Below are 72,089 nucleotides of genomic sequence, written 5' to 3'. Positions count from 1 at the left end.
TATTTTAGAGTAAAACATGCTGTTTATAATAAGCTATTGGAGATTGCTTAGTTAAGGGTGATGCTGATTTTGTTTAAGTTAATCGAAATTTGAAATCAATTGTTAGGTTTGTGTTTGTGTTATTGGATAAATGATGAATTAGGGTTTTGTTATGTTTACTGCTTTGCTGATTTGAGGTTTTATTATATATTTGTTGATTTGGGGATAATCAACCACTAGATTCAAATACAGATTCTGTGATTTGAGGCTGTGTGTGTTCGTTAGTGGATTTGAAATTACAAGTTTAAACCCGGGGTTAGATTAAATAAGCTATTTTCTCACTAGGTTGATTTTCTGCAACTGCTTAATTAAGTCAGCTTATTTCACTCTAAAATAGTGGATTGACATAAACATTTTTCTTTATTTAAACTCTCGAATGTGTTTAATTGTTTTAAATAACTCAATAAGAAGATATTATTTAAGCATTTCTTCGGTAATTGGGAACGTTACAGTAAAGTCACTAATTGTTATATATGTACGTAATACTCATTAATCTTTAGTTGGCTACCTCCAAATTGTGCCATATTGTTGACTTGTAATATATGTATAATTGGTTTCTAGAACACTAAGTTAGGTTTAATATCTTATCTTTACCATATTATCCCTGGTTACGTGCTTATTGTAACTTATTTTAAGGTTAAATTTGTAATTTTGAATCTAATAAACCTTCAAGCATGCTTACTTTTATGTAGCATTTACATCATTTTACTAAGTATCTCTGTTTAATCATGAATCATCAAACAGATAAATACTCAATTATGCTTACTTTTATGCAGCGTTTATAATTTTATTCTACTTTCTAATCTCTCTGTTTAATCTTGATTTTCTATGTGCATTCTGTCTGTTTCTGATCATCTTTAATATGCTTTAAATTATTAAAGCTGTTGCTTTCGTTTGTGCGTTGTATTAGGAAGTAAAGAATCGTCTTCCATTTCTGTTAATCAGTAACTAGATATAAATATCTAAATGTATAAAACCAGCACAAGTTAAAACTTGAAAGGACTGTTATTTCTTATATTTTCTTACATGCAAATCTTATTAAGATTTCTGAGGTCATATTGCTGCAGGTTAACTTGTACACAGACCCCGAGACTCTTCGTATGATGAGTAAGTTAGATAATGCTTTTGTAATGTGTGACTTTGGGTTTGTTTGGTTTTGTGAATAAGTATTATTTTTGCACAAATAGTTTTAGCTTACCACAGCTTTTTTCCAGGTAAAGAACATGCTCTTGTGATAGCTAATCACAAAAGTGACATTGATTGGCTTATCGGATGGGTGTTTGCTCAGGTGATTGATCATCCAGCATACCTGTTTATTCATGTTCGTACGTTAAGAAAATGAGTGTTTCAGTTTATGTTCGTTCATTAGCAGTATAAACGAACGGTTCATGAGGGTAAACGGACGAGCATAATTGAATATTGATGAACGAGCATCACTGAGATCAACCCCAATTAAAAGTAGAAGTAAACAACAATCTGTTAGTCTGAAAAAGTTATCAAAACTAGACTAAACTGTAACATGACTAAAAATTTTAAATGAATATATTAATGAACATAAGCGAACGAACGTAAACAGATGTTAACGAACGAGACAAGCATCCATGGACCAAAAAAATTGTTAATGTTCGTTTGTTTGTTAAAAGGAACAATTCATTAACATAAACGAACTTGACACCAAACAGCTCACGAACAGTCCACCGAATGTTTGGTTTGTTTACAGGTCTGATGTCAGTTGTTTTGAGATAATTCACAATTAAAATGTTGTAATCCCATATGTAGTGTTTTGAACAGGTGGATATGAAGTTTTGAAATTTAGACGTATATCTATAAAATTTTGCACTTTATGATATAAAATTAATTCTTAATTATATGTGCGTATTCAATATACCAATATTCTTTAATCTTCTGGATACACAGATCTGGTTGTCTTGGTAGCACATTGGCTGTCATGAAGAAATCATCAAAGTTTCTTTCTGTAAGTATTTAAACACATTGAATAGTAATATATAACACATTAAATTTATTTTTTATATGTGAATACATGCAGGTAATTGGTTGGTCAATGTGGTTTTCTGAGTATCTATTTCTTGAGAGAAGTTGGGCTAAAGATGAAAGTACCTTAAAGGTGTTATTACTGTCACACTTATTTACATACGTAGCTTAGGTAATTTATTTAGTGTGTGTGTATTCACACTTTGACTATTGTATTGCAGTCAGGTCTTCGACGCCTAAAAGATTACCCTCAGCCCTTTTGGTTGGCCCTTTTTGTTTAAGGAACTCGCTTTACTAAAGCAAAACTTTTAGCAGCTCAAGAATATGCATCTTCAATGGGATTACCTGTTCCTAGAAATGTCTTAATTCCAAGAACAAAGGTAACAAAATACCTTTTCAACCTTTATCTTTAAATATTATCAAACAACACAGTGTTGGTAGTTAATGTTACTATTATGTGCAATGTTATCAAATACCAATCGTACATGTTATTTTCCATATGGTTTGATTTACTTATGACATTAATATTAATATTGTTTTTGTCAGGGATTTGTCACTTCAGTGAGTGAAATGAGATCATTTGCTCCTGCAATTATTGATATGACGGTTGCTATCCCTAAAGATTCAACCCCACCAACAATGTTGAGGCTCTTTAAAGGGCAGTCTTCTGCGGTAGGCCTTTCAAAATTATTTTTTTATAGAAAATCAGCATGTTGTTTTTGTAAATAAATCGATTTAGGCGGTTGTATAATATCAAAACTGGTTTCTGTTGTGCAGATTGATGTGAGAGTTAAGCGCCATTTAATGAAGGACCTGCCGAAAACAGATGAAGGTGTTGCACAATGGTGTAAAGATATTTTTGTTGCCAAGGTACATGTCTTTGGTATTTGTTTTTCTTCACTATACTATATATCATTGTGTATCCTATTGAGGCATGACTTATTTTTATTAATTTATTTTGTGATCTACACTCTACAGGATGATTTGTTAGACAAACATAAAGAATTAAACGCCTTTCCTGATTCAGAGCTCGTTGACATCGGCCGACCGGTGAAATCCCTTGTGGTAAGAACACTGTTATAGTTATGGGCGGGTTGGGTAGCACGTCACAAGTTATTCTACATGTTCAAACCGGCCATCTTGACTTTAAAGTTTTAACAGTTTTTTTTTTCTGCTTTTATAGAATAATTTGCGTGTTGTCTGCATTAAGTAATTTAGTATATTGTGTGCATATAGTTCTTTTAACGGGAAAATTATCTAGCAAGCTACTTCTTTTATTAAAAGGTTAAATACGTTAGATATGCTAGTAAAATTAAAATCCATTCTTTTTAGTAACGTGATTTAGTAGGTTTTGATGCATTAAAAACACATTTTTGTTGACCCATCTGATCTGTTTCGCTTTTAGTTTTTTAATTTGTTTCATGTATTTGAACTTTTTAAAAAAAAAAAATTTACCAAAAATCAACCCATGTAAAAGTAGTTATATGGGTGTGCATGGGTGGTCTGATTTTTTTGGTTTTATGTATGGGTTTGGTCTGGTTATGTGGTTTTTCATCTGGGCTTAAAATGTTTGGTTTTTAAAAGTCAATTGAACCGTCGGTTATCGGTTTGTGTCAGTTTTTTTTCGCTTTCGATTCGGTTTGTGGAACGAGGCAAAACTGAAACCGAATTGTAATTTTCGGTTTTCACAAAAAAAGGAAAACTGAATCATTGGTTACTAGTTTCTGTCAGTTATTTGTGTTCGGGTAAGGATCTCGGTTAATAAGTTTTTTGGTCACCCCAACTGGCTATCCATAGTTTGAGGGTAATATAGTAATTATCCATGGGTTGAAGGTAATATCGTAACATTCTGACATATTTTGACTGTGCAATAGGTGGTTGTATCTTGGGCAGGCCTGCTTGTATTCGGGACGTACAAATTTCTACAATGGTCAAATCTTTTATCCTCATGGAAAGGTCTCACATTCGCTGCAATTGGGTTGGGAGTTGTTACCATTTTAATGCAAATCTTGATTCAGTTTTCGCAAGCGGAACGTACACCCGCAAAAGCGGCCCCCCCAAGATCCACCAATGGTGGTGCTGTACAAGAGAAACAACATTGAGTAAACTTCATGTTTTTGTTCCTTTATGAACAAACAAACAGATGTGTGTAGTAAATGGCAGACTAGTTTGAATGTCATGTGGATTTATCTTGTTAATTATTAGTTTCAGTTGAATTATTTGTAATTGCTACCGGTTTAGTCGTTTTGTACTATTCTCGTTCATTTTGATAATCCATAGTAAGACTTTAGAGCATGGTTTTGCGGCTTTCGATTTAGTCTAAATGGGTTGGGGTCAGTTTCATGTCGAGTTATAAATATTTTATATACCTGAAATTTAATTATACTTGAAAGTTGTAAAAATGATTTTTAGCTTTGCTGTTTTAAATTTTTTTAGGTATGAGGTTGTGCAATAACACTATGCCTAAAAATTTATAACAAGACACCTCAAATTTTAAAATTATAAAAAAAAAAAATCTGGTCACGCTAGTTGTGTTTTAACTTTTTTTTTAAACTTATAACAAGACACCAACATTTGTGTTGACAAACTCTATTTTATGCAATGTTAAAGGTTTGATGTTAACTTGATTGGATTACTTGAAGAAACTTATCATCTTGGTTTTAGGATATTAGAAAATGAAAGAACAAGTTATTTGTTTATCTATCTATTTGGCATTTTGTATGAACAATTGTTGTGTTATTTATGATTATATGAATTTAAATGAGTTGTTTAATATTGTCACTTTATAGTGTCGCTGTGCAATGAACAATCATGTCGCGCCTCGACGTTTCCGCTTTCATTGGTCGGGGTGTGACAGATTGGTATCAAAGTCATCGACTATAGGATAGGTGGTTAGACGTAACAGCCTAGTATAGTTTATGCTCTAGGGTCCCTATATGTGTGTTCATACGTGTTTATTCTACTTGGTTGTTTCTTGCATTTATTTAATTATTTATAAACTTGTTTAAAAATCTATCTCATCATAAATGTACACATACACACACTTTCAATAGTATTCTAAGGTATTTTTACCTTAAAACAAAACATTATTTTTTATATTGTGTTTTATAGATCACAAGCTTAACTTGGATCTCGTTGTTTACAATCTCCTTAAAGCTAGGTTCTATAATTTGTTTTGTGATGACCGTAGGGAACGAAACACTTGATTCGATCATTTGACAAAAAGATTCCAAGAATCGAAGGTGATTTACTTACCTGGGATAATTGGGTTTAGTGTTGGTTTCTAGGTCAAGCAACTCGAGTTATATGAGCCAACACTTTAAGTTGTCGAATGCGAGCGTTCCGGTCGCCTCCTTATTTTTGGTGTTGAAAACTTAAAAGCCATGGTGATACGTGGACAAATGTTTTTAACATCTCGTTGTATCTCTGTTTTATTGTATGCTATTATCATGATTTGAGTCAACAATATGAAAGACGCGGTGATACGTGCACATGTTCGACTCCATATATATTACTTTTACATAAGTTTTTATTGCCGGGATATCAAATTATGGTGGTTCATGTACGATTTCCCGACTATATATATGTTTACAAGAAATTTTGTTATTTTTTTCGGAATATCAAATCATGGTGGTTCATGTACGATTTTTCCGACTATATACAAATTTTAACACTTCAAAACGTCCAAATTTTAAATTCTCGAAACTTTGAAACATATACTTATATATACGTTTTTATCATTTGGTTTATGTATAAACTTTATTTCTACTAACATTCTCATCCTCATGACACTAGGATTCACGCAAAAAAATGGTTACATACATTTTCTATTTTAAACTCAATGCCCTCAAACTCACTACAATTCTTTATAATTTCTAGAATACCTCCGCTACGACGCCACTACCGCAAGGACTCTAAACGCAAGATGGCCGCTTTAGTAGTCGAACAAGTCGCCGCTGTGATTCCCGAACTCCTAACTCACTTGCAAGCAAACCAACCTCCACCTGTTGTAGCACCCATTGAACCCAAACCCGCTCCCTACTCGTACAAACAATTTACTGGTGCTAACCCAACCAAATTCTTTGGTACGAACTGTGCGACCACCTTGTTGCAGTGGTTTGAAAAGATGGAAAATGTGTTCCGACAAAGCGAGTGCCCCGAAGCGAAGAAAACTAATTTCGCTTCGAGCATGTTTGAGGAAACCGCTCTTACATGGTGGGGTAGTGTTATGCATCTCCAAGGGGCGGAAGTCGCCATGGCTCTCCCATGGACCGAGCTTAAAGAACTTATGATGAAGAAGTTCTGCCCAAAACACGAGCTCCAAAAGCTTGAAGCCGAGTTTTGGGAACTTAAGCAAGAAAGTGGTGATAATGCCGCCTACTCACTCCGTTTTCACTAGTTGAGCACTCTTGTTTCTCACTTGGTCACCCCGCTCGAACGCAAAATTGACAAATACATCGGGGGTTTGCCCATGCTAATCCGTGACTCGGTAATGAGTAGTAAACCGGCATCCCCTTGAAGATGCTATTACGCTAGCCGGAGTCCTCTCTAAAACCATGTCAAGGCGGGTACACTTTCGATCAAGAAAAAGTGTGACAAGAGTAAACCCGAACCAACCCCTCAAATCAAAGTTGATCCACCTCCTCAAGCCATAAATTACTCCAACTCATCCCACCAAGCCAAGAAGAAATTCAAGACCAATCACCGAAACTATGCCGTCACCCACCCACAACAAACACAACAACAATCTCAAGCTCCTCTAAACCGAAAACCCTACACTGGTCCTCATCCATTATGCAACAAATGTCAATTTCACCATCCCTCAAACATGACTTGTCGCCATTGCACCATTTGCAACCGTTATGGTCACTTCAATACCACATGTCGAAACACACCTCGGGACATCCCGCTCCACCAAGAAACAACCCGCAAATCCCGCAAAACCCACAACAACCCCGAGCTTGCTATAATTGTGGAGACCCTAACCATTTCCGCAACAATTGTCCCCGACTCGTTTACGCAAACCAAGCCCAAGCCGTAACCGTGCCTTATTACCAAACCCAAGCTTACCAAGTCCAAACCTACCAACCTCAAATCCCACAACTAAATGCACCTCTCATCCAACCAATTCAAGCCATCCAAGCACCTCCTCCTCCACCCCAAGCACCACAAGGAAATCCAGGTAACCAAGGGCGTGCTTTCATGATAAACGCCAATCAAGCTCAAGTCGCAAACGACGTTGTGAACGGTATGTTTCTAGTGAACGAACATTTGGCTTCAATTTTATTTGACACTGGTGCCAATAGGAGTTTTATTTCATTAAAATTTGAGTCTATACTTGCCGTACCCTAAACTCTCTAGACCTTTTTCTGTCGAAGTCGCCAACAGAAATTCCATCACAATCAACTCGGTCATTCGTGATTGTATTCTCACTCTTTCTAAGCGAAAATTTTCGATCGATCTTATCCCGATGCAAATGGGAAGTTTCGATGTCATAGTAGGCATGGATTGGTTATCTTTGCACCGTGCCGAAGTCGTTTGTTACGATAAAATCATTCGAATCCCGCTTGTAAACGGTAAAACACTCAAGGTCCACGGAAAGACTACTCCTAAAAGGCTCAACCTTATGTCATACTCTCAATCTCAAAAATACTTGCGCCAAACGTATGTTCCGTTCCTAGCTCAAGTAGTCGTTAAAGACCTTAAGGAAAGAAAAATCCAAGATATCTCCATCATCTGTGACTTCCTCGATGTCTTTCCCGAAGACGTCACCGGTCTTCCACCCATTCGCCCGGTAAAATTCCGAATAGATCTTGTGTCCGGAGCAATGCCCGTAGCCAAAGCTCCTTACCGTTAAGCCCCGTCGGAAATGCAAGAGTTATCAAACCAACTCGAAGAACTTTCCGACAAAGGCTTTATTCGTACAAGCTCTTCTCCTTGGGGAGCTCCCGTCCTCTTCGTAAGAAAGAAAGATGGTTCGTTTCGTATGTGCATTGATTATCGTGAGCTTAATAAACTTACTATTAAAAATCGTTATCCTTAGCCACGAATCGACGACCTCTTCGATCAACTTCAAGGCGCAACGTGTTTCTCAAAAATCGATCTTCGATCGGGATATCACCAATTGCGTATTCGTGAAGAAGACAACCCAAAAACCGCATTCCGTGCTCGATATGAACATTTCGAATTTCTAGTCATGCCTTTCGGTTTAACGAGCGCACCCACGGTATTTATGGATCTCATGAACCGCGTTTGCAAACCGTTTCTAGATAAATTCGTCATTGTCTTTATTGATGACATCCTCATCTTTTCCAAAACCAAGGCTGTCACACCCCGACCAAAGGCGGCGGAACATGCCGAGGTGTAACGATTGTCGATAAGCACATGACACTAATTAAAGTGACAGTATTTAATAAACTCATTTCATTTCACAACATCGAAAATGTCACATAACAATTATCCATAAAATAACCATAAACAAGATATCACAAAATATGGCAAATTGATATTGTTCATTTTTACTAATATCCTAAGGTCTTTGATGTCGTTTTCTTCACAATCATAAATCAACCAAGATGCAAACCTGCAACATTTCATAAAATAAAGTTTGTCAACACAAAGGTCGGTGAGCAATTCATAAGTTTAATCATATTAGTATATAATAAAGATAGCCACAAAACTTGCATACGAAACGATAAATAAAAGTGGTAATTTGGATAAATAGATATCGCTAAACACATTAGCGACACCTAGCTATAAGGGGATGCCAAATAGTCTAGGATTTTATAGTTATCGTTAATTGCATTACGTTAACGACACCTTGCTATAAAGGGATGCCAAATAGTCTAGGATTTTATAGTTCCACCAACCAAAAGCGATAAACACATAGGCATATAAGCATAGAACACCAAATCGAGCAATTATTTAGGTAAAGTATACAACTACGTTTGTGGTTTAAGATTCAAATATAAAGCATTTTGTTGAATAAGTATGAAATGTCACCCCCAAAATAAAAGATGGAAAATGGGGTATGAAGTACTCACCTTCAAGTAGTAAACTTGAAAGATGATAATTTGGAGATTTGTCGGAACGACGAGTTTAACGCACAATGCCTAAAACGAAAAGAAGTCTTGAATTTAGAAAGGTTGTATTGAAGGTCTTTAAACAAAATAAATGTTGAGAAATGTAAATAATTAAAGTTTAAGGTTTAAAATGTGACTATTTAAGAATTTATAATAATAACCCTTTAAAAATGTAAGTTAGCTCGAAACCGGGTTAAAGTATCTAACCTTAATATTTACTCAACATATGTTAAGTAATAAGGTGGGTAAAATGCAAGAATGCAAATCCATTTGGAATAAAGATAATAAAACGGGTTTTTTTTATCGAGTGTTCGGGTTGTCGGTTCGGGTCTTGATAATTGGTCAAACCCAAAGTCAACTTTCCAAAATATTGAATGTTATGAGATAACTTAATAAAATTTAATAAGACATAACCAAGTATGTAATTCCATTGTTTTAGAACTAACAACGCACGTTAAGCGAGTGTTCGGTTTTGTCGGTCCAAACTTTGTTATGAGATCAAGTTGGATCCAACATTTCCAAGTACTTAAGAAAATATTTAAAAATCAATTTGTAACTATTTTTAAAGAAATATACAAGTCTTGATGGCTAAAAAAAACACACTTGTGTGTCTTAAGCGAGCAAGAATCGGTTTGGTTCGGTTTCCATCTTACAACAAGTTCATAGATGGTTTCCACATGTCCAAACACTAAATAACTTGTATAATAATGTACAAATAAAAAAATGTCAAAAGTTAACAATAAAGTCTTTAAACAAAAGTTCGGTTTTTGGTTCGGATCGTGTTTCGGGTTAAGACCGAGGTAAGATTCTACAAACCCATAACCATAGAATTTGTAAAAATGATTTTAGAAACTTAGATCTAACACTAAGTATGTTTAAACAAACCAAACTAGTAACAAAGTTCGGTTTACGGTTTAGAGCTATTTACGGTTAAACCGAAGCATAGACTCTTAAAAACCCATAACCATGGAACTTGTAAACATGACCAACAAACTAAAATAAGCAAGATTAATATGTATGAACAAGTTATATAGATGTATATATATCAAGGACACGAAGTCCTCCATGAAGTTTTGCCTTATGGGGTCCGAAACCTCACCGACCGGAATCGGAGAAGTAACTACCAAAGGTAAACAAGGGGTGTATATTATATATATGTTGCACAACCATAAACAAGTATTAATAAGGCTACATAAACTAATTAAGATGAAAGACCAAAATTCTTCAAGAACACTTAAGAAGATAACCTTGAATCTTTGATGTTTGAGAGAGTTTTTTTTTTTTGAAGTTGTAGCAAGGGAAAATGAAGAGGAAAGGTGGTGTATATATAGGGTAATGTTGGTGGTCAAATATGGGTGTGAGACACAAGAGTTTTCATGCAAAATGGATCAAGACAAAAACACAAAACAACAAAAAAATAAATAAATAAAAATAAAAATAGGATGTTTTCAAGACCCAACAAGTGTGAAACAATATTGTAATATAAATCCATTATTTTGATTATAACATAAGCTTCGGTTTACAAATCGGGTCGGTTTACATAATAAACAAATACAAAAACGAATACAAACAAGACCCGAAATTGACGAATGTCACAAAGGCCGAACATGAGTATCACTTGCGTGCCATTCTCGAAGTCTTAAGAAACGAACGACTTTACGCAAAATTCTCAAAATGTGAATTTTGGTTAGAGGAAGTTCAATTTTTGGGACACATCGTTAACGACAAGGGTATTCATGTTGATCCTGCAAAAATCAAAGCCGTCAAAGATTGGAAGACTCCGACTACACCCACGGAAATTCGATCTTTCCTCAGTTTGGCCGGATATTATCGACGTTTCATCCAAAATTTTTCCAAGATCTCCTTACCCCTCACTTCCCTAACTCACAAAGGAAAGCCTTATGAATGGGTATCCAAACAAGAAGAAGCCTTTAATACTCTTAAACACATACTTTGCAATGCTCCCGTTCTAACCCTTCCCGATGGAAACGGCGACTTTGTAGTATTTTGCGATGCTTCTCATCAAGGTCTCGGTTGCGTTCTCATGCAACGAGGTCAAGTTATCGCGTATGCTTCAAGGCAACTCAAGGTCAACGAGAAGAACTACACGACTCACGATCTTGAACTTGGTGCCGTCATTTTCGCACTCAAAATTTGGAGACATTACCTTTACGGAACGAAATGTGTGGTTTTTACCGATCACAAAAGCCTTCAACACATGAGACAACGACGATGGGCTGAGTTACTTAGTGACTACGATTGCGAGATTCACTACCATCCCGGTAAAACGAATGTCGTGGCCGATGCCCTTAGTCGAAATGTTAACATCAAATCCGTCTTGCTTCTTAGCGTCACTGTTCAAACCGATCTCCAAGCCAAAATCTATCAAGCCCAACGTACCTCCGTTGATGAAGGCAACATGTACGACGAAATGTCATGTGGAGCCGAGCTTCAACTCGAAACAAAACCCGATGGCTTATTTTATTATCTCAATCGTTTATGGGTTCCCGATCGCGATGACCTTCGTACTTGCATACTCGACGAAGCTCACAAGTCACGATATTCTGTTCATCCCAGTGCGGATAAAATGTATTTCGATCTTCGTTCTTGTGACATTCGTCAATTTCGGGTCTTGTTTGTATTCATTTTTGTATTTGTTCATTAGTAAACCGACCCGATTTGTAAACCGAAGCTTATGTTATAATCAAAATGATGGATTTATGTTACAATATTGTTTCACACTTGTTGGGTCTTGAAAACATCCTACCTTTATTTTTATTTTTATTTATTTATTTATTTTATTATTTTTTTTTTGTTGTTTTGTGTTTTTGTCTTGATCCATTTTGCATGAAAACTCTTGTGTCTCACACCCATATTTGACCACCAACATTACCCTATATATACACCACCTTTCCTCTTCATTTTCCCTTGCTACAACTCAAAAAAAAAAAACTCTCTCAAACATCAAAGATTCAAGGTTATATTCTTAAGTGTTCTTGAAGGTTTTTAGTCTTTCATCTTAATTAGTTTATATAGCCTTATTAATACTTGTTTATGGTTGTGCAACATATATATAATATACACCCCTTGTTTATCTTTGGTAGTTACTTCTCCGATTCCGGTCGGTGAGGTTTCGGACCTCATAAGGCAAGGCTTCATGGAGGACTTCGTGTCCTTGATATATATACATCTATATAACTTGTTCATACATATTAATCTTGCTTATTTTAGTTTGTTGGTCTTGTTTACAAGTTCCATGGTTATGGGTTTTAAAGAGACTATGCTTCGGTTTAACCGTAAATAGCTCTAAACCGTAAACCGAACTTTGTTACTAGTTTTGTTAAATAATTGTTTAAACATGCTTATTGTTAGATCTAAGTTTCTAAAATCATTTTTACAAATTCTATGGTTATGGGTTTGTAGAATCTTACCTCGGTCTTAACCCGAAACACGATCCGAACCGAAAACCGAACTTTTGTTTAAAGACTTTATTGTTAACTTTTGGTTGTAAAACTTAAAGTATTTTTTTTATTTATACATTATTATACAAGTTCTTTAGTGGTTGGACATGTGGAAATCAAACCGATTCTTACTCGCTTAAGACACACAAGTGTGTTTTTTTTAGCCATCAAGACTTGTATATTCTTTTAAAAATAGTTACAAATTGATTTTTAAATATTTTCTTAAGTACTTGGAAATGTTGGATCCAACTTGATCTCATAACAAAGTTTGGACCGACAAAACCGAACACTCGCTTAACGTGTGTTGTTAGTTCTAAAACAATGGAACTACATACTTGGTTAAGTCTTATTAAATTTTATTGAGTTATCTCATAACATTCAATATTTTGGAAAGTTGACTTTGGGTTTGACCAATTATCAAGACCCGAACCGACAACCCGAACAGTTGATAAAAAAAAACCGTTTTAGTATCTTTATTCCAAAGGGATTTGCATTCTTGCATTTTACCCACCTTATTACTTAACATAGGTTGAGTAAATATTAAGGTTAGATACTTTAACCCGGTTTCGAGCAAACTTACATTTTTAAAGGGTTATTATTATAAATTCTTAAATAGTTACATTTTAAACCTTGAACTTTAATTATTTACATTTCTCAACATTTATTTTGTTTAAAGACTTTCAAGACAACCTTTTTAAATTCAAGACTTCTTTTCTTTTTAGGCATTGTGCGTTAAACTCGTCGTTCTGACAAATCTCCAAATTATCATCTTTCAAGTTTACTACTTGAAGGTGAGTACTTCATACCCCATTTTCCATCTTTTATTTTGGGGGTGACATTTCATACTTATTCAACAAAATGCTTTATATTTGAATCTTAAACCACAAACATAGTTGTATACTTTACCTAAATAATTGCTCGATTTGGTGTTCTATGCTTATATGCCTATGTGTTTATCGCTTTTGGTTGGTGGAATTATAAAATCCTAGACTATTTGGCATCCCCTTATAGCAAGGTGTCGTTAACATAATGCAATTAACGATAACTATAAAATCCTAGACTATTTGGCATCCCCTTATAGCTAGGTGTCGCTAATGTGTTTATCGATATCTATTTATCCAAATTACCACTTTTATTTATCGTTTCGTATGCAAGTTTTGTGGCTATCTTTATTATATACTAATATGATTAAACTTATGAATTGCTCACCAACCTTTGTGTTGACAAACTTTATTTTATGAAATGTTGCAGGTTTGCATCTTGGTTGATTTATGATTGTGAAGAAAACGACATCAAAGACCTTAGGATATTAGTAAAAATGAACAATATCAAATTTGCCATATTTTGTGATATCTTGTTTATGGTTATTTTATGGATAATTGTTATGTGACATTTTCGATGTTGTGAAATGAAATGAGTTTATTATATACTATCACTTTAATTAGTGTCATGTGCTTATGGACAATCGTTACACCTCGGCATGCTCCGCCGCCTTTGGTCTGGGTGTGACAGTTCTACCTTTTGGTGGCCGGGTATGAAAAAAGACGTAGCAATGTACATTTTGAAATGTCTTACTTGCTCTAAAGTCAAAGCCGAACATCAAAAACCCTTTGGGTTACTCGAGCAACCACCGATTCTCATATGGAAATGGGAGGACATTGCTATGGACTTTATAATGAAACTACCCACTACTCAAAAAGGTAACGATAGCATTTGGGTGATTATTGACCGATTAACCAAATCCGCTCACTTTATTCCAATTCGAGAAAAATACTCCGTTGAGCAACTTGCCCAAATCTATGTTCGCGAAATCGTGTTTCGCCATGGTTTACCTTTGAGTATCATCTCGGATCGCGATGCTCGATTCATGTCTCATTTTTGGCGATCACTTCAAGATACCTTGGGAACTCGTCTTTATCTTAGCACCGCTTATCATCCTCAAACGGATGGACAATCCAAACGTACGATTCAAACACTTGAGGACATGCTTCGAGCGTGTGTACTCGATTTCGGTGGGAATTGGGATTCTCACATTCCTTAAATTGAATTCTCTTACAATAACAGTTTCCATTCCTTCATCGGTATGCCTCTTTTCGAAGCTCTCTACGGTCGCAAATGTCGTTCCCGGATTAGTTGGAACGAAATCGGTGAAGCTCAAATTACCGGACCCGAAATGGTCCAAGAAGCCACCGACCGTATTGACCAAATCCGCAAGAACCTACTTGCCGCTAGAAGTCGACAAAAGAGCTACACTAACAAACGGTGAAAACCGATCGAATTCAATGTCGACGATCTCGTCCTCTCAAGGTATCCCCTTGGAAAGGAGTTGTTCGTTTTGGAAAGAAAGGAAAACTAGCTCCCCGTTTCGTAGGCCCATTCAAGATTCTTGAGCGAGTCGGAAAAGTAGCCTACCGACTCGAACTACCGGAAGAACTCACCGGTGTTCATCCGACCTTTCATGTTTCAAATATCAAGAAGTGCTTAGCCGAAGGTAATCTCCATATACCTCTCGACGAAGTACATGTCAATGAATCAATGATTATGGTTGAACTACCTGTTGAAATCATGGACCGCAACGAAAAGAAAACAAAGCGAAGTCGCATCAAGTTAGTTAAAGTTCGATGGAAATCATGGCGTGGCGCGAAGTTTACATGGGAACGAGAAGACTTGATGAGAAATATCCACATTTGTTTACATTATCTTAATTTTGGGACAAAATTTCCTAAAGTAGGGGATACTGTGACATTTGTCAATTTCGGGTTATTTATACTTGTATTCTTAATGTAAACCCGACCCGTTTTGTATCCCGAACCATTCGATATTATCAAAATGACGAATTTTATGTTACATATTTGTTTTATAGTTGTCGGATCTCAAACAAAAAAACCCTTTTCGGTTCTTAAAATGCCCCGAAAACACTCAAAACGAACTCCAGGGACTAAAACTACCAAAATGGAGACTTGAAAGACCCATTTGTAGTTTGTGCTTTCTTGGGTCTATAACCAACCCATTTTCATGCAACACCCTTTATGAAAAACCCATTTAACTTACCCTATATATACACACCCATCTTCTTCATTTGTGCTTGCTCATTCCCTCATTTCTCTCTCAAATTCTTGAATTCTAAGGTTGTTCCTCATAGTTTGACTCTCAAGGTCAACTAAGCTAATATTTCATTTTAACTAATTTCTCGATACTTAAAGCTTGATGATACAACATATACAACATATATATATATATATATATATATATATATATATATATATATATATATATATATATAATATACACTCCTTGTTTACCTTCGGTCTTTCATTTCTCCGGTCTCAGCGGGTTGAAATGTCGGGCTAGTAAGGCAAGGTTACATGGAGGACTTTGTAGTCCTTGTTTATATATTTAACAAATCTAACCATATAACTTGTTATACTTGCTTAACTTCTGCATATTTTAGTTTATTGTTCATATTTGTCAAGTTCCATGGTATTGGGTATGTGGTGACTAGCCTCGGTTTCATCCTGAGTTGAGAACCGAACCAAAAACCGAACTTTCGTTTAAAAGCTTTATTGTTAACTTTTTGAATGTAAAACTTGAGTACTATTATTTATAAGTTATTTTACAAGTTCCATGGTAATTGGGTATGTGGTAACCATCCTCGGTCTTATTCCGAGTCAAGGACCGAACCAAAAACCGAACTAAATCGAGTTCACTCGCTTAAGACACACAAGTGTGTTTTTAGCCACCAAAACTCATATTTTTCTTCAAGATTATATTTTAAATCAATTTTAGTTAATTTCTAAACATACTTGGCATGTCGGTAACTAATTTGATCTTATAACAAGTTCGGATCGATAAAGTCATATACTCGCTTAACGAACGTTAAGGTTCTTCACAATAGAACTACATACTTGGTTAAGTCTATTTTGATTTTATTGAGTTATCTCATAATATTTATTATTTTGGGAAGTTAACTTTGATCTTGGTCAATTATCAAGTCTCGAACCGACAAACCCGAACACTCGTTTAAACCTCATTTTGGTATTTTTATAACCTAGGGTTTTGCAATATTGCATTTTAACCCACATTATTACGTAACATAGGTTGAGTAAAAAATACTAATGAATAGAATACCGAGACCTGGTTTCGAGTAAACTTATTTTACAAAACTCGTTTATTTAATTTCTCAAATATTTACATTTTAAACCCTAAATTTTATTTATTTACTTTATTTGTCATGTATTTTATTTTAAACCCTTCCAAGACCACCTACTAACAGAAGACCCGTTTAATATAGGTCTTGCTCGTTAAACCGATCTCTCCGATTATTCACGACACTATCTTTCAAGTTACTTGTTAATGTGAATACTTTTTCATCCTACGTTTTCCATCTTTCGTTTTGGGGGTGGCATTGCATACTTATTCAAATTTAAATGATTTATACTTGAGTCTTAAACTACAACACTTATTGTATATGTTTACTTAAATAAATGCTCGATTTGGTGTTATATGCTTTACATGATTATGTGCAAATTCTTGAATGCTAAGGCGAGTAGCCTCTTGAATGCTAAGGCGGGTAGCCTCATCAAAGTATGATCATACGTTAATTCCGAGTATATATGGTATCCCCATATAGAAAGGTGTCGTCAATGTATTCTTATTGACGGTTTTATTATCTAAATTGTTGCTATTATTTATTGTTTTCATATACTAGTTGTGGATTTCATACTATATACTTATTGTCCAAAACTATGAAAATTGCTCACCAACCTTTGTGTTGACAAACTCTATTTTATGCAATGTTACAGGTTTGATGTTAGCTTGATTGGATTACTTGAAGAAACTTATCATCTTGGCTTTAGGATATTAGAAAATGAAAGAACACATTATTTGTTTATCTATCTATTTGGCATTTTGTATGAACAATTATTGTGTTATTTATGATGATATGAATTTAAATGAGTTATTTAAATATTGTCACTTTATAGTGTCGCTGTGTAATGAACAATCATGTCGCACCTCAACGTTTCCGTCTTCATTGGTCGGGTTGTGACGCCAACGCTTTATATTTAGATTCAGTAGAGGAGCGAGAAACTGTATGCTGCTTTCGAGCATTCCATGATATAAGATTGGAGCCTAAATATATGGCAAATCCTCCCGTGGACCGACGGTCGTCGGGACAGCCGGCCCAATTTGCATCAGAAAAGGCTCGCAGAGTGGTGTACAAGTTGACGTCAGTAAAGGCATGCAGGGTGGAACCATAATCATGGCGAATAAAAAGACCAAAATGTGAGGTACCTTTGAGATAGCGTAAGATCCTTTTAACAGCTGACCAGTGATTTTCAGTGGGAGCTGCATGTATTGACACACTTTGTTGACAGCGAAAGTTATGTCAAGTCTGGATAAGGACGCATACTGAAGTGCGCCCTTGATTTGACGATACTTGGTCGGATCAGCAAGAAGCGGGCTATCACCGAGAGGGAGAATCTGAGAGGCACTCATAGGAGAAGGAAAAGGTTTGCAATCAGATAACCCCGTTTTATGAATTAGGTCAGAAATATATTTTCGTTGAGAGAAAATTAAGCTGCTGCCATGACGAACTACTTCAAAACCCAAAAATAATGCAAGTCCCCTAGGTCTTTGACTGCAAACGAGGTGCCCAATTGTGCAATGACATCATTGATGGAGTTTGTGCTGTTGCCTGTAACAATAATATAATCTACATAGACCAATACATAAACTAAGGTTCCATGGTTGTGAAGAATGAAAAGTGATGGATCTGTTTTGGAACCAGTAAAACCTAGATGATGTAAAGTGTTGCTGAGGCGTTCAAACCGTGCGCGCGGTGCCTGTTTGAGACCATATAGAAACTTATGCAACAAGTAAACATGATCAGGCTTGGATGCATCAACAAAACCAAGTGGTTGGCGTATGTAAACTGTTTCCTTCAATTCTCCGTGAAGAAAAGCATTTTGAACATCTAATTGGCGAAGAGAACACTGATTTGTTACAGCAAGAGACAAAAGAACCCGTATTGTTGTTGCTTTGACAACAGGACTAAAAGTTTCCTGACAGTATATTCCAGGTTTTTGGTTAAGGCCCATGGCAACTAGTCTTGCCTTATAGCATGTAACCTTTCCATTTGCATCCTTTTTAATCTTGTATACCCACTTCGAATTAATAACATTAGTAGTTGAAACACGAGGAACAAGAGACCATGTCCCGTTTCTAACAAGAGAATCAAACTCTTTATCCATGGCTTGACGCCATTCTGGGTATTTGTTGGCGATAGTAAAAGAGGAAGGCTCGACAACATCAGAAAAATTAGTAAAAACATGATAAGCGGAAGGATCATAGCGAATAGTGGGTTTGGGATTCTGCCTAAGATTAGATGGACGGGTATGAGGTGGGGGAGATGCGTGAACCGAGGATTGTGGGTCAGTGATAGGGTCATTCGAGGATTGTGGGCCAGGGTTAGGGTCACGGGTTTGGTGTGTAAAAGACAAGGGTTGTGGATTAGAGGTGGGTTCAGGATTTGATGATATATGGTTCATAGGTGAATGGGCCGTGGAGGCTGGTATAGAGGGATTTGGGTAGGAAGAGTAGTAGGGTGGGGATTTATTCGGTAAGGGTGTGATAGGTGGGTTAAAAGGAAAAAGATGCTTGTTAAAACGAACATGACGAGCAATGTAGATGCGATCAGTTTGTAAATCTAGGCAACGATATCCATGGTGGATTAAACTGTAGCCTAGAAAGACACACGTAGTGGACCTAAAATCCATTTTGTGAGCGTTATATGGTCGTAGGTGAGGGAAAGATTCACACCCAAAAAATCGTAAGAATGAGTAATCAGGTTGTCGGTGATATAGACACTCGAAAGGAGATTTATTTGAGTTGGTTCTTGAGGGCATGTGATTTATTAGGTAAACGGCTGTTTCAAAGGCAAAGTCCCAAAAGCGTTGGGGAGTGTGAGAATGGGCAAGAAGAGTCAAACCAGTTTCAACCACATGTCTATGTCGGCGTTCGACAACACCATTTTGTTCACTCGTGTGCGGACACGAGCGTTGGTGAATGATGCCAAGAGAGGATAGATATGGTGCAAGTTTACGAAATTCACCCCCCCCCCCCCCAATCTGATTGAACCCGTTTAAGTTTAGTGTTGAATTGTCATTCGATCATTTTAACAAACAATTGAAAAGTAGAAAAGACATCAGATTTATGCTTCAAAGGATAAAACCACATATATCATGAGTGATGGTCAACACATAGTAAAAAGAATAGACAACCAGTAAATGAAATAGAGGGGGCAGGACCCCAAACATCACAATACACTAAATCCAAAATATTCTTACTACGGAAATTTGAAAGTTTCAAAGACAACTTCGAGGACTTTCCCATTTGACAAGAAGAATATAGTGATGAAGACAATTTATTTGAAATAGGTAAATTACTACTAGACAAGATAGAATGAAAAACTCGAGCATGGACCCAAGTCGTTGATGCCAAATTGTTGAGGGAGCTTTGATTGCTGTGAAGGAGACATGTGGCAATGACTTCAATTTTGGGAGATAAAGCGAGTAGAGACCGTTATCGCTTGGGCCCGTGAGTAGGATGATATGTGTAGACTCGTCCTTCACAACAAAAAAAGAAGAATGAAATTCAAAGAAGACATTATTATCTGAGCAAAATTGTTGAACTGATAAGATATTTTGTTTGAGTTTGGGTACATGAAGAATGTTATTTAGAGTAAAAGTTTTGTTAGGAGAATAGAATTTTGAAGAACCAATATGACATATAGGAAGAGGATTACCATCACCAACGTGAAGAGAATTATTACCAACGTAGGCTTCAGAGTTATCTAAACTTGCAAGATCAGGTGTAGCATGGCCATTTGCACCTATTTCGGGTTTCCAAATGGAGCCTGATGTAGATCCAGTTTCAGCAAAAGCCGCATAGTTTGCTTGAGAAGAGTCACAGGCTGAAGTTGACCGATTAGGACATTGAGCAGGGATGTGTCCTATACCGCATTGTTTGTAATGACCATAGACGGTGTTTTGGGTGGATGCCCAAGAACACTGTGGTGTGCGGGTTTGATTGTTGGATCCACGGTACTCATCACGACCTCTAGTTTTAGCACCACGTGAGTTACCACGATAATTACCACGGGGGTTGTTGCTAGAATTGTTCTAGGAACGGTTGGAATAGTAAGCTTGTGGTTGTTAGCTGGTTTGGTTAATTACAGGGCTGAGTTGGTACCCAAGAAGAGAAGCTTGCTGCTGTAAGGAAGTGAATATAGGGCTAGGTTGAGGGAGAGGCAGCAGGCCTGCCAAGGGAGATGGCAGACCCGCTGGCTGGGCTGTGGCCGTATAAGCCTGCAGTGGGTTGGAAGTTCTCCGTTGGATCATGAACTCAGATCACTAAGAATGCCATGTAATTCGTTAAAGGTGAGTGGTGGGAAGCGAGTAAGGAGGTTAGCGTTCAGGCCATCATATTCTTCACGCAAGCCAGAGAGAACCAGCATGGTCACATCTTTGTCCTTAAATGGCTCCCCGATATTAGCCAAAGTCGTGGCATATTCTTGGGCAAGGGTGAGATAACCATGCGGACATGAGCATCATTTGTGAGCCAGTGAGAGTAGCTCGGATTGTCCATTGCTGTTGTGTCGGTAGTGGCAGCGGTCCTTGGTGGTGGGCAGCAGACGGTCCCGTCAACATAGCCAAAAAGATGGTTGGTGATTAGAAACGGGTGAATCATGTTTTTCCAGAATCCATAGTTTGTAGGGGTGAGTTTGAATGCGAATTTATGGGAGTTATGTGCTGTTTTCTCAGTAGTAGTGAAGGCAGATATCATTGCCATAGGACCAAGTATGGGTGCTGTTGCAGGTTAGGGTTTAGAAAGAAAGGAAAAAAAAAAGAATGGCTGTGATACCAAATTGAAACACAGAATTGCTTTGTATTTTGATTTATTGAAACAGAATACATATATAGGACATAAGTTTACAAATAAATAAATCAAAACTAAATCAATTAGAAATAATATGGAAATCTCAATAATTTTATGATTGATCTTGAGATCTCGGTAATTCTATAATTGATCCTGAGATCTTGGTCTATCACTTAGCAACCCGTTCTAAGCAAACTAACAATGACTGACGATTCGTCCACCCATGCCACCATTTACCCCCGATATGTTCTTTCGGTTGCCAATGCCGTATACGTCCTCGCAAGAACCACAAACCCAAATACCCGAAACGCAAGTCCGGTGTCCAAAAAGAAGTTATAAAAAAAGAACCCGAGTGACGTTCGAACAACCGAAAAGGTCGAAAGACAAATGTGGGAAGTGGACGAGGAAATGGCGTTAGCTTTAGCGTGGATCGACTCTTCCGAAGACTCGATTCAAGGTATATTATAAAAATATTTATATGTTTTCCATGTTTTTTTTGTTTACTAATACTAAGCTTTTATATGTATCTAAGGTGACGGCAAACTTTCTCCGGAGTTTTGGGTACAAATACGCACCAAGTTCTTTGCTTTAATGGTTCGAAGAGAGTATCGCAGGAATGATTCCGTCTACAACAAATGGAAGTCATTACGCACAAAAATAACCGACTTCACAGCCGTTCACACCCGTGTTGTGAACAACAGAAAAAGAAGCATGAGTGATGCCGATGTGTTGGAGGTTTGCTTAAAACAATACAAAGCCCTTTATAATAAAGATTTTAGCATGTTGGAAATTTGGAGACAATGCATAAGCTCGCCAAAGTGGCATACGGTCCCGACATCATCACCACCGCGACTATCCAAACGGTCAAAGACAACGACTACTTAATCTAAACGAGTTGGATCCGGAATTAGTTTTTGACGAACCGGATGAGTCGCTACGGCCGGTAGGAAGAGATAAAGCCAAGGCAGCGGCTAGAGGTGGAGGATCTTCGTCCATAACCACATCCTCTAAGAGTTCCGACATGAACTCGCATCTTGAAAACTTAGAGCTGAGGCTAGCCAAGATTGCCAACATTAAAAAACAAAAACAGGAGGGCTTCATGAAAATGCACGAAGAAAGAAAGGCGATACTTGCGGAATACAAAGCGATGCACCAAGAGCGAAAGCAACAAAAGGAATTCGAGCTTATCACAAAAGATCTATCGCATCTAGATTCTGTATCCCGGGCGGTGATGGAAAAAAGAAAAACAAAGATGTTGGCCAAATATGCAAACGAGGAAGACGATTATTAGTTATATTTTCATTTTTTTATTTGTATGTTTTTTATTTTTATTTGTATGGTTTTTATTTTTATTTTGTATTATTTATTATTGTATTGGTTTTTTTGTTTTATGAAAAAAAGAAAAAAGAAAAAAGGTTGGGCTTCGAAGCCCCCTTCACGATAGAGGGCCATTATGCCATGGGCTTCAATGCCCCCAGTGCCCACGTGGCGCTGACATGGCACTATGGAGGGTCTTCGAAGCCCCCCACCATAGCATACAACCTTAAAATCATCAAAAATAATCATTTACAACCTTAAATAACATAATCATGTTCAAACACCATTTACTGCACAAAAAGATTACTTTTTAGGCCTAGATTTTGGTAGTCGGCTTACAGAAAGAATGGGCAATAAATCGAAGTACGACAAAAGAAATGTCTTTATTTAAAAACATGAACGATTTTGGTTCTCTAGTTAAAGAGCTTATCGATTTTAATGGCATATCTCATGTAGTCGGGTTGAAATACCTATAATAGGGTTAATCTGAATAACTCAATGCTCTATGCGTACGTTCATCCAATATTTATAGGATAACCAAACATCTGTTGCATGCATTCATCCAATATTTCAATTCAAAATCGTTAATTCAGCGTGTAATTATTACCTTGTTGAAGCATGCTATCTTCATTTAATTCAAACTTTACCTATTTGGAACCGGTTCAAGCGAAACCGCTTTGGAACCGACCCCAACCGGTTACATTGGTTTTAAGTTTCCACTGCTTCAAACTGGTTCGGGTTCTAACCGGTTTAGGTTAAAAAACCGGTTTGTGCGTTGCATGCTTGTTAAATATGAATGCTTCATAATGAATGCTTTAGATGTTAAAAAGGAATGCTTTAAAGTTAAAATATATACACGTGCAGGTGCATTATAGGTAATGATTTATCATATTAGTAAATAACTTAAAATTGTGATATAATTTAATTGTTGTTATCAGTTTTTTTTATTGTTAATTTTATGTTATTTTTATCAAGTGTTGGAAATATGAAGGTTTTGGATTTTGTTATAGTTGAATGTGATTGTATGTTGAAATTGATTTGATTATAGTTTTGTGAAGGTTTGAATTATGATTTTATTTATTTATGATCTTGTAAAAAAGTGAATACCTTTTTTTTAACTTTTAAAACCCGAAACCCGCCCGAATTTACCCGACTCATACAACCCGATACCCAAATAACCCGACCTTATTGAGTCGGTTATTGGTTTAATTTTCTTTGAACTCAAAGCCGAACAACCCAAACCCGAATAAAATAACCCAAAGAACACCCCTATGTTAATCTCACTAAAGTACATAACGTCACGCAAGGGGGGGGGAGTGCTACATAAATAGCATAGAAATTGCATTCCGCGTATTGCTATTTTACGACCAACTAGGTTCAATCCATGTATGAGCATTACAAGTAGACTTAATTTCGGATAAATCAACACCAAAAATTTCTTGGATATTGTTGTTATGTTTGATACCTGCATGTCTCAAGAGAATAGAACACGATCTTTGTTTGCCATAATTTTGGAAAATAGATCTTGTTCCCCATTTCTGGTGACTTGGATTCAAGGCAGATGCATGATGCAGAGGAAACATAAATCATGTGTTTTCCTAAACCATCTAATTTCTCCCATTCCTTTGTAGAATCATTTAGTTTGAACACCTTTACACATTCTTCAAACTCATACACGATAACAAGAAATAGATGTTGATCACATTTTGAGAGAAAGTACGATGTTGGAGAGCTACAACGGGTACTAGGCATTTCATCTGTAACAAGCTCCCATTGATACTTCTTTTCACCAATATCTCTAAAAGCATCAATACATTCCTTTCCATACAAGGCATAAATATCTCGACCATTGAATGTTGGATTGTTAAAATAATATGGATCATTGTCGCCAAAATTCAAACGATATCTGTACCATGATCGTGGTTTATAATACGCACGGTGGATGTAGACATGCCAGGGCCCTAATATTGTAAATCCAACAACCACGCAATCGGGGGAAGTAGGTGGTGCTGAAAAACAAAAGCCTCCTACACAATAACGCACCTTTGGAAGCTTTTTGATACTACGTGTAAATGGATTAAAGAACACTAGGCTTCCTTTATCAATTGCACGCGTCAAAACCCAACCATACCTCGAACAACATATGTGGCAATCACCTTTAAGTTCTTCAGGTGTTTTTGTAAAATAATTGCCACCTTGTATGGGATCTATTATAGTTATAATGTCTTGATTCCTCTTTAACACCATCAACCATGGTGAAAGGTTTCTCCATTTTATTAGAGGTGATGCTAAACAACATTGTTTGCATGTAGCACGAAACCTTATATATTCTACACCAGCACAGTGCTCCATTATCATTTCCAAAATATGAGACGGAACATTGAGTAGGTGTTCCTCACATGCCGTGTAATCATAGTCAGCGCTAACTGTTTTTATGGCTATCTCGGTGTCCTTTTCCTGTTCCTTTTCTTGCTTAGATTCATAATGATCAACTTCTAACCTACACAGAATATATATGATAATTGAGTAAACATTTACTAGCTAAAATTAAAATGTGCACCTTCAAAATATACAAGAAATACCTGCTTTCAAGCATTGCCCACACTAATACTTGGCTTTCTTGTACAATACAAGACATTGAACTACGAGACATGGTTCTATCTTTGACATGGAATGAGTACGTTACATTGTCCATCTCGTCAAGTATATATATGAAACCCCCGGTGACGGAGGAAACTCCAGACTTGTAGAATATTGAGTATGAGTTCTCAGTATCATATTTGAGAAAAAGCACTGCATCTTTTAGGTCTTTCATTTCCTCCCACTCCGTACTAGTCATGTCAAGTCTAAACAAATATACCTCACCAATTGTTTCAGTGTCTTCTCTGAAACAAACCTTAATGAAGAATAATTCTGTACAAGAGCCTTTAAGAAAATAAAAGATGTTGCCAAAAGTATCACGAAAAGGAACACGTGTCAACAAACTACCTGGGTATGGAATTTCCACAAATGGTAGTAGACTTATCACAGTTTCTTTACCTGTAACCTTAATATCAAATTGTATGATAGAACAATTTGAGGTTCGTGCATATACCTTACCATTGCAACAAGTCAAACAACTTAGGAAACAGTTATCTAGACCACTTAAGTTGTATAGTTGTTTAGCGTATGACATTTCAATCCACTTTAAACCTTTTCTTTTATAGTTGACCCGACAAAAAGTAATGGTTGGAGATTTTCTTGGTAACAACAGAAAAACCGAACTTTGATCCTCGGGAGGAGATGACAAACAGCAATTGTAAGAATCTATCTCTCTCTGAGTCAACGGTGGGAGTCGAATCATCCTTGAGGTGTGTGGGTTCCAAAGAAACCATAACGTTGTTGGGATGGTTGGAGAGAATCATCCAGCCATGCAAACGTGATCGTATTCGCCTCCCATGGAGCTCATTAGTTCCACATTGATTATAAAATTTCATGTTCTCTGTAATAAACGACTGGTAACTCGCAAATGATCTCTTCGGCTCCATCTAAGATGTTCATCATAGTATTAATAATAATCCTAACAAATATTTGAAAGGAAAAAACTCTTGTAGACCCTTTTTTAGCAATCTATGAATCATGAATGATCAACCCTTTTTTTATGATAATATATGGAAACCAACAATATTTTTCATCACATAATAGCAAAATAGTATCAAGTATCAAGATCAAGTATGGTTTTGACCGAGTTACCTAGCTAGATAAGGAATCAAACAGCAAGCTGGTGGGAAATAAGCAAATCCAAGTCTAAAATCTTCAGTCATCTAGTGGTTGTCAATGCCAGTGATACCTGACATTCGGGTTGATTTCATGTGTTTTTATAACCATAGAAACCTAAATCATTCGTATCATAATGGCACACCTAAATCTAGTTACATTAAAGATATTAATAATTATATTTTATTCTATATCCTTATTAAATTCTAAATTTCTTTATTATTACACATCAAATTGTTAATTAAAACATATTAATTTAATTAACTTTTTTGATATTTGTCATTATATTCTCAACTATATCTCACAGAGTTAGAGCAATTTTCAATGGGAAGTTTGTAAGGCCAAGTGTAATGGGATAGCAAATTGGGCAACAAAAGAGAGGAGCACTGCCCCCTTGGCGATAAGATGGACAACTAGGGGTGGGGGTGACGGGTTTTTGTCGCCTTTAAAGATTTAAAAATATTTGACCGTTGAACGGTCAAACTTTAAAAAAGAAAAATTAATTTACAAAACTAATATAAATACCAAACCAATTCAACCATTTCACCATTTCATATACCAACTCAACCTCCAAAAACAAAGGTAACTAAATACCTTTTCAACTTTTATCTTTAAATATTATCAAACAACACATTGTTTTGGTAGTTTATGTTACTATTGTGTTCAATATTATCAAATACCAATCGTACATGTTATTTTGCATTTGGTTTTATGTACTTACGACATTAACATTAATATTGTTTTTGTCAGGGATTTGTCACTTCAGTGAGTGAAATGAGATCATTTGCTCCTGCAATTATTGATATGACGGTTGCTATCCCTAAAGATTCAACCCCACCAACAATATTGAGGCTCTTTAAAGGGCAGTCTTCTGCGGTAGGCCTTTCAAAATTATTTTTTTATAGAAAATCAGCATGTTGTTTTTGTAAATAAATCGATTTAGGCGGTTGTATAATATCAAAACTGGTTTCTGTTGTGCAGATTGATGTGAGAGTTAAGCGCCATTTAATGAAGGACCTGCCGAAAACAGATGAAGGTGTTGCACAATGGTGTAAAGATATTTTTGTTGCCAAGGTACATGTCTTTGGTATTTGTTTTGTCTTCACTATACTATATTACTATACTAGGTTATAAACCCGTGTGATACACGGGGTTGGGTATAAAAATTTTGAAAATAAGAAAACCAATTGAATTTAACATATATTGGCGAGAACAAACCACCAAATTACACGATTAAGTAGCACGTAAGTAAAAAATTAAGTTATATAAATAAAAACCATTTTATAAAATTCTCTCACTAAGGAGAGCTAGAGACAATTCTCTCCATAATTCAAGAATCTTCTTTCATAAATTTATCAAAAGACAAGATTTTTCATGTGTCTAATGCCAGTCAAAAGAACTTTGAAAGTAAGCTAACGTTAAGATTAAGGATTCAATAAATTTTCAGCATTCACAATCTTTATTTCCTAACATCGGTAATAAAAATCTTTTTGAAGATGCTTTAATTAGATCTAGAAAACAACTGCTTGCTTGAAGCTACACGCTGTGTAGAGTCGATTTTCATCTTGTAGTATTTGTTAGTATCAGTTATCCATTAACTTTGAAGTCGCTACACTTGGATCCAAAAACTATAAGCTGTAACCACCATCTTGCATTACTTGTTAATATTATTGATCTAAAAATTAGTAAAAAAAGCAAAAATTAGTAGATTGCAATAAATATTTATGCTTGCTGTATAAAATAGAACTTAATTTACATCCGATCTTTAACATTCAATTTGTAAGACTTAGATTCGTTACAATATCTTCAAAAGATATTTCATATGCACATATGTTCTTCAACATTTCATGTTGATGGATTCTACTTTTATGAAAAAATACATGAGCGCCCAACAAAGGTTTACAAGATCTGGAAAAAGCTTACAAAAGAAATGAAAAAATCAACATTTTATTTACATCTTTCTTGTTTCTTGGCATATCATTTTTGACATGTAGCTCCATCATAAACCTAAATATGCAAACACCAACTGGATTTAACTTAATTATAAAAAAAAGGAATAACCAATAATTATGTAAGAAAATTAGGAAGTACCACATCTAGCAAATTACCCAAAAGTTTTGTATAAGCTATAGGAGCAAACTTATGCACAAATCAGTAAGTGTATAGACTTGGTTTAAATGATTAATGGTATACCTTGCAATGATGATCAAATTGGCCGATGTGGTTGTCACAGACTCTGCATTGTTTGTTGCACTTCAAAACCTGCAATAAAACCAAATCAACATTTTAAAAGATTCAATTATGGTGATTCTGAATTTGCAGGTCAAGTTTATAACTTCTGAATGTCAAAATAGGTTTGAAATGTAGTACAACTTTTTCATCAGCTTGTTTGAAGCATCCAACATTGTGTAACAAACTTCAATTTACTTGTTAATAAATGATATTTTGAGCTCCAAAGTCAAACGCACCTCAAGCCGAAGTAACATGCTTGAGCAGCAGGACAAGAGCTATACTACGTGCTTGCATCATGTCTCATACTATATCAACAACCGTAAGCCCTTTGGTCAGCAAACTGAAAAAAGATCATCATCATCGTACTCAGTATATCCCACCAATAGCAAAGCTATAGTAGGGTCTGAGGAGGGTAAAATGTAGACAGCCTTACCTCTACCCCATAAGGATAGAGAGGCTGCTTCCGGTGAGACCCCCGGCTCGATAGTAGTTTTGCATCAAGCCTTGGACATAAGGCACATAGCACTCAATCATCGGGACACCGGCTCATCGGTGCATGTACCCTTGTCTTTCGGCTATCAACGCCACTACATGATGTCTGATTAACCGTCCGTCACTTTTAACGTTATTTTCACGAGATTAGTAAAATAACGTCAAAATTAGTGCAATTTCACTTTTGCCCACCAGAGGGTTCACACATATATACATCATATGTGCGCACCGCAAGCAGGGCTAAAACTGCAATAAAACCGCAAGCAGGGCTAAAACTGAAAAAAGATAAAGAATAAAAAGTTACTACACAACTAAACCCTTGTAAAAGAAACAAAAGTAATTAAAATTATAAAACCCTTCTTATCTTTTCACCAAAATCTTAACCAACTGTTTCTTTTATACCAAATCCAAAATGTGCTTAACCCTTAAAATTTTGTTAACAGTACCTTATACCAATACTGCAAATTCTAAATTCCTAAAATGCCCCTAGTCTTACAAAACTGTATCAAACACTTAACCCTAAACTAATAACGACTTCAAACTTGCGATCCTGTGCACTATGACATGCAAAATGCTATTTGCTTAATTAAAGCTGTTGAGTATGATCCAATTTATATTCTAAAATTTGAAACTGCTATTGAAAAGTTTCTTTTGCATATTTGTCGAGATTCCGCATCAGGTACACGCCTTACATGAAATTCACAAAGAATATACAAATCCGCATCTATAACTAATTGAACCAATGGAAACACGAACAAATTGAATCTAGTTACTAACATATGCTCGACTACCTAAGGGGTTTGTCGATGCAGGAAGCTTGTTCCTGAACGCAAGAATCCCGTTCATGTTCATGCCGAGTCTATTCTCCAAACGCACCAAAAAAATAGGAGAAAAAAGGTTAAAACCAAATCCCTAAATGAGAAACCCTGAAATCTAATCGCTTCTAAAAAGTATTTTTATACAACTTTAATTAAAAATGAAACCAAACATTGTATGCAATCGACTAATGTTGCCGAGAACCAAATACCCAAATTAACCTCTAATTATTTAAACATGACAACTGTAAACTGGCTTCCAAATTCCTATAAAAATAAGAAAGAAGACAATAAAACCCAATAAATCTTACCTCAATAAATCGTTCCTCTGCCATCTGTAGAATGGAAAATGAAGTATAAGCTTCATATATAGCAAATAGAATGAAATCAAACAATATGTTGATTTGTACAAGTCTTACTCATGAAAGAATCAAGGCTATGACAAAATTAATCCCACTCTAGCAAAACAACCGTCGTTTATGGGCAAACTTCCTATGTTTCTTAGCATATGCAAATGATAATTCAAGTCTTATCTCGGTTTTCTTTTCTTTACATCCTGCAAGAAAAAGGGATGAAACTAAGCTGTGTGATTTGTGGCTTGTTAAAGTAGGCTTCTGTTCAAGCATTTAATCAAACATTTGGTGTGCATGATAAAGATATCAGTATATCACAGTAACATGATCATCGACAAACTATATAAACATAATATGCACAACCTGGAAAAAGATAGAAGCGCCACAGAGGAACAAGATGATCAACATGTATGGCTATATCCAGTAGAAGTGCCTTTAAAAAAATCTAGTTGAAGTAGGTTTATGTTCAAGCATTTCAACAGACAGTTGGTGTGCATAATAATTCAAACACATTAACATGATGAATAATTCAATATCTAACTATACAAACACGATATGGGCAATCTCATCTTAATAAAAGATAACAACAGTAAATCAATATTCAACGAAGTTAAAAGCAGCGTACAGTGCGTAATTTTCAGATTAACTTGAAACCGTGTGGTCCTGATTGACAACTAACAAACTTAGAATTCTTAACAGAGAATGACCAGGAGTAGTGGCCGAAGAATTCAAACCTGATAATACGGAACTACAATCAATCGCAAATGTCATCTCCTGACCATTTTATAAAAACAACCAGTTTTGAGCAGAAGCTGTCATGACCCGATGTGGCCCTTTAAATCCCCGTTTTTCCATGTATAGAATAAGGCATAGCCCAAAATAATACAAAGCTCAATAAAAGTTGCATAATTGAGTTGTAGTATGAGCAACTTTTACTATATATCACAGTTATTTTGGTAGCACAATATGGCTATTAATTAAGTAACGCCAAGCATAACCAGAAATAATAAGAGCACCATTTGTTAGCGTAATTATCTCTAATCAAAATGAAGTGGGAACTTTTTTTCATAAAAAATAGTTGTTGGGTGGTAAGTCGAAAAACCAATTTACATAGATGGAGTTCTTTCTATCACATTAACCTGCAATCACAAGTAGCAGTATTTACAAACAACGACGATTTGTTAGACAAACATAAAGAATTAAACGCCTTTCCTGATTCAGAACTCGTTGACATCGGCCGACCGGTGAAGTCCCTTGTGGTAAGAACACTGTTATAGTTATGGGTGGGTTGGGTAACAGGTCACAAGTTATTCTACATGTTAAAACGACCCATCTTGACTTTAAAGTTTAACAGCTTTTTTTCTGCTTTTATAGAATAATTTGCATGTTGTGTGCATTAAGTAATTTAGTATGTTGTGTGCATATAGTTCTTTTAACGGGAAAATTATCAAGCAAGCTACTTCTTTTATTAAAAGGTTAAATACGTTAGATATGCTAGTAAAATTAAAATCCATTCTTTTTAGTAACGTAATTTAGTAGGTTTCGATGCATTAAAAACACATTTTTGTTGACCTATCCAATCTGTTTTGGTTTTAGTTTTTCAATCTGTTTCTTGTTTCTTGTATTTGAACTTTAAGAAATAAAAAATTTACCAATAATCAACCCATGTAAAAGTAGTTATATGGGTGTGCATGGGCTGTTTAATTTTTTGGTTTTATGTATGGGTTCGGTCTGGTTATGGGGTTTTACATCTGGGCTGAAAATATTTGGTTTTTAAAAGACAACTGAACCATCGGTTATCAGTTTGGGTCAGTCTTTTTTGCTTTCAATTTGGTTTGGTTGCACTCGGTTTGTGGAACGAGGCAAAACTGAAACCGAATTGTAATTTTCGGTTTTCACAAAAAAAGGAAAACTGAATCATTGGTTACTAGTTTCTGTCGGTTATTTGTGTTCGGGTAAGGATCTCGGTTAATAAGTTTTTTGGTCACCCCAACTGGCTATCCATAGTTTGAGGGTAATATAGTAATTATCCATGGGTTGAAGGTAATATCGTAACATTCTGACATATTTTGACTGTGCAATAGGTGGTTGTATCTTGGGCAGGCCTGCTTGTATTCGGGACGTACAAATTTCTACAATGGTCAAATCTTTTATCCTCATGGAAAGGTCTCACATTCGCTGCAATTGGGTTGGGAGTTGTTACCATTTTAATGCAAATCTTGATTCAGTTTTCGCAAGCGGAACGTACACCCGCAAAAGCGGCCCCCCCAAGATCCACCAATGGTGGTGCTGTACAAGAGAAACAACATTGAGTAAACTTCATGTTTTTGTTCCTTTATGAACAAACAAACAGATGTGTGTAGTAAATGGCAGACTAGTTTGAATGTCATGTGGATTTATCTTGTTAATTATTAGTTTCAGTTGAATTATTTGTAATTGCTACCGGTTTAGTCGTTTTGTACTATTCTCGTTCATTTTGATAAGAGTTAAGTGCCATTTTAATCATGTGGTTTGACCAACTATGCAACTTTAGTACTTATATTTTATTTTATGCAAATGACTACCTCAGTTTCAAAAACTTACACTTTTAGTATTTTTTTTAACACCGTCTATTTTATCAGTTAAGTCAATGGTACTTTGGTAATTTTGTAATTTTATTAATTTTTTCTTTTCTTTTAAATGCCTTCCCCCCTTTTAAATGCCGGCGACATTCACCCCCACCGGAAGTCCACTGCCGGAAACTACTTCAGCTCGTCAGCGAACGACCAGGTTTGCCGGAAATGTTCGTGAACTCCATCGTCGTCGTCACTTCGTACTGAACCATCATAAGCCTAATCCGTCGCTGCTCGTTCTTCCAAGGTCACCGGTGATGGCGGTTAGGAAGGCCGATGGCTGCTGCGATATCTCTGGTAGTAGCAGCAGCGGCGGCGACAATCTGGTTCAATTGGTGGTGATGACGATGGCGATGACGATAGCGGCTAAGGTTCCGCCACAGTATCCGACAATGGTGGAGAAGAACGAGCAGCGACGGATTAGGCTTATGATGGTTCAGTACGAAGCGACGACGACGATAGAGTTCACGAACATTTCCGGCAAACCTGGTGCGTTCGCTGACGAGCTGAAGTAGTTTCCGGCAGTGGACTTCCGGTGGGGGTGAATGCCGCCGGCATTTAAAAGGGGGGAAGGCATTTAAAAGAAAAGAAATAAGAAAATTACAAAATTATCAAAGTACCATTGACTTAACTGATAAAATAGACGGAGTTAAAAAAAGTACTAAAAATACAAGTTTTTTGAAACTGGGGTAATCATTTGCATAAATTAAAATATAGGTACTAAAGTTGCATAGTTGGTCATACCACGGGTATCAAAATAGCACTTAACTCTTTTGATAATCCATGGACCATAGTAAGACTTTCGGACATGGTTTTGCGGCTTTGGATTTAGTCTAAATGGTCTGGGGTCAGTTTCATGTCGAGTTATAAATATTTTTATATACTTGAAGTTTAATTTGGTATTTTTACGCTATAGTTTGGGTTTAGTTAAAAATTTAATTATACTTGATTTTAGATTTTGTATTTTAACTTTTTTTTTAAAGATGGTGGAATTTATAAATAACGAAGCCCGAGCGAAGGAGCTAGCCTAGGAACCTAAAAACGATACAAGTTACAAGTCGAGCAAGAAGCACGCCTAGGAACCTAAAAACAATACAAGTTACAAGTCGAAAACAATGTTAATTTACGCCAAGACTCCCAATCTAGATCTTCCAATTATGCTCTATTTTTTATCCATAATTTTGATTTCTTGAGTGCTAGTTTCCTCACGTCCCGGGATGTTGTTGAAGACTAGATTATTTCCCGCCCACCAAATGCTCCAAAGCGTGATGAATGCAACTCCCAGAAGTACTTTCCTTAACTTCGAGAATGAGTTCCTTGACCGAATCACCATAAAACATAGGGGGCTTGCACCAAAGACGAAATCCGTAGTCAAATACCCCTAACAAAAACGCCCCTAACAAATCTTAAGTAAGATAGTCAATTGAGGAGAGCTTTCGATATGAAAACTTTACTTTGATGGGTACCCGATTATTTCAATATTGTAACAAAATGAAATGTAGGAAAATTTGTTTTTGGCAATTAAGAAAAAGTAAAGTTTGTTTGGTGACAGGTTCAAAAAACAATAATCGCCGTTGCCGGGGATCGAACCCGGGTCACCCGCGTGACAGGCGGGAATACTTACCACTATACTACAACGACGTGGTTGGTTAATTGTAACATTATTTTCTCTCATATTTTTTCATCCACCAACACACAACCAATAACCGTTACATATGCCAGTCACCAACTTCATAAAACATTTACTTCAAAATCTGAAACATAAACACACCATTGTAAAACTGCACTAAAGAATACAGATGGATTTGAGATGTTACACTACTTCAAATATTATCTAAATGTATGAATTAGTTAATCATACTAGTGAGTGATCTGGCAGGATGTTAAAATCTCATGTTTATGCTAACCTACCAAAACATCTTAATCCTAAGTACTAAACTCATGAATACAAAAGGATATCAATATGCAATAATAACTTGTTACGGGAGGTCCTAAAAACGCGTAAAACTTTACCGGTAAAGTTAGTTAAGAGTTAGTAGATTGACCCGAGACAAATTTTTTTGTGTTATAAATATGGAAACTTACAAAAATAATTAACGCCCAAACAATGATTAACCAAAATAAATTATTGAAATGAACATGCAGAAATTTATTATTATTATCATTATTATTATTTGAGGGGAGGGGTTATTTTGATCTTTTGAATTAGTTTTTACATTTGGAGCAGCTTTTGATCCCTTTCGTATTCTCCAAAATGACCTGAGTAAATTTACTAGGCATATGAAAAAACATCTATCTAAACAATTTCTAATACGTGAGTAGAAAGTTGTCATAAATGAGCAACTTTATAATACTTTTCAACAATTAAATACATATAAGCACACATTTTTTTCTTTTTATTTCAAGGGGCTTAATAGAGACTGCGCTGCCCAAGCCAAACATATAAGCACGTGTCAATCAATTTATGGTTTCTCACACTACTCATTTTTATTGGTCTTTATAAAATAAATCAATCATATAATATGCTAAAACTAAAAATGTCATACGTAAAAGTGTCATTTTCTAGTTTTCATTGTCATAATTGGTATAAATAAAATCATAATAATATCATACATTACAATCTTTTAGTTCCATGTGACCGTGTCGCATACTCACATTTCATATCATATATATAGACTGGCACCACCAAACAAAGCTAATAATATTGTACTATAAACTTAACATCTGTAAACAAGATGAACCATGCTCCTTAAACAACACCCATAAAAGAAAAAGAAAAATTCACACAAGCAATCAAACACCCTAAAAAACAAAGGTAAATTGAAGGCCTTTGTAAGTGTGGGGGTAGTCATATTTACATCAGGGAAGTCACCTCCCACAAAAGTCAAAGGACTGACTACTCAAAAGTCAAACCATCTTTTAAACACAAAAACTTACCCACTTCTCTTTGTTTCCAACCCAAAACCACTCATAGATACACACAACTAACAAAACTATTCAAAAACTTATAAATTCAAGATATCAAGAACCCTCTGCGAGTTTCTGTGCACCGATGAGGCTTTTCGTTAACCAAATCGCGGTTTCTCGTGAAGAAACCGTTTCTTCACCAAACGGTTTCAAAACCGCAGCAAGCTCTTCAAGCTTCTGTTGTTTTAACAACCGCGCGCATAGCTCAAGTAAAGCTTCTAGAGCGTCTGCTCTTTGTTGGGTCGGGTTTAACCATTCAGTCTTGCAGTTGATTTCATGGTTAATGGATGGTTCGGTCGGTCTAGGCTCGTTAACCGGTGCACCCTTCTCTGTTTCTTGGTTAATGGGTGGTTCGGTTGGTATGGGTTCAATGGTTCTTGGTTGCTCGGTATCAACCTCACAAATGACCATTTGACCCGATATGTTTTTTTCATCAAAAGATTCACTTTTTTCACTAAACCTGTCCGCAAAATTATCTTTTTCATCGTTTCCAGTTATACTCTTTTCGAGTTCCATAGAAAGTTCAAAATTATCTTTTTCATCCTTTCCAGTTATACTCACTTCCTTTTCTACATTAGAAAGATCCAATGAGCTTGACTTTGTGATGACTTTTCGACCCGATATGTTTTCTTCATCAAAAGACTCGCCTTTCTCACTAAACCCATCCACAAGGTTATCTTTTTCATCGTTTCCAATAATACCCTTTTCGAGTTCCACAAAAAGTTCAGCACTTGTCACTTCTTTTTCTTTGTTAGAAAGATCCAACGAGCTTGACTTTGTGTTGACTTTTTGACCTGATATGTTTTCTTCATCAAAAGACCCGCCTTTCTCACTAAGCCCATCCACAAGATTATCTTCTTCATCTTTTGCAATAATATCCTTTTCAAGTTCCACAAAAGGTTCAACACTTGTCACTTCTTTTTCTTCGATGGAAAGATCCAACGAGCTTGACTTTGTGCTGACTTTTTGACCCGATATGCTTTCTTCATCAAAAGACTCACCTTTCTCACTAAACCCGTCCACAAGATTATCCTTTTCGTCGTTTCCAATAATACCCTTTTCGAGTTCCACAAAAAGTTCAAGACTTTTCATTTCCTTTTCTTCGTTAGAAAGATCCAACGAGCTCGATTTTGAGCTGACTTTTTGACCCGATATGTTTTCTCCATCTTTCTCACTAAACCCGTCCACATGATTATCTTTGTCGTTTCCAATTATATCCTTTTCGAGTTTCACAAAAAGTTCAAGACTTGTCACTTCTTTTTCTTCATTGGAAAGATCCAAGGAGCTCGATTTTGTGCTGACTTTTTGACTCGATATGGTTTCTTCATCAAAAGACTCACCTTTCTCGCTAAACCAGTCCACAAGATTATCTTTCTTGTCATTTCCAATAATATCCTTTTCGAGTTTCAGAAAATATTCAAGACTTGTCACTTCTTCTTCTTCGTTAGAAAGATCCAACGAGTTTGACTTTGTGCTGACTTTTTGTGCTAAAGAATCTGAATTTTCAGGCCCGTCTCCATTGCAAACAATTGTTGTCTCGCAACTTGTGCCCTCACTATCGTTAGAATAACTCGTGGGGTCCACCCGCTTGGTCTCAGTTGCTTCTTCCAAAACCGTGAATGTTCGGTTGTTATGTAAACTTCTAACCAGCCTGCCACCGTTACTGTTGTCTTCATGCTTTGTTACTTGTACTTTCTGCTTTACAACATGTGCATCATTTAGTTTCCTGGGTGAATGTTTTTTAGGGGTTTTACTATTTGGGCTACTCGGTGGTTTCACAGGTAGAAAAACCGTAGACGGGTTGAGGCATTTGAGGAGGTACGGTTGTAAATGTTGATGTCTTAAAAGTTCTGCAGCCTGTTAGTTTCAAACATAATAAAATCAGATAAAATTCAAAAAATGATTAAAAAAACTTGTATTATGATGTTTGACTTACAGTCGGTCTATGTTCGGGACTTTTCCTTAACAACGTTTTTATAATCTGTTTACTGAAACATTAACGAGAAAATGTCCGTGTCATGCATAATAATAATCATAATAATAAATAACTAGTCTGGGATGAGAAAATACTTACAAAGTCGAAGAATAAACGATGGGGAGAGGCGAAATGATGGATCTGTTTATCTTGTTGATGAGTCCCGCCATATCCTGCAGGATTAAAGATGTTAAACTCCGTAAATACCCTTCAAAAGGTCAGAGTAAAGGATCTTGGAAGAATATGATTAAGGGCAAATAGGTAACTTCAGAAACTTTCATAAAAAGGAAAAAAATTGCACTTTTCATGGAATCAAAGACGTCAAATACCTAAAACACCCTTCAAAAGGTCTTGATAAAGGATCGTGGAAGCATAATATTAGAGGAAAATATGTAAATTTGACCTGAAAACTTTCTAAAGAAGGAAAGGTTTGCACTTTTCACAGAATCAAAGGCGTTAAATACCAAAATATCATTGAAAAGGTAAAAATAAAGGATCATCGTAGCACAAGGTTAAGGGCAAATAGGTAACTTTTCGATTTAGAAACTGTCTTAAAAAGGATAGTTTTGCACTTGTCACTATAAATCAAGTTTGACACACTAACTTTTTTTTTACAAATTTAAATTATGGCCATATAGTGTTTCAGGTCAACCCAACCCCACCTGTTTTGACCCGTTGCCCAACCATAAGATTCAAAAGGAACTTACAGGAGCTCGAAATGGTTGTTGATGCGCACAAATCTCGAACATGCAACAACCTAAGATGATAGAAAGAGCAAAAAGATATGGTTATTATTTTAAATGTCAAAAATAACAAATCAAACAGAAGTTGAGTCTTTTTAAGGCTATTGGTATTATTGTGTGCTTACCAAGGGACCAAATATCTGATTTATAGCCATAAGGAATATCTGCAAGGAGGAGTTCAGGACACATGTAGTTCGGGGTGCCGACAACCTATAGATTCAATAACCATAGAAAAAAATATTATAATTTGAAAAAATAAAAAAAGTGTTGACTTTTGTCTCAGGTCAAAATGGCCGGGTCGAATTGTATTGGCCCACGCATATTTTTGGGTCCAATTTGGAATATAAAACGGTCTAGGGTTGTGATCAATAAAAAGACAGCCGTGTAGCGACTTTCAACCAGTTTGACCCATAAGTAAATGGGTCCAAAAAAAATAAAGGTTTAAATGAATTAATACAATATATAAATTAAATGTTTGACATGACATGTAGAAAAATAAATTTTACAAGCATTAAAATGATATTAAAATTAATAATATGTTTATTACCGAGGAAGCAAGGTCTTCAGAGTTGAGTAGTTTCGCGAGTCCAAAGTCACCTACTCACACCAAAAGTTTAAAAAAAATAAATACCAAATAAAACCTATTGAATTTTAAATTTTTTAATGAGAATATATAGCATTCATACCGAGACGGATGTCGTTCTCCTTCGTGAGGAATATGTTGGAGCACTGAAATTAAACAAAAAATTTCAAAGTATGAGAATGTGAAAGGATTCAATATCAAATGAAATATTTAAAAAAGAGACATATATAATAGAAGAGTTTAATTGTCAGTTAAACATCAAATTTCTTGATTTTTTTAACTATAATTCATGCAAAGAGCCAAAGAATAATTTGCCATAAAAAGAAATGTTTCATTTATTTTGGTATGAAGTACAATATATATTAACTGAAAAAAAAATTACCTTTAAATCCCTATGAAGGACACGATTAGTATGCAAATAATCCAAAGCCAATAATAGTTGTGTGAGCCATTTGCAGAGTTTCTACAAAGATATATAGAATGATATATAAGTTCTATACCATCAACAATTATACATAAATAAATAAACAAGAAATCTGAAGTTTTTATATAATTACCTCCTCCGGGAAATACGCTCCTCTAGCCTTACGTATAAGCTCAGCCCTAATAAACCAAAAGATTAATATCATTTCAACTATCTTATGCTTCTTTTGCAAGGAGTTTAACCAAAAAAAATTCTAGAGTGCAACAAAAAATAATTAATAATAACCATTAGGCATATTTCCACTAGTTTATTTTTGTTTAAGGGGTTTTTAAATTTTCAAAAATATTTTTCTTAAGTTTTGTATAAAGTCAAAAGTTTTGCAATTTCAAAGTACAAAGAAATACTTACATGTCTCCTCCTTCACAATAAGCTGTCACTATGCATATACCCGCCTATAAAACAAAATAAACATAAGTTATTTTTGTATATTGAATCATTTATGCTATCTTGTTTGACTTCGAGGCATTTGGAATTATAAAAAAAATAATAATAAATTATCTATAGATAATATACTAACTTGTAAATTTTGAACACTACAAAATAAGATATTAAAATAAATACATACATAGAAGGCTCTAAGTAAAACCAAACACTCTTTATGCTCAACCAAAAGAAGAATACAGAAATAAAACCACATTACCTTATCTACCCAAGCATCTTTGTACTCCACAACGTATGGATGATTGAGTCGGGCTATCAAATCCATCTACAATAATAACATATAAAAGTCTTTTTTAGTTCAAAGCATGAAATGAGTTTTAAACATTAAAATTTCCTTCTTGGGGACATTTTAAAATTAATTCAGAACATGTTTCATTTCTTTTCAAGCCTAACATTTATATACCAACATCACCAATCAAATTCCATATCAACATGAATTTCCTTTAATGAAAAAAAAAACAATAGATCTCACATGTGATCATAATTTACTAATTTAGCATCTTGTTCAACTAAATCAAAACAAAGATCCAGCTTTTAGTTTAGTCTGATAATTCCTTGTTTGACTATAAAAAGTCAAATGTATTTCTAGCACGGAATAAAATCATACCACAATGACATCATTTAAATAAGAAAACATGAATTCAGTTCCTATTGTTCAATTTCTTATTTAGAGAACTCTATGATATTATTATTTATTCATCATGATGCCGTCGGTGACATTTATATTTTGCTACAGAATTCATGTATCCACCGTGTCCTCTGATGTCATAAGGGTATTAACTTGAATCACATCATTTTTCATTAAAACAAAAAATGTTTGACTTCAATAAAGTCAACCATAGAACAGAGGTAGTCATTAATTCTCAGAACTACAAAAGAAATACCTCTTGATGTGCAGTCTTCTTAAACTTCTCTGTTTGCTTGTTTAATCTAATCTTCTTCAAGACATACCTTCAATAAAACCACACATGTTATACAATTTAAAAAAAATAATAACAATAATCAGCTAATTAACTAAACACCCTTTTCTTATTTTGAATTAAATAAAAAAAAATCACAGCTAAAAATAATCTGATTTTCAAGATTTAACTTCCATTTAGAACCCTAAACCCTAAAAACTGCAAGATTTAACAAATACACAAGAACTGAAGAACACAGAAATAAAAATCAAATTAAATTAAATTAAATTAAATTACATACGTCTTTTTTTCAATTTTATGAAGAACAAGAAAAGAAGCCCCAAAAGCCCCTCTACCAATCTGCTCAATAATTTCATATTCTTCCATCTTTGACTTGCCATCACCATATTCAGCTTCCATTTGAGACATGTTCTTCAAACCCTAAATACAGTACCAAAAAAGACTCAATCTTTAGCCATAAAATGTCAAATAAATCAACAAATTAACTAAAAGGTTACCAGTTTGAACTGGGTTTTACCTCAAATCACCTAAAACCACCAAAATCTTCCCTGATTTGGTCCAAGTTTAAAACTTTATGGCTTCAAGATAATGGGTTTTCAACAGATTCAAATGGGTTGTCTTAAAACATTCAAGAAACCCTAGAAACAAGAATTTGGGATAAAAAAAGGTATGAAATTTTGAACAATGGTGAAATCAAGATTCAAGAAAATGGGTGTGAGGTAGAAAGAAGCACAAACACTCAATAAAAGTTGAATTTTTGAGTAGTTTTATATTTAAAAATAGGTGGAAAACAAGATTCAAGAAAAGCAACTTCAAGACTTCACCATATATTCTTTACACATAAACACACACAGAGATGAGGATATGCAAACTTAAGGAACACAACACTCATAAAATATTAAAATAATGATTAATCAAAAGGGGTGTATTTTTTTTTTTTAATATATTTTTTTGTTCAATATTTTTTGTGGGATCAAAGAAAGAGGTAGTTAACTCACCAAACAAGAGAGAGAGAGAGAGAGAGAGAGAGAGAGAGATGGGTGTGTTTATGGAATAAAAATAAATGGAAAATAAATGAGTTTGCTTGTATTCCATACAGGTTTATTATTAGGCTGAGGGGTGTGGGGGGCGCGAGTGGGGGCGCCAGCCAATAATATTGTGACGTGTGGCAGAGAGAGAAACTTGATAAGATGGGTGTTGGTTGTGGTGCTCGCGCCCCGGGCCCTGGTGTGGAGGGGCGCGAGAGGGGGCGCGAGCGGTTTATTTTTTTATTTTTTTATAAATGTATTAAAAAAACGTATTATTAAAAAAACAAGAAATTATTTAAAAAAACACACATTAATTAAAAAAACACATTAATATTTAAAAAAAAAATTAAAGTACTAAAAAAAACATTATTCTTATTCTTCGGCTTGGTCTTCTTCGATCAAAAAGTTTGAAAGATGGGGACCAATTTCCAGACATGTTTTTAACAAAAAGTTTGAAAGAAATGGGTAATATATAGGAAGTGTTGTATAAAGAAATGGGTAAGTTTGGTTTTTTTTTGAAGTTGTGTTAAGTGTTGTATAAAATGGGTAATATATAGGAATAAAAAAAAAATTTTATTAAATAAAGAGCCAACGGCTCATTTTAAACACTCCAACGTCTCTTTCACCATTCCCCAAGTCCCATTACGCCATACACCTCCCGCGACCCCCCTTGCGCCTGCTTTGTTTTTCGTGCTCGCGCCCCTCTCGCGCCCCTCTCGCGCCCCGGTGGTGTGGTGCTCGCGCCTGGGGACGCAAGCGGAGGGGCTCTCGCGCCCCGGCTAAAGCCCCACACCCCTCAGCCTTAGGGTGTGTAGCATTCATACCAAAGGAATTTTTTATTATTTATTTTATTTATATGAGGAATGGGCTCCGGTTATGATGTCAACATCTACACCTGAAATTCTCTTGTATTTTATTTTAATACACGTATTACGTATACATAGTTACATATCTCATTTATTAATACTTTTGTTTTTGAAAAATTTACAAAAATCAGTTATATTGGAAAAGATTACTATATTAGTAGATTAATACCATTATAAAAGCTATAATAAAAAATTTATTGTAGCCATTGGCATCCATTGTAGCCGTTTATGCACACGTGGGTGGTGATGGGGTGGTCATGGTTCTTGACTTCTTGGATTATAGTATTATGCAATCAATTCATTTGTTAATTAATATAATTTTAGTATTTTTATAAAATAGTATAATATTTGGGAGATTCTTGCTAGATAAGATGAGTTCAAAGTGGAACGGTATCTGGATGGGTGGCAACCGACAATGTTCGGGTTAACGGTGATGGATTCGATGGTGTTGATGATGGGTAGTGACAATATGTATGAGTGGGATGCTTTATTTATATTTTGATTGAATTTTTTTATGGGTTAGAATAAATTATGCATCGATTTTCCTGAAAAAATTGAGTACATACGGTATCTCTGGAAGTCCAAATTCATGATCAACAAATTAAACAAATCAAACATGTTAGATACATAATTTAAATTTTAGTTTAGTCGATCAAATGACCCTTAATATGTTTTCAAATTTTTTCATACATATAAAATTTTTAAAAACTATACGCTTGATCGCAAATAAAATGCATTTATACTAAATTAGATCCACTCAAAACTATATTAAACTAATCTAACATGTTGATTGCAATGGAAACCTCCGTTCATGTCCGACATTTTGGAACCAAGCTCGTCCCTTTTGACCCATGTGTTTAGATCTTATTAACCTACAGCAGAATAGAAGACCTTGCAGCTCCTATCTCACTTTCCATACAACCTCAATCTCTCTTTTCCACTCTAGAGTTCTGACTCATACGCATTATATGCATACACAAACACATGATATTAGCTTGATTGTTTGTTAAGAGGGTATTTCTCAGAACTTTGACTTTCTTTGACTTTTATTGCTTAAATAATCTATGACTCGAAACTCACTCTAAAAAAACTTGTTAGGAGACGATTTGTAAACGAGCCAAGCAAGGACAACTCTTGTGGTAGCTTGTTTGTTGACGCATATGAATTGTAGTTATTTTATTTGTTTGTTTTCTTATACCAATCCCCTCCTAAAGAGTTGACAAAAGCTCTTTGTCAAATGGTTGATAGGTTGTGGACTTGTGGGTTTAAAACATGTAGCAACAAAATTACAATTATTTTTTGTCCATGTATTCAAAGCTTGTAAAACTAATAGTTATATCCTCGACAAATAAAGTACTTAAATCACGTTAATCAAACAATACTTGAAAATGATCCAAGGAGGCTAGACGAGTCAAATTGACTCAAGTAGTGTATTCGAGCCAAGCTCATCCTAGCTCGACTCCTAAACAATCCAACTCGGGATACCTTCAAGTGGGCATCTCAATAATCTTATAGCTTTAATCCAGCCATCCAGGGGCGGCCGTCATGGGCCCAATCACCAAGGCGGGCCCAACATTCTTTAAAAAAATTATATGTATTTAAAAGAATATTTATTATTAATGTTTAAGCTTAATTACCAAATTCATTTAAGCTCATTTTTTAAAAATAAAAAGTATTTTGCACAACCCAAACCATAATTGTATAAATAAAAATATATTTTACTTAAGAACACTTTTTTTTTTCACTCTCTAGCGATTATCGGAAACAGTCTAGATTTAATTTATACTTAGAAAAAACTATTACCAATCTAACCTCGCACTAATATATGTTCCAATGGTCCACTAAAATATTTGATAGCATTGATAATATGGTTGAAAGTTTCATATATAGAAAAAATTTAATGACATCAAAATGAGTAGGTAGAGAAACATTAAAGTGAAGTTGAAAATGTGACAACAAATTTGACCATGGTTGGCAAAAAGTCGTCAATTGAGGCATGATTTGTATATAAACAAGTGATTTTCGTTTTTGCTTTTTGGAAGTTTGAATGTTTTACAACTTTGTTGACATCAACTTTTTGAGTTTTGACCCCACCCCCAAAACCATCATATGGTCCTGGACTCCAGGTGAGTTAGTTTTCATATATTATTAAGGGGTCTAATTGTCATTTAAGTTACAATCTTTCATAAATACATATCACTTTTCATGACCCATTGTCACAATTTAAATTTGAAGCCACACAATATCAATTATTAGGTTCCCAACCACCTTATCAAACCATAAATCTTGATTTGATTATTCTTAACCTATTATGATACTGAGTTATGCACGGACCCGACACGAATGATGGTTGGGCTCGATCATAGACTCACAGTTGAGGCCCGTAATTGAGAAGGGGCTGGAAACTTTGATTCTATTTTACTTGTATGTGTGCATATAAATATATTTACATTTAGAGATGACTAATGAGTCATCTTGTATGTATATAACCATACAACCCTTTTTTTATATAAATGTAAAGTCCACTCTAAACAATATACAATTTTTAGACCTTAGTCCGCGTTCGTTTCACAAAATTTGTGGGATTTCAAAGGAAGTGGAATTAAAATCCTATGACATGACGTGTTTGTTTCGTTGAAATTGGAATCTTAATTCCATTTTTGTGTGTTCGGTTGTCAAAGAATTGGAATTGAAATTCAAATTCTTTTACATAAAGTGATTCCAAATCCTTCCAAAATGTGGAGGAATCAAGTAAATTCATTGGATTATTTTCTCGAGTTTTTTTTAGCGAGTACAACTAATAAAGCATTTGATTTTTTTACTTTTTTTGTTTTTGATTTATATTTTGAGTTTTTAATTTTTATATTATTTTTTAATATGTTTTTAGGGGTTTTTTTATCTTAATAGATAACCCCTAAAATTTTTCAAAAAAAATAAATAAATCATAACGAAAAATATAAATAAAAAACAAAAAAATCTAAAAAAAATAAAATGTTTCCACCGTTATCCTCGTTAAAAAAAGACGATTCCCATTCATTTGTGGTGATATATTACAATTCATTTGTCAAACGAACACATCTAGAATGAAATTGAATTTCAATTCTTTCCAATTCCAATTTCTATTGGAATGCGTTTTAAAAACCGGTTTAAACCAGCCGGTTCAACCGGTTGAACCGGATTTTGGTGAGCAGCCCGGTATTTTGTACCCGGCATATTTGAGCGGTTTTATGGAACACAAAACCGACCGGCTTTCATAAAAAACCGGTTTACAAGCCCACCAGATTTTTTATGTTTCATGCCTCTTTTTTTTGTATATGTTACTTTTTTCATGTAATTTTTGTGTATTATGATTATAGGTAAATAAAACTTCATATTTATTATTGTTGGAAATGAAAGTACTTATCCTCTTGTTGATGAGGAAGACGATAAAAGTGAATTTCATCTTTTAAGCAATCATGAAATTGATTCATGCAACACTCTGATGACAAAAATCTATTGTGCACCTTTATTTTAAAAGAACTTTATTTGAAAATCAAGTGCTTTTGTATTGTTTTTTAAACATAAATTAACCGTTGAGTGATATTTTATTATGGAATCATGCATTTTTTGGTAATTTTAAGTTAAAGTTGCATTTATATGAAATAACAAGGTAAATTATACAACCCGGTTGAACCTGTATCATTTTTTAGTCTAATCCGGTACGGATAAAATACCGGTTTTAAAACATTGATTGGAATGTTCAGATTCCAAATCCAATTCCTTCCAATTTCGAATCATATGCAAATTTTAATTCCAATTTCATTCCATTCCATTCCATTATGTGAAACGAACGCGCCCTAATAGTAATCAAGCCGATAACAAATGGGTAACACATTAATTCAGAATTGAGAATTCAAGTCTGGTTAATTAATAACCCACGATAGACAAGTTACATCACAGTTATTGTCGATTACATACATACATAATACATACATAAGGGTCTTTTTTTAGTACTCGTATGGGACACCCGAAATAACATAACGAACCTGGTCATGCCATATAAAAATATTTTGTTTTCATGTCTTATAATTTATTTGATCTAATGTTTGATTTCTGGCGAACTTTAATTAAGCTTCATAAATCTAAAACCTAAGGAGGGATGATGATTGTAAATCATCAGCTACTTCAAGACAAAATGCCCTAGGCTCATAATATGAGATGCAAATTAAGCTTAGCTATCGGTCCCCTCATATGATTGTCCAACACATAACACATTTTCTAATGAGTTAGGTTTCCTTTGACAAATCTTATACCCGTGCTATATCTCAAATCACTCATATTCGTAATCAACGTCTACACATTGAAAGCCGGAAAACGTTGTAAAACCAATAAGTTGCATAGTTTAATAGAAAAATTAATGAGGATTAATCGTCATTCTTATTATAGGATTTTTTTTTGTACTAATAAGTTATTTAAGGTCATGTATGCTACTTTTAAATGTTTGGCCATTCCATAACTATTGTGAAAAATGAGTCAAACAAGAGATGATCAATAATATGACGATGTAATAGCGTATGAAACATAAATAAACAAAAAAGAACAAATTTCATTCAATAATTAATAAAAAAAATTTTGTTATCCAAATATATATATATTAGATTATTAAAACTAAAATTTAAAAATCATGAAGTTATTATTATTATTATTATTTAACGGCAAATCATGAAATTATAAGTTATTAAATATATAGAATACAATGTAGTTTTCTTAAACCTTTATTAAGTGAAAATACATAATTTTTTCTTAAAAAAAACAAAAAAAGAAAGAAATAAGTTTGTATTTAAAACAACTAACTCTCACACACAATAATCCATTCCTAGATCCATATTATTGTCTATTATTTAACCTGAACCTTAAATCAAATAAAGAACTACACCGCTACATAAACTAAAACTAATATGCTAGAAGGCCTTTAGTAATTAAAGAAGTAAGTCAATAATAAATCTCATTAAAATAATTTCATTTGCAAGCGGTTATGTTCAAATGAAAATACTTCAAACCGGATAATATAATTTAAGAACCAATTCAAACACAAAAAACAAAAATTGAACCGAAAAAATATCAATCATCAACAGTTTATGTTTAATGAAACTACAACAAACTAAAACAATCAATTAAATGTATATAACAGGATAGGCAAATTTTAAAAGGGTTATTGAATGTCACACACCAACTTTGAGTAAAATATTATATTAATAAAAAATGGTATATAAATGCAAAAATATGTGCAAATATATTGGTGTAAAGATAAGGTTTGTAGTTTGTTCCCTTCCTCGTGTGGATAATAAAAGGCATGATATATTTGTCTTACACCTCAAATACGTAACTTATTCCTTTGTTTGGTATAGTATGCCAAAAGGACACAAAATAATGTCTTGCAATATAATACCAATAACCAATCCATAATTGTACTCATATTCTCTAGCAAGTACCACTAATTTGTCACAAAACTTGCAACAAAGTATGTAATATGTCATCAAATTTTGCACCAAATTGGAGTGTTTGAAGAAGTGGTGAACAAGGAATGTGACATGGATAAAGTGGTAAAAGAACAACCAAGTTTTCCCTTGACGGGAAAGAAAGGTGTGTGTATAGGTGGGGTGGGGTAGGGATGGGTTGTTTGAGAATCATAAGACAAACATGATTATGGGTCTAATTATATGGATGGGTGAAAGTAGACAAATATGGTAGTTTGGAGAGATTCTTTTGCTTTTTTCTTGGTAGATATGAATAACTAACTACTCTTGCATTATGGAATAAAGAGGTTCTGTGTTTATTTGATACTAGATAAAGTATGTGGTTTTTTTTTTTACAATTCTAAATAATAGTAATAGTAATAATAAAATATAAAATAATAACCAAAAGTTGCATGGTTAAGATTGATTTCATATGACTTGGTCAACTATTTATCATACTAGTAATAAAAAAAGGAAAGCGAATACGATAAACCTAAAAACTAATCCCAATCTTACGTGATAAACCTATCAAAACTACGTAGTTTTGATAAAAACTTAAAAAATTCCTAAAAACTAATCCCAAAACACAGCAAGCCTGCTCTTCTTCTCTCTGATGTTCCTGCAAACCCTAGGCGCTACAGTTCACCGCCGATCGACAAGTAAGAAGGACAAAGATTGATGTAGTAGGACACAAAGCTATTAACCATGCTCATTAAACCCTAGGTCGTTCTATCTAACAAGGAAGATGACGAAGATTAACAGCGAAGATGACGAAGATTAGGTCGTTCCCTAGTCTACCCTGCAATTCGAATCCGCAACCTCTGCAGGTAATATTTTGTGGTTCCAATTGAAATCAATCATCTAAGTATGTTTGATTATAATATTTTAATTGGTTTCAATTGAATATAATATTTAGCAGTTGGCCACAATTCTCATAAATGGCAAATGCACTTCTCGCTGGCAATTAGCCCGTCTGTTTATATTCAGTTTTACTTAAAACCTTTTGCATTTACAGATGATAGTTGCACCAATCACAAACATGAATAATTTAAGCAACGACTTCTTTTATGATATATTGAGACGACTAGATGGCGCAACACTAGCGAGTGCAGCATGTGTTTGTGCAGCATTTAAAGCCATCTCAAAAGAAATATTTGATATTTTGAAAAGAATTGATCTTTTCAGTTATGCTTCTAGAGATGATAATCATGCAGGTACCATACTACCATAATCATATTATCCTCTGCTTACATTTATAATTTGGTCAAAATAATTGGTTTGACTTTTACTAATTATTGTGTAGATGAAGTTACTCTTTCAAAATAACAAGGTGCGATTTTTTGTTAGTTTTTGTACATGCTGATATTTTATGGTATATTTGATATTTTGAAAAGAATTCAAGCTTTGTTTCAATTGGCCAATTAGATGTGCAAAAAGATTACATGTGGTGGGGTGTACAAGAGGTTTTTTATCGGGTTAGCAGGGTAAATGCAGGTCGATGGAGATGGATTTTTTATCGGGTTAGCAGGTCAAATGCAGGTGGTGGTACTTACCGAGGACTAGGGATACTTTGTTGAAAACAAGTGAAGATGATGCGAGACAAATGAGGAGATACTTGATTTATAGTTGGATATGTTTTCTAATTTATGTTGTTAGTTTTATGTCTATGTAAACGGTTGTCATTGTATTTTAGAGGAAATGGAAAATTTTATATTTTTTATGTACTTTGTTAGCGCAGACAACGCTTGAAGAAATGAAAAAAAAAATCTTTGTTATATACTTTGTTATGTACTTTGGCTTCCACCATTTGCAGTTTTGGACAGTTTGCACCACATTTTGCACAGTATGCTTTTTTTATTTTATGCTATATTATATGCATGTGGGAGAATGTAGGTATGTGGGAATGTTCATACACAGGTTACTGGTTTTTTGGAAAACAGTAGTAAGGCCGCTGATATGCTGCCTGCTTTAAGATAAATGGTAAAATACTTCCTAGTGGCATTTTTACTTTCTTACTTTGCAGGCCATCTTAGCCCAGAGGTGAGGTTACTGATGCTGTGTCAATGCTTGATGGAAGAAATGTGATTACTATATTTTGACCCGTTTAAGTTTATATTTCTATAAGTTGGCCGGTTTCATTTTATATTACTACATTTTGACCCAGTTTCAATTTATATTGCAACGTTTTGACCCATTTATATTTCAATATTTTGGCCCGTTTCGTTTTATATTACTATATTTTAACCTGGTTTCAATTTGCAACGTTTTGACCCGTTTAAGTTTATATTTCAATATTTTGGCCCATTTCGTTTTATATTACTATATTTTAACCCGGTTTTAGTTTATATTGCAACGTTTTGACCCGTTTAAGTTTATATTTCAATATTTTGGCCCGTTTCGTTTTATGTTCAAACTGGTTAAATGCCCTGCGCGTTGCGCAGAACAGTTTTCTGTTTCATGTGTTGGGCCGGCGTAATATGGACATGTACATGAGGTTCATTCATTTTGGCCCGTTTCGTTTTATGTTCAAACTAGTTAAATGCCCTGCGCGTTGCGCAGAACAGTTTTCTGTTTCATGTGTTGGGCGTAATATGGACATGTACATGAGGTTCATTTACGGTTATAAAATTAAATGCATAGTTAATTAAAGAGTTGTCCGTCACACAAAATAAACACTCATGAATTAACTGAGCTAAAGGTTGTAGCAGCCCTTTGACTGTAAGCTGCAGTAGCTGAAGCTACTTGTGACCAAAAGATCCATGATGTCAACTATTTAGAACCAGAAGCATATGCATTTCATAATCGGAAAAACGGCTTGTCACCCTTTCTATTGACAGCAACATCCAGTTTAGGAACATTATACCTCTACGACCTATTAAAAACTATTAGTATTTGTAAACTTAATAAATATAAATATCTTAAAACCATACCCGACTTCTGATATAACTAAAAAATAAATGAATAGCATGATCATGATTTAAGGTGACGGTTTTCGATTTAACCCAAAACTCATACGAACCCGTTAAATAAACGGGTGTGTCCCAGTTGGCCCATCATCCGTTTACATGTTGAATTTCCCAAAATACCCTTTCTCCATTTTAAACCTTTTAATATGATTATAAAAACTATACCATATGATCACCACAGTAACAATCCAGCTTCATGAAAAGATCTAAAAAACTACTACAGTAACAATCCAGCTTCATGAAAAGATCTAAACATAAACATACTACCATAAAATATCAAAACTACTGAAAAGATCTAAAAAACTATCAGGTCTGCGCAAAGAAGTGCCACCGTAGTAAATCTACAAAACTATCAGGTCTGCAAGTCGATTCAGATATCATCCTTCTCTGTCTACTAAGGACTCGTCGTCCTGCAAAAAAAAAAAAAAAAAAAAGCCTAATGTAAGTATAAAGCTAATAACCATTATTTATTAAGAAATACAGATTTACCTTCTTTTTTTTCGAACACCCAGTGATGTTATGACCCGGTTGCTTGCAGTAAGAACAAGTATTTTGTTTTGGTGCTTCCAAGGAAGACTTGATTCTAGTTGCACTTTTGGGACGACCTTTATTATTTGTTTTAACTTGTGGATCACGAATAGAAATTTGAGGCATCAAGTTTACTTGTGAGCTTCCCACATTTGAATTTTGTGTAGTACTTTCCAATTGTCTGGAATTTGTTCGAACGCTTTGTTCTTCTAAGAAGTTAACCAAGATGGAATTTAGTTTCTTTATCTCACATGGGGAATCTCTTGCATTTTCGATTGCTTTTCTAAAGTTTGATTGAACACACCATAAAGTTAACGCGCTGACTTCATTTCCACTATGTGTGTCTTCGAGCTCAATCGTGTGATTATCAGACTTATACCTAACATCAAGTGTCCACCTTGGTAAAATATAATGATCAGGAAGGGTTTCAACATTCCTCTTCTTCAACACATATAATATATGCTTGCATAATATACCATATGTTTCAAACTTTGCACACGAATATGTTACATCTATCTTATCCGAGAGTCAAAAGTTAACAGTTCTCCAATGTATTTTATCAATATCGAGTTGTCCAACCTTATATTTGATTTCTTTTAAAGTTTTGGTTATCGTCTCATGGGTTAAATTAAGGGTAGCTTCCGCCCATTCTTTCTTGAATATATCAAAGAGCTTTCTAGTGAAACGTTGACTTGCTTTTTTCTCTATCATATTTACAAAAGAAAGATTTGGCTTGGAGTCCATGGTCCTAAAGTCTTCATCGTTTTCAGAACCCCTTCGGCACGCAACAGCTTTATCATACTAGATTACAAACTCATTCAACATGGTATTTGAATTCACAAATCCATCAAAAAAAGAATGAATGCTCTCACTTCTTCCACTTGATGTCATGCCAGCAAAAAAACAATCTTTCAAATACTCGCGTTGCTTATACATCTCTGTTATCCAACTACCACTTTCAAATTGGTATTTACCACATAAAATTTCCCAATGATTTTCAAATTCTTCAACGGTATTACTCTTTATCCACTGCTTGTATGCCTCTTTAATGTCACTATAACGAACTGTAAGTGATCGAATATGTTCAATTTGATGTTTCTTTATATGACATGAACAGAAGCGATGTCCGGTTTTTGGAAAAATTCTTTTAATTGCATTTCCAATAGCCTTGTCTTGATCAGTAATTATTGCCAATGGATGCTTATCAAACATGCACTTTAAGAAATTTTGAAATAACCATTCAAAAGTCTCTTGTTTCTCGTTCTCCAACAATGCACCGGCAAAAAGTATGGACTGGCGGTGATGATTCACCCCGACAAATGGAGCAAATGACATCATAAACTTGTTGGTCATATATGTGACATCAAAAACAACAACGTCTGCAAATTTTATATATGAGTCTCTTGATCTCCCATCTGCCCAAAAAATATTTCTAGGAGACCCATCTTCAAATAAGTCCACAACAAAATAAAGGTCGGGGTCTTCTATTAATTTATCTTGGAAATGTTTAATAAGGCCATAAAATTCCTTACCCTTGTATTGTTTTCGTTGTTCACCTAAGATATCGGCACATTGTTTTGATGTAACATCATTTTCACTTGGATTTTTCATGGTATTTACGACCTTCTTGATTTGACAAGGTCTCAACCCAGATTGACCAAGTTCCAACATTAGAGATTTGCAAGCCATTGAGCGGTGAAACTTCCCATGAGATCTATGTTTCATGACTTTGGTCGGAGTAACGGTTAGCTCATGGTTGTGTGCGTTGCTAAATTCATCGACTGACCATTTCCCATCATTACCTATTGAAGTCCGAAGAAATGCTTCACATCCCGTCCTTAAAGCCCTACGACGTTTCTTAGCGTTTCCCTCAGATCCATCACGCTTCAAATCTTTAAACCTCTCTTTGTTGCATACATATTTCTTTCGATAAGCCTCATTTGTTGTCTTATTTTTAAAAGTCGAACGTTTACGTATTCTAAATCCATGTAAAAATGCAAAATTATTATAGAATTCATATGCGTCATCAGAAGTATCAAACACTTGTCCAATTACTTCATTTGTCACTTCTTTTTCAACCGTAAACTCCAGGTCCATATCTTTTGTTTTCTCTATTTCAACATCGTAACCGTTATTTGTGATCAAATGCCGTTTGCATCAATATATTCAATCAGACTTGTTTCAAAAACCTCCTTCTCTGATTGAACTTCTAAATCCATTATGGTGTGGATGTCCTGCATCAACAACAACAGAATATTAGAAGACGAAAACTGATAATCAACAAGCGAAAGAAAGTGTTAGAACGTGAATTAGTACAAGAACTTCTTAAGATTGACTTATTAACAACTTTGCTGATGTTATCTGTCATCACCTTTTGATTTAGTAAATGGAGAGAAAAAGCTCTTGAATGATTAATCTTCGTCTTGCTATATGAACTTGATCGGAAACCTAGGGTTTAATGATCACGGTTAATAGCTTTCTGTCATACTGCATCAATCTTCGTCCTTACTTCGAACGGCGGTGAACTGTAGCGCCTAGGGTTTGCAGGAACATCAGAGAGAAGAAGAGCAGGCTTGCTGTGTTTTGGGATTAGCTTTTAGGAATTTTTTTAAGTTTTTATTAAAACTACATGGTTTTGATAGGTTTACCGTGTAAGGTCGCGCGTCTCACAGCATCGTATTCATTTTCCCCGATAAATAATTGATTGAAGATGGTTTCACACAAACAAACAAAAAAGTATTAAAATATGATATTTTTTTACGATTTTTTTATTTATAGTTTCTATGGTTTCATACCTTCATATTTTAAAGATCACCTCAACCATATGTTTACATTAACATATATAAAAATGTCCATATACTTATGTAAATTAAGTGACTGATTTGCACTTGAGTGGGATTATGATATTTGGGTGATATATGTCAAAAGGTTACATTTTATGAATAAACTAGGTTTTATCCCCCATACTATGGAGGTTGTTTTATATTTTTCGCTTTTTAATATTTATTTTTTGGATTTTAAATTTCTTTATTTTAAGAAAGTTAATAATATACTTAGGTCATGTTTGGGATTCCTTATTTGCAGCTTCTTATGACTTATATAAGTTGTTTTTGATAAGTTACTCCCTCCAAACTTATCAAAACCTTCTTTTTCCTTCTTTAAAAACTTAAAAAAAGTCACATTATCCAACACTTTTTTAACTTATAAAACTTAATTAAGTTACAAGAAGGAAAAAATAATGAATCCCAAACACCTCATTAGGATTTTATGATGAAAGGGTTTCACAAATAAATGATATGTTATAACCCGTTTAAAAAATATCTGAATTTGGTGACCCATGACTCGCTTATTTTTTTTACTATAAAATTATTTCTTAATTATAAATAATATCTTTTTTTAAAATTGGATATTAATTTTTAGTATATCCCTATTTTATAGGATTTTCATATCAAATATTTGGTAAGATTAATTTTTAATTTAATGTGATGTTATAGCTCGTTTAAAAGCTATATATCTGGGTTTGGTAAGACCCATTGTAACACCTCAACCCGGAACAGGCTGATGTGTCACTTTTACAGATATCAAAACATAACTCATAAAAGCCTAAGTCAAATTAAATTTCATCAAATAACCAAAAATGAATAGTCTTCTAAAATCTTGAACTTTATTACTCTCTCTCATCACTAATTCCCATGATTTCCCGAATTACCTGTGAACAAATAAGAAAAACACAGACAAAGGAAACACGGCTGAGCCAAAAATTGTCCAGTAACGGAAAAACAATAGCAATGACGATAAGGCGAATGAACGGAAACAAGATAATAACGAGATCTACCATAACCGAAATAAGTATGATACTAAAATTTGATGCGTTTAGAACATATGACAATATAATACCAGAACAAAAACCGATACTAAACGTATTACTAAACATATAACGGTGACTGACTTACACGACACGTGATGCTACAAAAATAAGTCACGTAATTAAAGGAGTACCCAGAGCCGAAACATATAACATATAACTTGTAACATATAACATGTGACATATAACGTATAACATATAACTGAACTAGGATCGATCCATACGCCCCTAAACGGCCAAAGTACTACCAAAGTACTAGTTAGAGGCGCCATGAACTTTTAAAACACACTGTCACGAAAAGTGTTGTGCTCGGGTAACAGAGTACTAAACATGAAAGGCAACATAACTGCCTAGCATATAACATATTAACAGAATCTCATATTATTATCCATAGGAACATGCAATAATTAGTACGAGTTTATAAATCTATTGCATGCTACAAATATCTCTAATCAAAACTAGTAACCAAAATAAATAGTTGAACAAAACTAAATAAAAAGTTGACGACGTACGTATAAAATATCCAAAGATCAAATGGGATAGAGACAACTTGGTGATACTAAAATATAAAATACCGAAAGTCCGTACTACAAAGTAACGGATTAGAATTTATACTGTGAGTAAACGAAAACAGAATCCGTACTACGAAGTAACGAAATATAGTTAATACTATAAGTGAAAGAACCAGAAACCATACACAAAGTCACGGAATATTAATAATACTAAGAGGAAACCAAGACGAAAACTGTACCACAAAGTAATGGAATATAAATAATACTAAGAGGAAACAAAACAGAAACCGTACCTTAATTTTAGCCCAAAAAAACAAAAACAAATGCAAGGCAAGAATTGAACAAGTCGCCCCACAATTAGATCAAAGACCCTACACATTAATTATCTCTAATAAATCAGATTTATGGAACTACAAATGTGTTGCCTTATTCGTTGGTAACTAATGCTCCGACGACGGAGAAATTTAGAGACCTTTACTATTTCGTTCGCTAATATTGCTTTCAAAATAAATTGAGATTTCAAATTATCAAATAAAACCGAAATCATATTAACTTTTTAACCACTTATTAAGATTCATAATTTATTACTTTACATTATGGATTTATTTAAAGGTTATATACACCAAGCTAAAAATATTCGTATCATCTAAATTATGAGTATAAGATTATTTTCAAACAACCACATAAGTCAACAAACAAACAGAACAATTATTCGAGTGTCCATTTAAATTTAAAATGAAATCTTATGTGCAGAAACAAATAAAACAAGAAAGCTTTTAAACTTTTATTAATATTCTTAACTAACTTCCATGTTGAAAACATATTGTCGCCGATTAAAAAGACTTGAACTTGAATTATTCATGCATATAATTCTAAGCAGAGGCAGATGTGAGGAATGTTACCTCAAAACTAGGACAATAAGGAGCGAGACAAAAGCATTAGTTCACCTTCATGGTCGTGCAAGGAACCAAAACGGAGCGAGTGATAGGACACGGCGCATGACACCGGAACCAAATGCGAGCATGTGGGTTTAAGAATGGTGCCGGTGGCGTAAGATTGCAGAGGTGGTCGGTAGCTGCAGCAGGCGGCGATGCTCGCTGGATGGTGGCGGGCATAGGGAACGCGATTATATAGTAAACGGAATCGTACAACCCAAGTTTCGCTACCATCTTTAGAAATAGGATTAGATTTTAAATTTCAATTTCCGGAAGTTGACGGCTCTTTCGCGGAGGGACGTGATTAGAAGATGCCTTATCCAAATCAGTTTAACCCTTTTTCAGTTTAGAAATAATTAAAACACCCTTGAACTTATTATTTTTATATCTTTATTTAACAAGTTCGGTTATTTGTTATTAACGTTTTATCGGTTTAACAACACGCTAACACTTTTAGTAACCGATCAAAATTTGCCCGTTATTATTTTATTGTTTTAGAAATTTCCCGTGAATTCGAGTCAAATACATGAGAAGCCTCCATTTACAAATAAAGCAATCTGGTGACTTGAGAGAATTTATAAAACAACCAGAGAGCTTTTAAAGGCTTTCGTTTATATATAATATATTATAGATATAAAATTGGAAAAAAAAAGCCAAAAATAAAATGGAATCAAGTAATTATGAATACCAATAAATAATGTCACAAGAAATATGTACATGAAGCAGCACGACCGACGTAATCGGCCCTACAATATAAAGAGGTGTTTTGTGTAGAACCAAATTGATTGGCATTTGCTCACTCTGGACCTATGGGCCGCTACCATGTGGGCTTTTCTCATGCTTCAACTTTCAAGAGCCCAGTCCAGCTGTTTGGCCCGGTTCTTTTAAGCATTCGTCTAACTTTCTATTGGTTTTTAAATATTTGATACATCATTCAACAGTTTATTTTGTAACTGTTAAAGCGACGATTATACCGGTCAGATTATTGAATATGAAGCAGAGTTGCACCATGCAACAAATCTGTTAGAAGTAAGGGTGTTCTTCGGGTCGGGTTCTTGTTTCAAAGTTTTAAACCTTGACCCAAAACCCAACTCATGTCTGCATGGATTTTTCTTGTTTGTGTAATTCGGGTTTGGGTTTTTTTGGGTTCGGTTAATCGGGTTTCGAGTATCCTAGAAATAAAAAACACAAAAACAAAAAAAATTAAAAACTACAATGCTAAAATTAAAACATATTAATCTTTTCATATAACGCAAATAATCAAATAATAAACCAACATAACTTAAGAAAACAATTCAAAAGAAGAGTAAAACTAACTCGAACCATAATCGTATTTAACTGTGCGTGATTTGGTTGTTCGATTACGACTGCTCTTAGTAATAAACGGAAAATATAAATTAATAATAAACAATCGATTCATAATAGTTAGAATGACAACAGTCGATTAGAACCAAATTTTGATAACTTTAGCAGCTAAGACTTATCCTATTACACCTAAAAATATATTTAATTTCAAAAAAAAAAAGTTTATTCGGATTTTTCGAGTTAACCCAAAACTTATAAATCAAATCCAAGAAGCTACCCCTAGAAATGGGGATGGTGTGGTGCTTGTGTATATAGTTGAAATTTAATTGTTTACCCAAAACTTGATTACTGAACCCGGCTAGAAGCAATCCAAAACTTGACTTTGCCCGAACCTAATTATACATAAAAAGCTACTGGACCCGACCTGACGCGGCCCAAAACCTAATTAAACAACAATCCGAAACGAAAACCCTGTTGAACCCAAGAGTCGCCAAACGACCATCGGCAACGGAAAATCCGCGCCACCATAAGCGACGTCGAACATGTAACATTCGTTCAATTTTCAAACCTAAAAACCCAACCCGTTATAACATTTTGCATCCTTGATTCGTTTGTACATGTCACTTGTTGTCACACCCCGACCAAAGGCGGCGGAACATGCCGAGGTGTAACGATTGTCCATAAGCACATGACACTAATTAAAGTGACAGTATTTAATAAACTCATTTCATTTCACAACATCGAAAATGTCACAAAACAATTATCCATAAAATAACCATAAACAAGATATCACAAAATATGGCAAATTGATATTGTTCATTTTTACTAATATCCTAAGGTCTTTAATGTCGTTTTCTTCACAATCATAAATCAACCAAGATGCAAACCTGCAACATTTCATAAAATAAAGTTTGTCAACACAAAGGTCGGTGAGCAATTCATAAGTTTAATCATATTAGTATATAATAAAGATAGCTACAAAACTTGCATACGAAACGATAAATAAAAGTGATAATTTGGATAAATAGATATCGCTAAACACATTAGCGACACCTAGCTATAAGGGGATGCCAAATAGTCTAAGACTTTATAGTTATCGTTAATTGCATTACGTTAACGACACCTTGCTATAAAGGGATGCCAAATAGTCTAGGATTTTATAGTTCCACCAACCAAAAGCGATAAACACATAGGCATATAAGCATAGAACACCAAATCGAGCAATTATTTAGGTAAAGTATACAACTACGTTTGTGGTTTAAGATTCAAATATAAAGCATTTTGTTGAATAAGTATGAAATGTCACCCCAAAATAAAATATGGAAAATGGGGTATGAAGTACTCACCTTCAAGTAGTAAACTTGAAAGATGATAATTTGTAGATTTGTCAGAACGACGAGTTTAACGCACAATGCCTAAAAAGAAAAGAAGTCTTGAATTTAAAAAGGTTGTCTTGAAGGTCTTTAAACAAAATAAATTTTGAGAAATGTAAATAATTAAAGTTCAAGGTTTAAAATGTAACTATTTAAGAATTTATAATAATAACCCTTTAAAAATGTAAGTTTGCTCGAAACCGGGTTAAAGTATCTAACCTTAATATTTACTCAACCTATGTTAAGTAATAAGGTGGGTAAAATGCAAGAATGCAAATCCCTTTGGAATAAAGATACTAAAACGGTTTTTTTTTTATCGACTGTTCGGGTTGTCGGTTCGGGTCTTGATAATTGGTCAAACCCAAAGTCAACTTTCCAAAATATTGAACGTTATGAGATAACTCAATAAAATTTAATAAGACTTAACCAAGTATGTAGTTCCATTGTTTTAGAACTAACAACGCACGTTAAGCGAGTGTTCGGTTTTGTCGGTCCAAACTTTGTTATGAGATCAAGTTGGATCCAACATTTCCAAGTCTTAAGAAAATATTTAAAAATCAATTTGTAACTATTTTTAAAGAAATATACAAGACTTGATGGCTAAAAAAAAACACACTTGTGTGTCTTAAGCGAGCAAGAATCGGTTTGGTTCGGTTTCCATCTCACAACAAGTTCATAGATGGTTTCCACACACTAAAGAACTTGTATAATAATGTACAAATAAAAAAATACCAAAAGTTAACAATAAAGTCTTTACACAAAAGTTCGGTTTTCGGTTCGGATCGTGTTTCGGGTTAAGACCGAGGTAAGATTCTACAAACCCATAACCATAGAATTTGTAAAAATGATTTTAGAAACTTAGATCTAACACTAAGTATGTTTAAACAAACAAAACTAGCAACAAAGTTCGGTTTACGGTTTAGAGCTATTTACGGTTAAACCGAAGTATAGACTCTTAAAAACCCATGACCAACAAACTAATATAAGCAAGATTAATATGTATGAACAAGTTATATAGATGTATATATATCAATGACACGAAGTCCTCCATGAAGCCTTGCCTTATGGGGACCGAAACCTCACCGACCGGAATCGGAGAAGTAACTACCAAAGGTAAACAAGGGGTGTATATTATATATATGTTGCACAACCATAAACAAGTATTAATAAGGATACATAAACTAATTAAGATGAAAGACCAAAATCCTTCAAGAACACTTAAGAAGATAACCTTGAATCTTTGATGTTTGAGAGAGTTTTTTTTTTTGGAGTTGTAGCAAGAGAAAATGAAGAGGAAAGGTGGTGTATATATAGGGTAATGTTGGTGGTCAAATATAAAACATAACGAAAGTAGATGTAAAAACGTTGAATCACGTACAACCGTTGCAGCGTGTTAACACCAAAAAGTTATGACCAAAACATAAATAATACGAATGAATAACTAAGTTAACTTGGGATGACGGGAAAAATAGAATTAAAAAAATTGAACAACACATACACATTGCAATGTTGTTAAGTCACAAAATTTTGACGAGCTGTTAAGCAAAAAAATTATAAAAGATAGAAAAGTATATGAGACCAAAGTTTAAAATGAATAAATGTTAGGGTTAGACATGAAAAACGATTTATGACAAATTTTAATGGATGAAAAATTAGTAAGGTTTAAAGTAACTAAAAGAATTGTAAAAGGTTGAAAAACAAAGCATCACATGAAAGTTACAATTTAAGCTTCACAACATACATGAATATTTCTAGCCATTTTTTGGAAGCTAAGTTACTATATATTTTTTTTCTTTTCTTTTATTTAAACTAAAACTTTCACTAATTAAAAAAATATATATACAAAGACTGCATTGATCATCTGGCTCTCATTTTTCACATGATCTAGAGACTTTCTTACTTAAACTGGATCTCGGTTTTTTATCGTATCCATGTTAAGCGTATTTAGTAGAAAAATATAAAAACATGATAATCATACTGAAGAAGAGATTGTATGCTTTGTGTAAAAATTTTAAAGAAAAATGTTTTAAAGTTAATTAACTAAATGTGTATTTATTTATTATTATTATTATTATTATTATTATTATTATTTGTAAAAATGAGTAAAACGGTCGAATGGTTGTTGCCAATGTTCAGCCTCACCATTCATACCCGATTCTGCATCATTAAACTGAAGAACCAACCGCCTTCCGTCACCATCCACTCTCCGCGACTGATAACTTCCATGAATCATTTATAAAACCAAACGAAAGTAGATGAAAAAACGTTGAATCACGTACAACCGTGGCAGCTTGTTAACACAAAAAAGTTATGACAAAAACATGAATAATACAAATGAATAGCTAAGTTGACTTGCGATGACGGGAAAAATAGAAGTAAAAAAAATTGAACACATACGCATTACAATGTGGTTAAGTCGCAAAATTTTGACGAGCTGTTAAGCAAAAAAATTGTAAAAGATAGAAAAGTAAATGAGACCAAAGTTTAAAGTAGATAAATGTTATTGTTAGACATGAAAAAAGATTTATGACAAATTTTAACGGATGAAAGTTACAGGGGTTTAAAGTAACTAAAAGAATTGTAAAAGGTTGAAAAACAAAGCATCACATGAAAGTTACAATTTAAGCTTCACAACATAGATGAATATTTCTAGCCATTTTTTGGGGTTAAGTGACTATATATATTTTTTTTCTTTTCTTTTATTTAAATTAAAACTAAAATATACAAGATCATAACTTTCAGTAACTAAAAATATATATATATATATATACAAAAAAAAACTGCATTAATCCTCATGAATATTTCTAGCCATTTCTTGGGGTCTAAGTTAATATATTTTTTTTCTTTTCTTTTAAATTAAATTAAAACTAAAATATACAAGATCATAAATTTCACTAATTAAAAAAATATATATACAAAAACTGCATTAATCATCATGAATATTTCAAGCCATTTCTTTGGGGCTAATCTACTATATTTTCTTTTCTTTTATTTAAATTAAAACTAAAATATGCAAGATCATAACTTTCACTAATTAAAAAAATATATATACAAAAACTGCATTAACCATCTGGCTCTCATTTTTTTGCATTATCTAGAGACTTTCTTGCTTAGCTACCCGAACCATTTACCTGAATATGTCCCGGCCTATCACCCAAATATATATTAAATTAGACACAAGTTAAACTTTTAAAACATTGTTTTTAATTATATTAATCTTTAAATTATTTTGTTGCAATATTAAAACGATAGCAGATTTTGCATTTTCGTCCAACAAAAACAAGTGTTCTTTTGTTGTCTCATGGGATGGACCATTACTCGTTGGTTAACACCATAACACAATGCAACCTGGTTTTAAATTGCAAATGTCATGGTGTTAACACCATAATTACCAATGCTTATGCTATATTCCATTATGCAATTAGATCATGTTCCCTAATTCAAATTTGTTTTAAACTTGGGAGCCTTGGGCTCCAAGTTTCCTCATGGCCTATATGGCTATATATAGCCTTCATTTGCAATGGATTGAGAGGGCGATGCCCTGATGATGGACCAGAATGGATTTGTGGCAGCGTGACTGGGGATGAATTGAGGCGGCTCGTATTATGAAATTTAGGGTTTGTGTGTTGTACCCTGCATTATTATCTTCTATTTATTTGATATTTTATATATATACTAAATATAATCAATCTATTTATTATTCTAATAAAGTAAAATAAATCAACATCAAATCATGTTTCTCACGTGAAAATTGTTTCGAGATTTTTTTGTGAAACTTAAATTTGATTTTATAGGTCAAATGTTGGTAAATAAATTGTTTGGTACAAGTTATCTACATTTTGGTCAAAATTTGTTAAGATCAAAAATGAAAATTTTGAGTATTTTTAAAAGTTTGAGAAAACAAAATAGATTTATCATCAAATTTGTTATGGGTTCAAAGTGTTGACTTTAAAATGTTAAAAGTATGAGTTAAAATTTTAAACATGATTCGGGTTTCAAATTTATTTTTAAGGTCATTATGACAAAGTCGAGAAGTCCTCTAAAACTTATCAAAATATTTTTCTTGGTGTAGCTCAGAAAAACATAGTTTTTGAAGAATATTCATTGTTACAATTTAATGTTCTACTTTTCTTTGATGTGTGGTAAATTAATAAATATATCAATAAAGGTAACGCTCCTTTTGTATTTAGGCTGAATGGTTAAAACTACCATCGTATGAGAAGTCTTATTTCCGAAATTAGTTCATAACCAAAATTCTTTCATACATATATGACACCGAGAATGAATTTTTCAATAGAAAGAAGCATTCTCTGGTACGTTTTAGCACGAGTATTTTTTTATTAAATTCATTTAAAAAATCATTTTGTGATATAAATAAAATCAATTTATATACACATTGAATAGATACAAGCATATATGAATAATTTTTTTTTTCATATACGCTATGTAATTATTTATTTATTTTTCTTATAATTTTATAGTTTGAATTATCCCGTGTGTGACACGGGCTCTAAAACTAGTTAAATTGAATATTATTCAATATTCAAGATACTTATAAAAAAATTACATCTTTGTATATAAATATAACTATATTTTATCCCCCGTATTACGGGGGTTGTATTACATTATTTGTTTTTAATATTTATATATATATATTTATATATATATATTTGGATTTTAATTTTATTTGTTGTAAGAAAATTAATAATTAATATACTTGAGGTTTTATAATAAAATGGTTTCACAAATTAATGATATGTTATAATCTGGTTTAAAATATATCTGGGTTTGGTGATACCCATTACCCGTTTATTTTTTTATTATAAAATTGTTTCTTAATTATAAATAATATTTTTTTTAAATAAAATAGGATATTAATTTTTAGTATATCCCTATTTTATAGGATTGTCATATTAAATATTTGATGAGATTAATTTTAATGTAATGAGATGTTATAACCCGTTTAAGAGCTATCTGAGTTTGGTGAGAACTTAACCCGTGAATTCGGGTCAAATGCGTAAGAAGTCTTCATTTACAATTAAAGCAATTTGATGGCTTAAGAGAATGGTTGTTTTACATTTTTTTGTTTTTTAATATTTATTTTTTTGATTTTGCGAAAAAGCTTATGCGAAAAGGTCTATGCGAAAGGACTAGAGGTTGCCGTTCCAAGCTTTCTGTGTACACCACGGTGGGTGGTGTATGGTGTCGCCGGAAGGAGTGAATGGAGGCGGCGGTGTGTGGCCAGAAAGCTTATAGGGCAGTGGCGGTGAGGAGGGGGTCGCCGGAATCCGGTAACGCTGGCGGTGGTGATGGATTTGATTATAAAGAAAGAAGAAGAAAGAAAACTAAGAGAAAGAAAAGGGGGGGGGGGTACGGTTCTTGGGTTTAGGGTTGGGTGAGAGTTGGTAGGTGTGTGTATATAATAATAATAATAATAATAATAATAATAATAATAATAATAAAAGTAATAATAATAATAAAACTATAGTATTAATCATAAAATGCAAAAGGATAATAAGGAAAGTGTGAATTGGTTAACGAAACCCGAACTCAAGACCCGCCCTAAATAAAGAAATAGGAGTAAAAGGAGAACCAAGCAACTAACTCGCTAAGAAAGAAATTCATTGACAAGTGTTAATCTATAAATATATACATATACATATAAATATACATATGACAATGGTAGAAATGAATATGAGAACTTAAAATAAACAAGAGCCAAATATGAACCCGACACGAACCCAAACTCGTTTAAGAAAACGTTAACTCTTAGACGCATTGAGAACGTAAACTAATAATAATGAAAAGAGTATATATATATATCTATATATATATATATAAAGATCCTTAAGAAGGCAAATTAATGAAGTCGATTCGTTAATAAAATAAGGATAAGTATATTAGATTAATAAGAACTGTTAAAGACGAATACATGTCGGTTCGGTTAATTTAACGGTTAACCCCGTTAACTCAAGAAAATAAATAATAAACAAATATAGAGGATTAATACGTGTACATTATTAACAGTTAGTCGAGCTCAATTGAATAAAGGAATTACTATTAACGGTGAACGCAACAGGATCCATGTGAGTTCTAGCCCCTTTCTTTGTGACTTTTTCGGGGCTGTGTGCATACTCCTATGTGATAGTTGAAACGCTTATCCTAAGTGATAAGTGTAGGATACGTGTATGATTGTGCATTGACTGCTATTATTACATAATGTTTACATGATAGAATGTGTATATGTATATATGTATATTATATATACATGAGACAGGTAAAGTATGCATGTACAATAATGAAAGTATAAAATGAGCGTACGGAAATATATATGTGTATATTGTGTATATACATGAAGCAGGTAAAGTATGCACGTACGATAATAAAAGTATGGAATGAACGTATGGATAGTTGACGGGACATGTATGGTCGTATGGTTAAACGAGACAAAGGGACCAGACCCTGATTATATACGAGATAGCAGGGACCAGACCCTAATAATATCTGAGATTGTGAAAGAAGGGACCAGACTCTAATAATATATGAGATAGTAGGGACCAGACCCTCATAATATCTGAGATTAGAGGGACCGGACCCTATGAATATCTGGAATAGAAGGGACCAGACCCTTGCAAATATCTGAGATTGAGGGACCAGACCCTAATAATATCCGAGATAGTAGAAGTATGATAGTATACGGTATACCTTAGGAAAGTAGTAAGGAAGGTGTGTAAATACGTACGTATGTACGTAAAGTATATATACGAATGAGTAATAGTAAGTAAAGTACAAAATATGTATATTCGGACGCGTATAAGTATGGACGTGAATGTATTGTGTGTTAAATTGATTAATTAGAACTCACTCAGCGTAACTGACTTTTAGTATGCACGCAGGTGAGTAGGATGAGACAGGTGGCTTGAGGGAGACACGTGGCGAATAAAGGAAGACTGGCATCGAAAGAAAGAAGAGACATGTGTTATTATATTCTATGTTTAAGACTTATGTTTTGTTATTTTAAGATAAGTACTTATGTTATGTAAGAATGCTTGACGTTTATATTATGCGAAATGCTTTAATTAACTTTGATTTTACGAATTATGTGAATGAGTAAATTCAACGAGCGAGAAAGTAGGGCACCCGGGTCGGGGGCCTTACATGAACCGAGCAGAGCGACTCGTTTACAATCGAGCGAAAAACGAGCGAGCAATTTTTGAACGAGCGGCGAGCGAGTTCGAGCGACGAGCAGTTTGAACGGCCCAATCACCATATAGTCTTTACACATAAACACACACAGATGAGGATATGCAAACTTAAGTAAAGGAACACAACACTTATAAAATAATAATGTTTAATCAAAAGGGGTGTATTTTTTTTTAATATATTTTTTGTTTCAATATTTTTTTTGTGTGATCAAAGAAAGAGGTAGTTAACTCAATAAGAGAGAGAGAGAGAGAGAGAGAGGTGTTTATGGAAGAAAAATAAATGAAAAATAAACGAGTTTGCTAGCATTCCATATCAGGTTTATTAATAGGGTGTGTAGCATTCATACCAAATGAATTTTAATTAAAGAAAATTTATAAAATAGCATTTTTTAGAGAGAGAGTCTCCAAAATGCTCATTTTTTCTCAAAATTTTTTTAGAATTTGAACTGTCAAGACGCATTGGGAAAATATAAAAATAAAGATGGCGAATGCCAAATTTCAAAAGAAAGTCAGGCAGGAGACGAGATTTGGGGAAATAATGAAGGTAAAGTCCAAATATTTTGTAATATTTGAGCAAAAGTTCAGATTTTTTCAATTTTTTTTCAAAAAACCATCTTGATAGACTGTTTTTTTATGTTTCCTACCTTTTCCGTCCATATTTTCAAATTATTGAAAAAATATATTTTTTATAATTATACCCCTGAACCACCACCACCACCACCACCTTGAACCACCACCATCACCGACGCCGTCGGCCCCACCCCACCACCACCACCGTCAACCGCCATCACCATTTCATGGATCTAAGCCGTCGCCTCCCTCCTAAACCTCCTTCAATAACCCACCACCACCATCACCATCACCATCACCATCAACCCTAGAAGGTGACGAGATCCATGAAATGGTGGACTTATTTTTTCCTTCGTTGTGTTTTGAAATAGCAAAGAAAGGGTTGATGAGGCCTTGATTTACTAGTACAATAAACAATTTAATGGCTTTGCTGCGATTCTCGATGAACAAGATGCATCTAAAGTTGCAGGTTTATTAATATCTTATAATTTGGTCATCCGATGAATAACAACTAACAAACTTAGAAATCAAAAGATAATTTACTTTTATGGTGGTGCCGGGTTATTGAAGGAGATTTAGGAGGGAGGCGACGGCTGAGATCCATGAAATGGTGGTGGCGCTTGACGATGGTGGTGATGGGGTGGGGCCAACGGCATCGGTGATGGTGGTGGTTCAAGGAGGTGGTGGTGGTTCAGGGGTATAATTGTAAAAAATATACTTTTTCAAGAATCTGAAAATATGGACAGGAAATGTTGGAAACATAAAAAAAACAGTCTTTCAAGACGGTTTTTTGAAAAAAAAAAAAAGTTTTGGAAAAATCTGAACTTTTCTTCAAAGATTACAAAAAATTTGGACTTCACCTTTATTATTTCCCCAAATCTCGTCTCCTACCTGACTTTCTTTCGAAATTTGGCATGCTCCCTCTTTATTTTTATCTTTTCCCAATGCGTTTTAACAGTTCAAATTTTAAAAAATTTTAAGGAAAAAATGGCTATTTTAGGGACTCTTTCTAAAAGAGGTTATTTTGAGAATTTTCCCTTTTAATTATTTTATTTTATTTTTGTGGGGAATGGGCTACGGTTATGATGTCAACATCTACACCTGAAATTCTCTTGTATTTTATTTTAATACGGGAAAATCCTCAAAATAGCCCTTTTTAGAGAGAGAAAGCCCAAAATAGCCCTTTTTTTTCTAAGAATTATTTATAATTTAAACTTTAAATACGCATTGAGAAAAGATAATAAATATGAGAGACCAGGCCAAATTTTTAAAGAAAGTTAGGAAGCAGACCAAATTTGGGGAAATATTCAAGATAAAGTCCAAATTATTTTGAAATGTTGGAGCAAAAATTCAAATTTTTCCTAAACTTTTTTTCTCAAAATACAGTCTCCCAAGACTGTTTTTTTATGTTTGATAACATTTTCCGTCCATATTTTCAAATTCTAAAAAAATGAGATTTGTAAAACTCGTCTTGAAAGACGCATCTAGGATGAATTTGCTCTTAAGAGACGAGATTTTACCACCACCACCCACCGTTCGCCTTTTACCACCACCACTACCGCCACCATCCATCACCACCACCACCACCACCCACCGTTCGCCGCCACCACCATCCACCCCCACCACCCACCCACCGTCTACCACTACCATTGATCACCACCCACCACCATCGTCTGTCACCACCATCCATCACACCACCCACCGTCCTCCACCGACACCGGTCTACCACCACCCACTGTTTTATCTCTTGGATTATTTAGTATAAACAGAGGGCTGGGATTTAATGTTTGTTGTTGAGCCATTGGATTTTGCATCAGGTTGAAAGTGTACTAGCCTAGCCTATGGCGTCAACACTACAGTTGAATTCAAATTCACCCCAAAGCTATAGATCCAGATCCTTCAATGAAATGTTATAGAATAGTTAAATTTAGGTGCATAAAACAGAAGGTAATTTAGAAGCAAGTGATACGAATGCATTAAAATATGTGTATCTTTGGATGGGCACCTAGTAACAACCCAAATCTGGTATGGTATGATTAAACCAAGATCCGAAAAGCTGTCTGGGTGGATCGTTAATTGCATCGGCAGCAGGTGATCGTGATCATGATCGGAATCAGAGACTGTCGCTGTTGACTTGTACTTTAGGTTTATTGTTCAAATTAAGCCTCAAAAATAACTTCTTGCAACTTTAAACACTTCTTAAAACACCGGTCGGTGGTAAACGGTGGTGGTGGAGGACGGTGGGTGGTGGTGATGGATGGTGGTGGCAGACGATGGTGGTGGATGGTGATCGATGGTAGTGGCGGACGGTGGGTGGTGGCGAACGGTGGGTGGTGGTGGTGGTGGTGTTGGTGGATGGTGGCGGTAGTGGTGGTGGTGGTGGTAGAAGGTGAACGGTGGGTGGTGGTGGTAGAATCTCGTCTCTTAAGTACAAATTCATTGTAAATGCGTTTTTCAAGACGAGTTTTAAAATTTTTTTTTTCTAGAATTTGAAAATATGGACGGAAAATGTCTGAAACATAAAAAAAACTGTCTTGAGAGACTGTATTTAGAGAAAAAAAGTTTAGGAAAAATTTGAACTTTTGCTCAAACATTTCAAAATAATTTGGACTTTACCTTTAATATTTCCTCAAATTTGGTCTGCTCCCTAACTTTCTTTAAAGATTTGGCCCGGTCCTTCATATTTATTATCTTTTCCCAATGCGCCTTTGTAGTTCAAATTATAAATAATTCTCAGCAAAAAAGAGCTATTTTGAGTTTTCTCTCTTTAAAAAGGGCTATTTTGAGAATTTTCCCTTTTAATACACGTATACATGGTTACATATCTCATTTATTAATACCTTTTTGTTTTAAAAAAATTTACAAAAATCAGTTATATTGGGAAAGAATACTATATTAGTAGATTAACACCATTATAAAAGCTATAATAAAAATTTATTGTAGCCATTGGCATCCATTGTAGCCGTTTATGCACACGTGGGTGGTGATGGGGTGGTCATGGTTCTTGACTTCTTGGATTATAGTATTATGCAATCAATTTATTTGTTAATTAATATAATTTTAGTATTTTTATAAAGTAGTATAATATTTGGGAGATTCTTGCTAGAAAAGAACTTTATACAAGAAAAAAAAACACAGGTTTCAGATAGAAGATGTTCGGATTAACGATGATGGATTTGGTGGTGATGTCTTGATGATGGGGTAGTGACAATATGTATGAGTGGCCGAGTGAGAGACTTTATTTATATTTTGATTGAGTGTTTTCATAGGTTAGAATAAATTATGCATTGATTTTCTTGAAAAGGTTGAGTAAATAGTGTATATTTGGAAGTTCAATTTCATGATCAACAGATTAAACGAACCAAACATGATAGAAACAAAATTTAAATTTTAGTTTAGTCAATCAAATGACCCTTAATATATTTTCAAACTTTTTCCTACATATAGAATTTTTAAAAACTAAACGTTTGATCGCAATTAAAATGCATTTATACTAAATTAGATCCACTCAAAAGTATATTAAACTAATCTAACATGTTGATTGTAAAGGTAACCTCCATTCATGTCTGACATTTTGGAACCTAGCTCGTCCCATTTAACCCATGTGTTTAGACCTTATTAACCTACAGCATAATAAAAAACCTTGTGCTCTGAAGAAACACTAAGTGACCCCGGGCAGATTATAGGTAATCTGGGGGCTAAGTAATGTTTCCCACGAAGGTTAGACCCTGAGAAGATGGTTCTTCTGATAACCTGCAAAACAGACACCGTGAGCTCGTCACTGAGAAGGGGGGGGGGGGGGGTTCCTCCTTGTGACCACCCTCCGGCGTGAGAATCAGACTAGATTGCTCTTTTAATATAAAAGTATATTAAGAGATTGCTAGAGCAGATATCAGGTATATTATGATAATACGAGATGATGTAAGATGATCATACCATTGGGGTATTTATAGCCGAAGGTAGGTTTCCAAGGGGTTTAGCCGGTCCAACACGCTACCACCTGTAACCTATGCACGTGCCCTGCCTGTGAGTGGTGGATAGGTAGCGGCTGACACAGAGCAGGCGTGTCGTGCACTCTTCCTCTTCTGCCAACTACAGGCTAGGCACGTGGTATGGCAGGAGTTGGTGGGTAGGCGGCGGCTATTGGTCACAGTGCTGTGGCGTGCTGTCTGCCATGCTGCTGTCAGTGAGCTGTCGCATTCTTGGTCAGATCTTTTGTCTGTACCTCGTCAGGTATCAC

General features: G+C 34.4%; 3 protein-coding genes, 1 non-coding gene and 3 pseudogenes across 5 annotated transcripts in view; 3 read left to right on the top strand and 4 right to left on the bottom strand.

Annotated features, from left to right (window-relative positions):
- The window catches only part of LOC143629708 (1-acyl-sn-glycerol-3-phosphate acyltransferase 2-like), a 5,737-nt pseudogene extending 1,451 nt beyond the window's left edge, over positions 1-4,286 (top strand). Inside the window, exons 3-11 of the transcript XR_013153014.1 lie at positions 1,107-1,146; positions 1,254-1,327; positions 1,955-2,014; positions 2,087-2,164; positions 2,253-2,411; positions 2,578-2,703; positions 2,809-2,901; positions 3,010-3,096; positions 3,906-4,286. The product of XR_013153014.1 is annotated as a 1-acyl-sn-glycerol-3-phosphate acyltransferase 2-like (transcript). The remainder of the gene's footprint in view (positions 1-1,106; positions 1,147-1,253; positions 1,328-1,954; positions 2,015-2,086; positions 2,165-2,252; positions 2,412-2,577; positions 2,704-2,808; positions 2,902-3,009; positions 3,097-3,905) is intronic.
- A 17,612-nt stretch (positions 4,287-21,898) lies between these two features.
- On the top strand, positions 21,899-22,396 carry LOC143629751 (glutathione S-transferase T3-like). The gene is made up of 2 exons (XM_077098938.1): positions 21,899-21,968; positions 22,044-22,396. Exons 1-2 carry the CDS (start codon positions 21,899-21,901, stop codon positions 22,394-22,396), a joined length of 423 nt encoding a protein of 140 aa, XP_076955053.1.
- Positions 22,397-24,189: 1,793 nt separating this feature from the next.
- Positions 24,190-25,667, bottom strand: LOC143629749 (F-box/kelch-repeat protein At1g57790-like; annotated as a pseudogene).
- A 1,911-nt stretch (positions 25,668-27,578) lies between these two features.
- On the top strand, positions 27,579-32,940 carry LOC143629707 (1-acyl-sn-glycerol-3-phosphate acyltransferase 2-like). Its single transcript, XM_077098914.1, has 3 exons — positions 27,579-27,671; positions 31,662-31,735; positions 32,561-32,940. Exons 1-3 carry the CDS (start codon positions 27,593-27,595, stop codon positions 32,786-32,788), a joined length of 381 nt encoding a protein of 126 aa, XP_076955029.1. The 5' UTR covers positions 27,579-27,592; the 3' UTR covers positions 32,789-32,940.
- Positions 32,941-34,657: 1,717 nt separating this feature from the next.
- Positions 34,658-34,729, bottom strand: TRNAD-GUC (transfer RNA aspartic acid (anticodon GUC)). The gene has a single exon. It is a non-coding gene; the product is annotated as a tRNA-Asp (tRNA).
- A 1,116-nt stretch (positions 34,730-35,845) lies between these two features.
- Positions 35,846-42,128, bottom strand: LOC143629781 (serine/threonine-protein kinase Nek6-like). The gene is made up of 15 exons (XM_077098961.1): positions 41,719-42,128; positions 41,482-41,621; positions 41,166-41,232; positions 40,481-40,546; positions 40,189-40,232; positions 39,914-39,959; positions 39,739-39,819; positions 39,460-39,502; positions 39,321-39,370; positions 38,899-38,983; positions 38,738-38,787; positions 38,130-38,203; positions 37,992-38,043; positions 37,410-37,912; positions 35,846-36,515 (listed from the first exon to the last, which is right to left on the bottom strand). The coding sequence occupies exons 2-15, from the start codon at positions 41,607-41,609 to the stop codon at positions 36,110-36,112; spliced, it is 1,695 nt and encodes a 564-aa protein (XP_076955076.1). The 5' UTR covers positions 41,610-41,621; positions 41,719-42,128; the 3' UTR covers positions 35,846-36,109.
- Positions 42,129-51,933: 9,805 nt separating this feature from the next.
- LOC143629748 (protein FAR1-RELATED SEQUENCE 5-like) lies at positions 51,934-54,181 on the bottom strand (annotated as a pseudogene).
- Positions 54,182-72,089: the final 17,908 nt, after the last annotated feature.

Source organism: Bidens hawaiensis, unplaced genomic scaffold, assembly GCF_021521415.1.
Source record: "Bidens hawaiensis isolate Kalapana, Puna unplaced genomic scaffold, B.hawaiensis_p1.1 tig00005453_1, whole genome shotgun sequence".
Taxonomy (NCBI): domain Eukaryota; kingdom Viridiplantae; phylum Streptophyta; class Magnoliopsida; order Asterales; family Asteraceae; genus Bidens; species Bidens hawaiensis.
The sequence above is the reverse complement of the archived record's forward strand: the minus strand, read 5'-3'. Positions and strand labels throughout refer to the sequence as shown.

Bases quoted from the DNA above. Each gene is read 5' to 3' on its own strand.
- LOC143629781 (XM_077098961.1), bottom strand. From the start codon at position 41,609: ATGTCTCAAATGGAAGCTGAATATGGTGATGGCAAGTCAAAGATGGAA. The intron at 38,204-38,737 runs GTAAGTTCCTTT...TTAATCCTGCAG, and splicing joins AACAACCATTTCGAGCTCCT to GATATGGCGGGACTCATCAA. The intron at 38,044-38,129 runs GTAAGTATTTTC...TTAATGTTTCAG, and splicing joins ATCGTTTATTCTTCGACTTT to TAAACAGATTATAAAAACGT.
- LOC143629707 (XM_077098914.1), top strand. From the start codon at position 27,593: ATGAAGGACCTGCCGAAAACAGATGAAGGTGTTGCACAATGGTGTAAA. The intron at 27,672-31,661 runs GTATTTGTTTTG...ACGATTTGTTAG, and splicing joins TGCCAAGGTACATGTCTTTG to ACAAACATAAAGAATTAAAC. The intron at 31,736-32,560 runs GTAAGAACACTG...ACTGTGCAATAG, and splicing joins GACCGGTGAAGTCCCTTGTG to GTGGTTGTATCTTGGGCAGG.
- LOC143629751 (XM_077098938.1), top strand. From the start codon at position 21,899: ATGTGGGAAGTGGACGAGGAAATGGCGTTAGCTTTAGCGTGGATCGAC. The intron at 21,969-22,043 runs GTATATTATAAA...TATGTATCTAAG, and splicing joins TTCCGAAGACTCGATTCAAG to GTGACGGCAAACTTTCTCCG.